At 42.4% G+C, this 72,089-nt stretch overlaps 1 long non-coding RNA gene across 2 annotated transcripts; it reads right to left on the bottom strand.

Moving 5' to 3' along the window:
* Positions 1-12,513: 12,513 nt before the first annotated feature.
* Positions 12,514-16,337, bottom strand: LOC136290496 (uncharacterized). 2 transcript variants are annotated; one of them, XR_010721152.1, is made up of 5 exons: positions 15,779-16,337; positions 14,398-14,503; positions 14,248-14,318; positions 13,604-13,694; positions 12,514-12,912 (listed from the first exon to the last, which is right to left on the bottom strand). It is a non-coding gene; the product is annotated as an uncharacterized lncRNA (long non-coding RNA). The 2 variants fall into 2 exon arrangements; XR_010721151.1 differs by lacking the exon at positions 13,604-13,694.
* Between the last annotated feature and the right edge of the window lie 55,752 nt (positions 16,338-72,089).

Consider the following 72,089-nt stretch of genomic DNA (forward strand, 5'->3'; position numbering starts at 1 on the left):
CCCGTCTGAGCAAGCACGGGGAGCTGGGGAGGGCAGCGCTGGCAGGGAAGCTCGGCAGAGCCCACACAGCCAGCTCGCCTCAAACAGCTTGAGTTTCTTCACAAGTGAAGCTCCTGTCGCCTCCCGAGACTGCAGATGCCCTGCAGCAGTGCTGCCTACTGCGCTGAAATCCCCGCGGGGACACACGGGGGCTTGCGGAGGAGGAGAGCCAGCCGTGCTTTTAGCCGCGTCTCCTGGGACCAGTCCTTCCATGTGGGGGGGGTTGGGACTCAGTGGTGTTTAAAGGCTCCTTCAAAAACCATCCTGTGGCTCCCCGATGTCCTGCCCTCCCCTCTCTGCTGAGGCTTGGGCTAGGTGTAACTGGTTTCGAAGACCGGGTTTAATGCTTTTTAATACCGGTTAAGTGAGTGGGTTGGGATGTTAGTGTCGAAATGTCTTGAGGAGGGAAAGAATTCTGGATTTCCTGTTATTTGTCTTGCTTCACAGAATCCCATTTTTTTTTAGTGAACAGATGGAATATTTTTGGTTTGTTGAACATTTTGTCATCACTATTCAGCACCAGCTAACCTGCCAAATGCTCTTGAAAAACACACAGTTATTGCAGTCTCTGGTCCTTCGTTTTACAAGAGCAACTTTGCTCCTTGGTTTCCATGAATAAAAAGAACTGTTTATTTTTCTTTTTTATTTTTTTTTCCTTCCCTGCCTTAAGATCCAAAGACCATTCTCTATTGATCTGAGTGGCAAAAACTCATTCAAAGTAAAATAGATGTTATTCTGCCAGAACAGGAAAACTCTTGGATGAAACCAGTAGAGACTGGAATTTCTGTACAGGGAAATCTACCCCATTTGCCAACAGTGACCAACAGCCAAGGATAACTGTGATTTGTTTTGTTTTTTTTCCAGTTGGTGGTGGGTGGTAGTTTCTATTAGCTTTTAGAGGCAGAAATACAAGGAGATTTGGACCAAGGTCTCTGCTTGGTCTAACATACCTCTGCAAACGCACTTGTTTGCTTTCTGTCCTGCTGAAATTATTAGCTTGTGCTGGGTTGAGGCACCATTTCTATGGGGCAGAATTTCTTCCTGTAGAAAAGCAGGCTGTCTTCCACCAGGTTGTTAAAAATGGACCTCACATGGCTGACTTTGGTAGGACATTTCCCTGATGAATAACCATGGTGGTTAAAACCTGTTTTCTTTGAAATGTGGCTTAATTCTCTGCTGCTTTTTTTTAATTTTTTTTTTTTAATTATTCATTTCAGATTCTTTTCTAATTCCTCTGTTTCCTATTGCCTCCTTTTCAGAAACCTTTAAACTGTAAAATCCAACTCGGAACACAGATTTCAGCACCCTACGTTCAGATACAAAACACACACTGCTTTTTATTTCCTGCTTCTTGCTGAAAGGGGATGATACCTCTCATGCATTTGAGTAGGATTTGCATTGTAATATAGCCAGCATTGCTTTTTAGAAAATCTGACTAGTTTGCCACCGGCCTCTAGTTCATCTCTCAGACTGAAATTACAGCAACAGAGAAGACTATCTTGTATTTTTTACTGCATTGTGACCCACACCATGGCTGCCCATGTGTTTGTTACCTCTACCTCTGTACTGAATCTGCCCGAATTTGAGACCGTGAAGCCAGCAGAGAGTTGCAGAGTGGCTGTCAGTTTGTTTGCATCTGTCACCTCTGATGTCCCTGAAAAAGGAAAGAACATGAGCATGGCTGTACAATAAAGCAAACATAAACAATATTTTTCATGAGTTATGTGCATGTTTCCGCTGGAGAAGCTTTGGTGTAGTTAACAGCAGAGGAAGTCAGTGAAAATTTTATTTCTATGCCTAGCACTGTGTGGGGTTAGGGATACTTTGCAATTCTACAGCACTTTATGAGCAAAATTTCCTAACAATATGGCCCACTCCTTTTCCTGATTTCCAGTTAGAAAACACTCTTATGGTTCTTAGGCTGTAAATGAAAGAAAAACCTCGAGAGACACACTGGAGAGTGTGGGATTCTACTCTGTTTTGTTAGGACTACAAGAGGAAGCTAGATGAGGAAGGAATATTATATATACCCTCCCCTATCATCATGGTAGTACATCATGTCTGACATCAGATATTACAAATCCTAGAGAAGACTTCCCCATGTTTCAGGAAGGACAAAGGGAAGAATTTGCTTTGAGGGATTTTGACACAATGACAATTAGTTGCAGAAAAAGAAGCTACAGAACGCCAGATTAAAAGGGATCTCCTGGACCATCAGGTAAAACATCAAAACTTTTAAACTGGAAAAAAGATGACACTACAATTGAAGTAATCAATGTCTGATTTGTGAATTCTGATTCAGTGAATTTCTGAATGTGCTTTATTATGAGTACTCATAACACCCCTGCATAACTGGGATCCAGAAGATGTTGGCAGACTCCTACTGCATGTTTCTGTGACCAGGAGCAGCAGAAGGCTGATAAACACTCACACAAGGAGGAGCATCTAGGGATCGTGGTGTTCCTTCCTAGCAAAAGGCAAGTCTGTCAGTGGGGATTGAAATTTCAAAGTCAGAAACGCCAAGAAAAGAAATCACTAAATGCCAAGAGGAAGCACACACGGGGAAAGAGAATTTCAGGAAAGTAAATGGAAAAAGAGGACCTGCTTTTGAGGAAGAGATTATTAGTGGCTGTTGAACCAGCTGAGGTGAATGTAAAACTGCATAGACCTGTTTAAACTGCAGAATGTGGAAAAAAAATTAATGTGGGCATAATATATGCCCCAAAACTGACATAACCTTGAAAAAAATCTACAGATGATAAGAAAACTGAGGAAGATTAATGCTGTCTCCTCTTTTGTTGCTGAATATTATGTATTTCTTCTCTTTCCTACCCAGATACAGGGACTGCAATATTTAAAATCTCCGTAAATGCGGTTGTGTGCCTCAACTAGCACAGGACACGAGCCTTGGAACAGTCATAAAATGAGAAGTTTCAGGAAAGAGTAGTACAGACAAACCCAGAGAGGAAGCCAAGGAAAAACAGTAAAGTGACATTGCAAGAGGAGAGTGAAAATTTACTTAAGACACGTGGATTTTGGCGTGTGTAAGCCCGGCACATCAGTGCACCCACCGTGTGACGAGAAGCCAAGCTACCCCTGGGTGTTTCATCCTTATGGGTAAGCCTCTGGAAATCTGCAGTATCAGATTTGTTCCAATGCATTTAGAGCCTTTCATCAATTCTCCGAAGTTTGTTAGAAATCCTGATTGCTCAGTGCTCCCTCTGTGAATAAATAAAATCCTTCTGAGCATTTTCGGGTATTTTTTCAAGTATTTGATTTGGAGCTGGAGTCTTCTATCTATTGCAATTCAGCATGGAAAGTACGAAATGGTTTTATAGGAAGTGCTGTGGTCAATAAATTTTAAAGGCAGAGGGGCTGCTGCTGTAAGCCTATCTACTGCAGAACGCAGACACAAATAATTCATCCAGTAATTAAAAATTCAAAGTACATCTGAACACATCTTAGTTAGGCTCTGTTCCTTAAATCAAGAACTTTAATTTTTAGCATGTCTTCATCTGATTAACGTTTAGCCAAAAGCTGTCCAAGTTACTTAATTAGTCAAAAACCTGAATTCAACAAAATATTTTTTTAATGTAGGGAAATTCCCAGTTTTCTCTACACAGGAGAGAGAAAAAATTTGGGGGTTTTCTTATGAATGAATTTTTAATTTTCATATTCCAGTTAATACTAGCTTTTTATTTTAATAAAATATTTTAAATAATATTTTATTATATTAAATAATTATATTATGATAATTATAATTATTAAATAAAACTATTATTATTATACTATATTATATTTATAATAATGATATTACTCTAAATTACTGGAAACAAATTTTCTTCAACCTAGACAGGTTTGGGAAGATTTCTGTTTAAAAAAATAACATTTATATATTCTAATTTAGGTCAAGCTCATTTTTCAGAGATTTAAAAATCCTCATAAGAAAGAATATTACCAATAGTTTTTGAACAAGATCCCGTTAGATGAGATTAGTGCTTTTAAATTCATTTTTCTGCCTCTGAAATTCTATTTTAAATAAACATTTGTTCAGTATTTATAGTTTAAAAACACAATGTGTTTTGTATGTTTCGTATTATTGCCATTGCTATGACATTGATTGCAGCTGCATTAATGGAATATTTTCTGAGCCCAAATTTAATCTCACTTTTACCACTGTAAGTACTTCAACATAAGATAAGAATTAATGAATCAGTATGCTCATAGACAACACTGATTGTGAGAGACATTACTCTTGGCCTCAGACAAAAAGAATTAATGTGTGTTTTGTTACGAAGATCATATTCCACAGATAGATGAATGCCTCACTCAAAGTTCAGTCTGGTGATGTGACACAATAGTCCCAAGGACCAAATGGATTTTCCTGCTTGTTTTGTAAAGCCATGGGGCAGCGGCTTCCTGAAAACAAGAAGCAAATCAGTAGAGAATGTTGAGATATTGTGATGCTGTTACCAGCCATTGCTTTGGAAAAAACCTGTCAGAAACACCAACATATCCCAGCTGCAACCCAGAGGACAGCAAAGCCACAAGCCTGCTTGAATCCCCAGTTTGACTCACAGTCACTGAAGTTCAGAAAAACAAGGTGAATTATGGTTATTTCTAAATTATTTTAATGTAGTAATTTACTTTTGTAATTACTAATGTAAATTATTAGGCAGAATATGTGTGGGGAAATTAACTCTATACTTTACTGAATTAGTTATAAATGTCTTTCACCTGCATTGCTTTATATGTGTTAATTTGTGTATCTGGAATAGTAGTGATGTTATAGCTATAAATATATCAGTGTACAACAAGGTACTTACATTACAACAATTGTATTTAACTGGAACTTCAAAACTATTGTTTTCTTGGAGCAGAAGGAAAGATAAAACTAAAATTTCACAGTGACAAATAAGACAGTGTAAGATGGTCTTTTTCAGGAAGTACAAATAAAAACCAGGGAAAAAAATCACTTAAAATTTACATGACGTTTATGTTAATCTCATCCTCTTTGGTCCAGTTTGACAGACTGCTGCTGTCCTGTTATATCAACATTAACTCCCATTTATGGACAGGAAGAAGAAAACTCTGCCTGGAGACCTTATGTTGCTACTGAAACCAGATTTCTGTTTCTAGTAAGACAGGAAAATTCAAGTACCAAGATGGAGGAAACTGAATAAAATTTCTGCTTCTGCCTCTCATTGCATCTTTATCTCATCAGCCACTGCTGGAGGAATGAGTCCAACCCAACAATCTGACCGGACAGTCCAATCCTGCCGCATGTGTGGCAGTTTAGCTTGTGTGGCTGGTCTGTGCCACTGACAGACATGAGCCAGTGACAGCTGACTGAACTAGAAGATTGGAAGGTAACAACACACAAAAAAACCACCAACAAAAACCAACCCAAAGCCTCCAAAACGTGTAACACCTGAGTGGTAAAAACAAAGAGAAAATAAACTGAAAACCAACAACAACAGAAAATATAGACAGGAGAAAAGCAAATACCTTGGCTGTTATCAGGAGGCAGCCAAAGCCAGAAAGGGAAATCACTTTTTTCACCTCCCCACACTGTGTCATTTCTGACTTCGGAGTATGGGGAGGGTCAGAGTAAACTGGCAGCCAGAAAGCAAAGGGGGGACAGCAAGTGTGGTGTGAGGGTCTGCTTCTAGGTCTCCCCCATTGTTTCACTTAATCATATGCTAAAATTTAAGTGGTTAATGAATCATAGAGTGGTTTGGGCTGGAAGGGACCTTAACAATCATCTGTTGTGGACAGGGACATCTACTAGAACAGGTTGCTCAGGGCCCCATCCAACCTGGCCTTAAATCTGACCTGGAATGTATCTGAAAGCAATGGTGTTTTGCTCTATGGAAAATTATCCATAGCTGTTTTCTCTGCTGTACTGCTTTAAATAAAGCTTTTGAAAATCTAAAGCCATCCAAATGACAGAAGAGCACCCTTTCTCTTGACTTTCAGAAGTTACACAAGGGTGTCCTCTAGTCCCTGTGACAATCAAAAAAATGGCTTTTCAGCAGTGGACATGGGTTGATTGTTGCTCTACAGTTTTTTCCGAGGGGAAGATGCTTTAAGTCTGCTCTCCTGCTAAGTCAGTGTCTCTAGCATTGCATGGTGTGCAAACCATGGCAGTAAACTCATCACTGTCAAGAGGACAGACAGCTTTGAAAGGAAGCAAACACCCAATCAAACATGTTAGATAAGCCCCGTGTGATTATTAGCAATAATACAGTCTTTTTGACTCATGTGGGACAATACCTGGTGAAGGGCTGGCAGATAGAGAAGATCCCCAGATCAGCTAATTCTTGTTCTGCAGCTCACCTCCCTGTTTCAGGGAAGATACACTTTCTCCTGCCATAGGTTGTCTCAGGGCAGCATGCCATGCCCCAGACCTCCAGCAGTGTCCCCAGATGTCCCCAGCTCTTCAGGGCCAGCTGGAAACACCAGCCTGTGAACAGCCAGCAGCACAAGGGGTTTTTCATTCTCATGGGACCCCAGTGCCAGCCCAAAGAGCCAAGGTCTTGCACATGGCCCCTTAATGGTAACAAAGCTTCCTGGTGCCAACACCAAGAGCCATTTGGTCTGCTGGGGAGACCTTTCTTGGGGTGAAATGGAGGGAGTTCTGCTCCCATGCCTATTACTGAATTCTCCACAAAAACTGCAGGCAAGGATGCCAATTAACGCTAATTGGGATTTTTTTTTTTTAATACGTGGACACGTGTCCATTAGGAACTTGATTGATAGACTGAGACAAGTGACTCATTTTGTTGTTGCCATAAAGTAACCATTGTACCATTAGGGGTTCTTTAAAATGAAAATGCAGAAAGTCTCACCTGCTCCCATTAAAATCAAAGAATTTTGCCACCAATTTAAGTGCGAATTTTGTCTTTGGATTCTGAACACTTTACCTAGAGGTGAGTATTGCATTGTCTTGCAGTGCTTTTATCCAGGAAGAACACCTTGATGGATAAATAATAAAGTCAGATACATTGCTACTAATCTTATCAACACCTTGTGTTTTCTTTGTAAATACTCTTTGAGGTTTTTCTTTTTCTTGATGCACAATTTAAGAAGACGAAGTTTGGACTTTATGTCAGTACTGAAGCCGGCTTTCAGTTTCTTCTAAAATTTTCACAAACGCTTCCCAAACACCCGTCATTGATTCATCACTAGCTGAAGACATACAAGGAGAATATAAGCTTCTCTGGTGAGAAACCACTTAGTTTGGTCACAGGAGGAAGCTGACAGCTCCATTATGGGCTTGTCAGAAATCAGCTGCATTTTAAAGAGGGCACCAGCCCCTGGGTGTCCTGCTCAGCACGAGGCAGTGAAGGAACAAATGCAGAGCAAAGGTGAGGGACCCCAAATGCAATTTTCAGCTGCTTGCCCAGAGAAGTAGGTAGCCTGCCCAAGGCATCATTCTTACACAACTCTCTCGGCAGGGAAACTGGTTCAGAAAAATGCTGCTCATTTGGCTTTTCTTTCCCTGACCCATGGTCCTAATGTGTGGATCATATGCAAAGGCAAGATCAGAGATGACAGATCGGTTTTGCTCTCAGATATAGTCAGGTAGAAGAATAAATTCAGCTCAGCGAGTTTTGGCATTTAGGAGCAATAGCTGAAAAATTCCTTTTAGCACTTCCTTGACATAAGTCAGTTGATAAACAGGAGGGTTTTCTTTCAGGGCAATCACCTGCACTAGTGTCCCTGATCAAGCCCCAGCTCTCCTCAGTGTGGAGAACAGAGCCTAGCCTGCTCAAGAAAACTGTGGACACCAATCTGGCCCTTAGTTTTCTTATACATTTTGGTCAGTAAATGTGAGGCAAGGCTTTGGAAAAAAACCAAAATCTTCTGCTTCTATAACACCCTTTTTGTCAACAACTTGATTTTGACTGAAGTAAAATACTATGCACAGAAATCTAAGAAGTATCATTTGAGTCTTGCTTAATACCATGCCATGAAGACTAAAATCTCATAAGAAAAGCTGCGGAGTTTGGTGGACACAGCACAAAGCCAAGAATGCTGCCAACATCATCCACTGGAATCAAGAAAAATCCCAAAATCCAGGACTATTTTTTTCCTCCTCCTTTGGTATCTTTCTTCAACAGAAAGGTTGCTTATAGAAAACAAATTATCTGCTAAATTCCCATAGGCATCCAGGCATGGGATGGTATAGTAGCATTTCTCCATGCTTGCCTCACCTAACCCTGGCTGGATTCATGTTTACTCAGCCCTGGTGCCAGTGGCTTTCTGTAAGGAAAGATATTAATGTTATCTCAATGTTTGTCTTAGGAGCCTGCTGATCATGAAATCACTCAATGATTCAAAGACTGTGAACTCAGTGATCTAAAATTATAAATATCTGCAAAAAATACCCCCGCCCCCCACAAATTATTAAGTTTACATCCTTGTACAACAGTGCCCCTCTAACAGAACATTGCTTTGCTGCATGTGAAGTGAAGGAAGAAATATGTTGAGTGCTCAGTGGATTGCCCACAGATGAGGTTACCAAAGTAGGCATTTTTCTTTCTCTGATGCATTAAAAAGTCCCACCCATCTTTTTCTTACATGTACTACCAGGTCAGTGACTATGTAACATCTATTATACTGCACTGTGAAAGAACTTAAGAAATAATGCTGAATCTACAACTCTTGGAAAATCTCAGAATAGACATTCCTTATCATTTACACTGGCACTAGCTCTTTGATCTGTTGTTGCTAAGACTGTATTGTTGTTCTTTATGCAGTATGTAAACTTGCCAAAAGGGTCTTTTTTTTCCCTATAAGTGATTCAAGCACATGTTTATTGCACATGTAAGGATGCAGCACTCAAAGGTTGCTTGCTTCCTAAAATAGATGTTTTCCTATCTGGGCTGGGACATGGTGCCTCCCAAAATAGCATCTCCTTTAGGCCTGGGCAGACCTCACAGCTGCTGTGGGCAGGCTGATGGGGCAGTGACCCAGTCCCAAACACCATCAGCCCCTTGGGGACAATAGTGCCACCAGCCAGCAGAAAGAGGGGCTCGTTGCTAGGTGATTTGTAGGGAAACATCAGCCTAAAGTAGGTGAGCCCATCTACAGCTTTACCTAAATTTCAGAGAAATGCTCATTTGGTCCAGGACAGATGCATGATTGCCAATATTTCACACTCACAAATTTGAGTGCTGTGTTGGGGGTGTGTTCAGTCGTGGAGTGGAAGTAGCTGTATTTTCCAAATTTTCCTCTGTTTTATAAGTCAGCAAGGATAATAAGTGAAAAATATATTGTGTTTCTAAAGGGGAGAGGCGGCTACAGGGACAGCAGGGCTCTGCCGTGTGTCCTTGAGGATGGATGCCCCATGAGGAGAGCAGCCTGATGCATGTAGTGATGAAAAAATCCCACCCCCATGGTAAAATTTTCAGTACCTGGAGGGGCTCGAGATAAATCAAGCCAAGGGTGTGAATCCTGATGAACTGAGCAAGACCCTCTGGCATTCAAGCTGCAAGCAGCACACAGCCTTTGGGAAGTGCCTCAAGTGGCTCTCACCACGCACGAAGGAGATCCAGCCAGCCTCGGGGTGATGTCCAGCAGCGTCCCTTGTCAGAGGCAGAGGACCCCAACCATCAGGATCTTTATCTCACATTGTTCATGGTGTGCTTCTCCCAGGTGATCAGCAGCTGCAGGCACGTGCTGTGTCTGCCCCTGCAGCAGCCACCTTCTAAGGGCCACAGCCACACACGTGCCTGAGTGCCAGCTGGGACAAAAGAGCCCCCGATTTGGGTAAGCCCGACTGGAGCCCAGGGGTGGCAAACACTCTCTGGAAGCTACAAACTCTGATTTTCACTTCGGTATAAGAATCACTGTGTTTTCCCCCTTCCGAAGTCTGCTTGGCATTACCTATTAAATATTTCTGTCAATATGCCTGGGAAAGCCTTCCGACCTCTCTCTGCAAACCACAGGGACACCAGGTCAGTCATTTGGGGATTTCAGTCATTGAGTGCCTTCAAAAAATGGCAAACTTTCAGGTGAGACACAGCAGCTGCTGCAGACAGCTGAGCTGTGGTCTTATGGATTGTGGACCTCTGCGAAGTTTCTGTAACGTTGCTTCTAAAAGCGATATTGCAGTTTTGCATTAATTACCTTATTGATAATCTGAGGTGGCTCCTGTGACATCACACAAGGGACCAGAGCTACATTACTGCTGAAACATCCAGCCATCCAGCCAGGAGACTGAAAGGCTACAGAGGATTAAGGTTCTGCTGAGAATTTTGGAATTATTAAAATTCGTATTTGTTGAGGGAATAAAATGCCTTTTTATTCTGTGTTTGGAGAGATGATAAAGTATTTTGAAAAATGCCAAATAAAACAACTCATCAAAGTATCTTTCAATGAAAGCTATTGTGTTAGCTCTGCTTGCTTCATCCCACTGAGCAAGACATTAATAAAATATCCCCATTAAAAGTAAAAGCCATTTGCAACACATTTTAATCTCTTCAACATAAGATATCAAAAACTCAAACAAGCAACAAGAATATTCTCCAAATCTTTGTATTCATACCTTGATTTGCACAAACAAGAGCTGATTTTCAAAGAAAAAACCACCACTTTTCAATGACCATATGACTTCATCTACAGTCTGAGAATTCTTTTAACCTTTGGATAAAAGTAATTCGCAAAAAAAAAAAAAAGCCATTCTCATGTAAAATACAATGTCATGCAATTCAAACACAAGTGTATCATATCTCTTTCACCATCATGTCAATAATGTGATAAAACACTGGTAATGCCACTGAGCTTGTGACTCAGAAATTCAACAGTATTCTGTCTCTGAATGGTGAGGGGCGGTCTAAGATAACAGAGGATGTAAAACAACTCTAACAGCACAGAAATAAAATAATTGTCACTGAGTTTTTAAATGGTATGGAGACTAGCTGCTAGCTATGAATTCACAGCCAGTCACTTCATAAAATATTTTGTGTGTGATAGCAGCGAGATCCTTTATATGCATGAAGATACTGTGAAGGACTGTATGAAACTGAGGATTTGTCCGGAGGTTACCAAGGAACAGAAAGCTGAGCAAAGCAGCAGCTTAGAGGGAGAGGGGTGCTCTCTAGAAACACAAAAAGGCATTAAATATTAGAGACAAAGAAAATCTTTAAGTAAGGGACAAAAGCCACGCTTACCTGAATCTCTTACTCGCTATGTCTAGAAAGAAGTGTTTAAATTAGTATGTCAGATCTTCCCAAACTGACCTATCCATAGACTCTTCCCATATGATCCCTAACATTGGCATCCCATCCCATCCAAATGCCCATGGAGGGATCCTGTGCCAGGAGGAGGATGATTTCTTCTGCTCACCTTGAGCACTACTTCCCCAGTTCCCAAATAGCCAGAAGGTGTTACTGAAGTCAAGCCATATTATTCTTTCTATCAGATATTATTACTCTCACCTGTCACTGAATTTTTCATGAAGAAACTATTCAGAAAGGTCATCGTATCCCTTACAAAAACAAAAAACAAAACCGAAAAAAACCCACAAAAAAGCCAAAACCCACAAAAACCAAAAAAAAACCCCAAACAAAACAACAGAAAAAGACACACACAAAAAAACCCCCCACAAAACGAAACCAAACCAAAAAAAACCAAAACACCCCAAACTTCCAACAGCTATGACGATCAGGCCAGCTTTTCAATTTTTTTTTTTTTTCCCTCTCACAAAAAAAAACAGTGTAAAGCTTTGTACTGACATCTGGCTGAGGGGGAGATAATTTTCTTCACAGCAGCCCACCATGTGATGCTGTGTTGTGTATTTGTGCCTGAAACAGCATTGAAATCATAACGGTGCTCTACCTATCGCTGACCAATGCAGAGCATTCATCAGATTCACAGATGATTCACCAGATTCACAGCATAAAGGCTTCCTCTACTTCTCACTCTGCCCCTGCAAGAGACAGGCAGGAGGGGACAGCTGACCCATAAACAGACGTTACAGACAATGCAGTATCACGCTTGACAATAAAACTGCAGGATGTTTTTTTCCAAAAAAGCTGTTAGAGGTGATGGTATTGGTCTGCTGATAGTTTTGTGAATATTAGCAGTGAGGGTTTTTTTTTTTTTTAATTTCACTTATTGAACTGCCTTTAGTTTTTGTCCTTTCAATTCTCACCCCTGTCCTACTGAGGGGGAATGAGGAAGAAGCAGGATTAGGGCTCACATGTCAGGCAGGGTGAACCTACAACAGATTCTTCAGTCTTAATCCAGATACCCCTAAATAGGTCTCTAACTAGAAAATCCTCTGTACTATAACAATTCTGTATCATGGCTCCCTAGGACAGTATTTTGTAGGAGCTACAGCTTTCCTTTGAATTGGGTCTGTTTTTCACCACAAAAAGCATGGTAATTTCCATTCAGTAGATCATTACCCACACTTAGGTAGGCAAGCTGAAACTTAGAATATCAGTTTGAATAAAGACCACATTTTTGCTCTTTAGTTTTCTTAATAATTTATTCATACAATAGTTTTATTTAATAATTTATTATTATGAAGTGCTCATAGTAGGTTTTAACTACTACCGTAACTGCCAAAAGGGCAATACAACGGAGTACAAGGGAACCTGGCTGCTTACAAGATGCATTAAGGATAACTTCTTGACACCTTCTTGAAGGGACAGGTGGGAGGAGACACCCTTCTGAATCTCGTCCTCGCAAATGAGGAAGGGCTGTTCAGAGGGCTGAAGGCAGTTTTGGTTGCAGCAACCATGAAACTGTGAAGTTGAAGGTCCTCATGGGAAGGACAAGAACAACTGGCAGGAGCACAGCCCAACAGACTCTGGCTCTTTCAGGTACCTACTTGGCAGAATCCCATGGGATATTTTCCTAGAGAGAGGAGAAAAATAAATAAAAATGAAGAGTTCCAGGAGAGCTGACTGATTTTCAGTCTCCTTCAGCCTTAAGAACCGTCCAACTCAATGTGTGGAAAATGAAACAAAATCTACAGGAGACATGCATGGATGAACAAGGATCTCCTGAAGAATTTTTAAAAGAAGCCAGGACAGATGACCTATGAGGAATTTAGGGACTCTGACCATGCAGATGTGTGATCCTAAAATTGAATTTGCCAGCAGGTCAAGGGAGGTGATCATTCCCTTTGGCTCAACAATGGCAGGACACATCTGGAACGTTGGGTCCAGTTCTGGCTCCCCAGGATGAGACATGGCCTTGCTGGTGTGAGTCTGGTGAAGGGCCACAAAGACAACTAAAGGATTGAAATAGCTGTCACTAAGCCTGGAGGTGTTTAAGAGACGTCTGGTTCTGGCAGGGGGTGACAGGGTTTAGTGGGGTTACAGGGACAGTGCTGGGTTGCTGGTTGGATTTTGATGATTCTCTGAAAAGCTGAGAGGTCTGGAACTGCTTAGTCTGGAGAAGGCCACAGGAAATCTTATCAATGTGTGTAAACGACACTCCTGTGAGGAAAGGGAGTAAAGATGCCAGTGAATGGACACACTGGACAAAAAACTGAAATACTGAACTGAAAAATCGATTTAACTATTCAGCAAGTTGTTCTTACCATTTTGAGCAGGAGAGTGCACCAGGCAAGCTCCAGAGAAACTCAATAATACAGGAACAATCAATCTGAGAGGGAGCTTCATTAACACAAACTAGAAATCAGTGCAATAAACAAGTGTGAGGAGAAGAAAAGCAACAAAACAGACAAATTGAAAATGGAGAGGAAATCTCTAGAACACAATGACAGATTTCACACTCAGGAGATCTTGGCTCCAGTCTTGTCTCATTTTCTGTCTTTAATTAGCCTCTTAAAATGCAAAAGTGTTAACAAGAATTCCTCACCCTAAACTACTCCCTAGTTAGCAAGGAGTGCAAGAGCCCTCACTCTGGGCCTGTGCTTCAAATCAAACAAGAGAATTGGTCTTTCAGAACTTAAGAGCATAGTTTAACTGCTGATGACTCAGTGAACTAAATCAGCTGTGTCAGACAAGACACACCATGATAAAGGAGCTCCTAGAGATATTCTGTATGGTGTGGATTGTCAGGCCTGCCATTCTCCTGAGATCTTGTAAATAGAAGATGGAAGCATCTGCCTGCTCATTTTGTTAATCTTCCCACAAGTCTGGGGTGGGGATTTTTTGGGGTTTTTTTCTCTCCAGGGTTCTGGCTGGGGAACTTGAGACTCTGCTTCTGAGGACAGCTAACCTTAAAATAACTTGGCAGTACTGCAACAGGAAAATCCCACTGAGGACTGAGACATCAGGTACAGATACTCCCTAAGGAGAAAAAAAAAGCATTATTCTAAATATCAATTCTGTTCTCACATAAATTTAAAAGAAACTTTTTAAACATAACCTTTGGGATAATCCTCTTATTATGATTCAGAAATGGGATTAAAATCTTCATGCCGTCTATTTCAGAATACAAATATAGCCACGTATTTCCTCAGTTCTAGATCCAGCTGCCATTAAAAAAAAATAGAAGTCTTAGAGGAACTTTCAGCCTGTTTTTGATTTATGGCTTTATCTGGTAGTAGAGAAAGAAAAATTATACTCATCACTGTATTTTGTTTCATTTTCACCCAACATGTGTTTTGCAGCTTCCCATTTCAAGACAAACTCAAGCTTTAAGGCTTAACTCCTCCCTTTATCTGTACAGTTGCTAGTACCCAGAAGATTCTGCAACTTCTCAGCAACATAGCCACACTTGCAACCACAGAGTCCTGCCCAGAGACGTAGTCTGGAAGAGCATCCCCTCAAAGCTTCGGTAACCAGTTCAGAACTGAGATTGATTCTATTAATTTACCTTTTCATTTTTCTCCAGGCTATTAAATCCAACAATTAACCCACCACCTAGAGGGATGTTTCTCCCCTCCTGGCTGAATTAGGCCATTGCGTGAGAAGGCTCCAGCACAGAAATCCATGTCGTCTGCAAACGGACAGCCCGGAGGTTTAAGAGATTATACTGGATGAGTCAGTACAAGATTTACTTCTGGCCGACTGTTCCAATAGATAACAGCGCTTCCCCCAGACAAAACCATCCAGAAAGTGGCACCTAACCTCCATTTCTTACCCTCCTCCCAGTGACAGCCCCTAGCAGGCAATGCCACCAGGCATGGCTGCCAAGGGTTGGTAAATACCAGGATTTATAAACAGCAGTGAGAGGGACCTGTAATGAGATCAATGTCGAGGATTGCAGTAAATGGCCTATAAAGCAATTTTTAAATGGGATTTCCTGCAACAAAGGCCAGCTCCCTACAACCTTTTCCAATAATACGAGGTGAAAAGGAGTGGATTTGAATTATAATACCCGATACTAAGGCGAGGACAGACAGCTTTGTACTCTCCATAGAGGCGGCTGCTCAGGCGATTTGTTCATCTCTCATCGGGAAACAAAATCTTAAAATAAATCTATACAGGTACATCCAGCCCCAAATTACTGTACCAGAATAATTCATCGTTGTACAACTGAAAGGGGATGAATGATCCTACCATTATTTGCTGTTATTATCTGGAATATTAGACGGAATAGATGAAATGAGAGCAAGCAGCAAGCACAGCCATGTTTGTTTCCCTTTCCCGATTCCATTTCGGATGTAATTCTCAAAAGAAAAAAAATTACCGAACCAGAAAGCTAATAAACTTTGTGAAAGTGATCTAAAATAGATGTTTTTCGTTCAGACACTTCAAGGCACTTAAAAAAGTCCCTGCTGAGACTTGCGCAAAAGATTTCTTACCTGGGAAGAGCCCCTTCATTTCTCAGGGCCGCTTCTCTTCCTTCCTCCTGCAAACCCACTCTTACAGCCAAATCTTGATGCTTCACCGAAAGAGCAGGAGCGGAGGCAGCGGCACCGCCTGCGCGCAGCCCTGCACAGAGAAGCAGCCCTGACCGCAGCCCGCCCGGCTCCGGGAAAACCCGGAGGTCTTTCCAATGCACGGGAAAGAGACCGACAGCCCCGGGCTCTGCGCTGCCTCCTCTCCGCCCTTACAGCCTGCCCGGAGGAGCCCAGCTCCTTTGCGCTCTATTTTCAGAGCTGCTCCCTCCTCGCTGCGCGTCTCTGCACAGAACGCAGCCGCCGCTTTGCCCCTTCTTTCTACAATTAGTTCCATGCTAAAACCAAAATTCAAATTATTTAAAAGATTTCTTTTCTTCGCTCCCTTTAGGAGAGAGGGTTTCAGCAGAAAAAGCGCCTCTTTAGGTACATCTGGACGTGATTTTCCAGCGCCGCGTTCCCATGAGCCTGTAGTTAAGAATAAATCAAAGACAGGGAACTAAGAGAAGAGAGCTTTTGGATTTCGCTGCTGCCCAGGAGGTTTTCTGGTCGTTAAACTGAATTTATAACACTTGGGGATTTCTTTCCACGTGGGGGCTATTAGCGAGGTATTTAAGAGCTATTAACGCGGGGTTCGTGATTGTTAATGTTGATGCCTGTTTAAAGCTACATGTGACTTCACAAACTTAAATTATTAGCCCGCTTTCCCTAAAAGGGGAAAGTTGTCCCTACGAAAAGTTAGCACTCCCTGCCGCGGAGCTTCTCGGTGCCGGGATGCTGCCCGATGGTTATTTGGAAGTGTAAATCCTGGTAGAACCTTAATTCCATTGGGGATCACTGGGGTTTATTTTGGTTGTTGTTGTTGTTGTTTAAAAAAAAATAAATAAAAAAAAAAAGACGAAGGAGTGTTTGCATTGTACCGACCGGCAGAAAAATGCCGGGAAGGTTATGACGTGGGACTTGCCACCGCTGCCTACAGTACACCTGAATGTTATTTAGAAAGTGAAGTAATCACAAAAGCAAAACCAGGAACCACAATTGTCTTTCTGACCCGGCTCCCCCTTTGCCTTCAGCTCTTATCCACAGCCTTCACTGGGATGGGTGTGTTTGTGTGTTGTTGGCTTCGTTTTAACTTTGTCCTCTCTGAACATCCGAGCAGCATTCCCCAAACGCTGCGGGGAGTTTGCTGCCGCCGACGGGGCTGGGGCGACCCGGCTGTCCCTCCCAGGGTGGCACATCTTGTGGCACGGCCGGGGCTGGAGTGACCCGATAAAAGTCCTATTTTCCCACCTACAAACAGCAGCAGCCACTCTCCGTTCCGGCCTCCGGGAGGCTCAGGGGTACCTTGGGGTGACTGCCACTGACCGTGAAGGCCAGCGGGTGTTGCTTGTCCCCTGGGAGGGGGACACAGGTCGGCCTGAATGTCTGCTGGTCGCCTCCCCGGGTGCTGTCGGTGAGCACGCACGGCACTGACCGAAGGCATGGCCCCTTTTCAGTGACCGAGAGAAAGAAGGGAACGACATGGTTTAACCCCTGGAAAACAGCCGGGAACGCTGGGTTAGCCAGGTTGCAAAGTGGAAGCGTCGGGGTGCTGCAAGGGGCAGGGCTGGGCAGCAGCTCCCCTTCCCCCCCGGCAGCGAGAGAAGCCGCCCCTCTGCCCCATCCCTCCCTCCGAGCCGCCCGCTTGAGGCTGAACAGAGTAGATGGGGCAGAAAGGGGGGTTGGAAGAACACATTTGCTCATTAAAAAAGCTTCAAATGTGACAGAAGTCTGTCAACCAGTTGATCCAAGCCCTCTGTTCCTCTGGGGGGAGGGAGAGAGTTCATCCAGGGATTCCCACAGGTGACCCGGGCTGGGGTTGGTGGCTCGGCAGGACTGCAGGACGGGCTGCGGGCACAGAGCCCCGGGTCCCTCCCGCCCCGCTCCGCGCTCCCTGCGCGGCTCTGCCTGCCCGGGAAGGGAGGGCACTGCGGAACCTGGGCGGCGGCGGGACGGGCGAGGGCAGCGGGCAGACACGGGGCCGTAAACAGGCAAACAAACAGGCAGGCACTCGCAGGGCTCGGGGGCGGCTGCTGACCGGACCCAGCTCGCCGCAGGCTGCCACGGCCGCCGGGGCTGCGGCTCCAGAGCTGGCCCGCAGCTCTGGGAACGATGCAGGAGAGAGGGATGCTGCCGAGCTGCCGGGAATCCCGGTTCTTGCCGTGACCTGGGGAAAACGCAGACCTGACAACTAATCGATCCGTGCCCATTAACCAAGGCTTCCAGGAAGCGGTGTGAATCGCCCTGCTTCTCCTTTCACGTCCAAACAGCAGAGCTAATGCGAATAAAAGATCGCCAACCAGCATGACGTTGTTGGTGCTAAACCAACAAAGCAAACCTTCCCAGTGTTCGTTTCAAAGGACCGTGCCGAGAACTGCATCTCCTCCCCCCCAAAAACCCCCAACTCCACCAACAAACTCCCCCCAAACCGAAACAAACGACAAACAATGAGACTTAGATTCCAAAGGTGCCCAGGGACGAGCAGGCTCTCACGGAGGCATGTCTGTGTTGCATGTCAATGTTACAAATGGTTTCACACACACGCAGATGTGAGGAGAAGCTGGCGAAGCCCCACTCGGCCCCACGGAGGAGCTTCAGTGGCCAGCCCTACCCGCGTGTTGCGCTTATGCGCCCAGGGAAGAGTACCAGCTTCTCTGCTGCTGTGTCAAATGTCACCAGAAGCCCTGTGACCACCTGCCTGTTCTTTTTTGCCTGAGATAAGGGGCTATTTATTTCATCTTTCTATGTATATTCTTTTTCTCAATTCCTTAGCTTTTAATTTCCTTTCTTTCCTTCTTTATTTCCTCCTTCCTTCCTTTTTCTGTTTCTCTCCTCTTTCCTTCCTCTCTCCCTTCCACTCTTTCACCCTCTTCTTCATTCTTTCGTTCTTTCCAGTCTTTGGCTCTGGCTTGAAGGAGATCTGATGTGATTAAACTCACAGGGCATTGGAGGGCAGAGGTAAATTAAGCCAAAGCGACAGAAAAGATGAAAGAGGCTTGCTCAATTCGAGTGCCCGAGGACAGCTACCCTCCGCCTCCCTCCCCTGGGTCACGCAAGCTCCCCGCCGCCTTCCCCGGGGGCTTTCTGCCCGTCCTGCCCCGGAGCCGCTTCTTCCGACGGCACCAAAAAGGATTGATTCCTTTTTCCTTCCTTTTTACCTACACTTTTCCCGGGGCGCGCGGAGAAACGCGCCTGACCCAGAGCGCTGCCCGGCCCTGCCCGCACCGGCTCTGCCCACCTCCGACAAGAGGGGCAACCTCAGGGAGGTGCTGGGATAGGGAGATGGAAGGAAGGGTCGTCGGGGGCTTCCCGGCCGACAACGTCCCACAGAGGATGTGTCTGCCCGCACAAAGCTCTGCCGCGGTCCCGGTGCTGCCTCGGGACACCGGGATCCGCCGCAGCTCTCTGCGCTCCCAGGTGGGAAGAGGCAGCCCGCAGCTCTGCCGGGGCCCCCCGCCCCAAAAACAGAGGAGAAAGGGAGGAAAAGAGGGTTCTGATCCCTACGCTCCACCTGCAATGCAGACAGCGCTTACACACAGTCTAAACCTTTTCTTTTTCTTAGCGCAAAAAGTAACGGTAATAATAATAAAATCCCACAAGCGAACAAAAAGAGCGGAGACACACTCCAATTGAAAACTCCTTGCAGGGCAAGAATGTCTGTGCTCTTCTGTTCAACAGGAACTTTAAAACTTTAAAGATGTTCCGAATCACCTTAAAGGTATCTCGAAATTCAGCGATGGAAGGAGATAACAAAATCCGATTGTAAATATTGGTAGGTCTCTCTTTACCTTTCGGGAAATTAGAGAAAAACAAAATACTGAGACCAACGAAAAGAGCTGAAAATCCCGAGCTGCGAAAACCCCAAACATAAATAATTTTCAGGGTATTGGCATGGCAATAACTCGTGTAAACAGATGAGCAGCTGAATTTTAAAGTGTGGCAGTACACAGCTACTTTAAGAGATGGGCAGCTTTAAAAATAGCCCGTGCTCTGCTTATTTCTCTAAAATAACATGTAAAGCGCACCTTGAATTTTATTTATAACTGTAACTAAATCAAGCTATCGAAATGGGAGAACAGTTAGCCAAAGATGCTGGGATGCAGATCTAACATCAGCCCGAGGCGAAATACATAAAAACTGCCGTGCAACGAAATACGGCGGAGTTTTATAGGATTAAAAATGCAATAAAAAAACAAAGTACACAGTTACTTCCCGTCTTCACCATTATGCATTTTACGTGAGGAGAAATTGCGACTGAAGTGATCGACTGCGTGTCAAAAAACCTCTTTCAGAAAGTTGTGGAGAATTTTGTATCGTGTATTAAGTGTGATTTAAAATGAGACATGATTTTTTGGAAGGTAAACATGCGATCTTTATTTTACTACAGTCGGAGAGAATTAAACAAGTGAATACAAAACAGAGTAATCCTTTAAACGGGAAAATAAGTGAGAGCAAGTGCGGCCGGGCTGGGAGTTGTTCACGTATTGGTCTACTTCTCTGATGGATATTTTCACCGGGGAGTTATCAACAGGGAAAAAAAAAAAAACAATCCCGTGGATTTTCCCTCCCCCGCCCCGTGAGAGGAGGTCTAGGGCGAAATACAGAGAGTTCCATTGCCGGGCTCTCACCCCTCCCCGAATGCAGGACTTGTCTGGCGAGAGAACCACGCGTGACTTGCAGAGCACCCGCAAATCCCTCCCGGTGACTATTCCCTCCTTGCCCGAGTCTGCTTAATTTGTAAATAAGTTTCAGGGCCCCTTTTCACAGAACCCAGTTGAGCAGGTAATTTGTTGTTAGTGTTTGTTTAAATGTTGTGAACCATGCACTCAAAAATAGGAAAACTATACACAAAAGAGGCAAACATGGGAACACAACTGGAAATTACTGAGTTATAAAAACGTCAAAGAAGAGCAATTTGCAAAGAGGCATCAGTAATTGTCTCCTACATTAACGGAAATGATTTGCCAAGCCCAACACTTTTGTTCTCCCCAGGATAGACGGGCGCTTCGCCATGGACCTCAATGAACTGGATCAGGACATTTTTGTCAGGCTCTCGGCTCGGGGGGGTGCTCAGGACCTGGTGCTGATCTTGTCTTACAAACCTGCAGTCCTGGAACGGGTTTTCATGGGGAATTGAGTGGATTTGTCATAGTCTGCCTGGGAGAGGAGACATGTGCCGCTGAGGTTCAGTTTTGAGGGCATCTCCCAAGGATTCAAGGAAAGCAGCCGCAGCTGTGAATAGGAGCACTGAGTGAAGAGCACAGATTGCTGGGATGGTCTCCAGCAGGCATGGGAGGGACACACTGTGGCCCTGCTCATGCCACCATATGGTGAGGTGCTGTGGTCAATCTGAGATGCCTGCTAGAGCCACGCTTCCCCCCAACCCAGGGAGGCTTAAACGAGTCCATCCCCTGCTGTTTAGCTCTATCATCTCCCCCAAAGTCACATTTCATAAATGAACTCTCATCATAGAGCCAGTCTGGCTTCTCATTCTGTTAAGACCCCATTTCCCTGTTGGACCATGGGGAGAAATAATTTGCCTCAGGTTCAGTCAGGCAGAAATGAAGCTCGTACAGACCGACTGTGGCTCTGGAGGGTCATATTTTGTTGCTTACCTTTTTCTGCCTTATTTAGGACACCCCAAACTTTGAAACTGATGTGCAAAGAGGCAAGCTCAAATTCAGAGCTGCAGACTCCAGCTGCCTGAACCTGCTTCTCTATCTTCAGGGGGTTTTTTCCCCAAAAAATCATTTCTTGTGTTCATGTGGTCAAAACAATAATCAAAATGACTGCCCAAAGCTAGAGGCTGACACAGTGGGATGACTGCAGGTACCACAGCTGTAACCTGCTATATTTATGTGTTAAGCCAGAGCTGGTTATGTTCAGAGCTGGTTTCTAACTGCTCACATTTGCATCTGCCGGGCTCTGCCCAGTCCCTTGCTTGTATTTTGAGAGGGAATATTTTTGCACAGACTGACTCAGTAAAGTGCATCTGGTGTTATGGCTGCCAGAAAGGTTTTATCTCAGATTTGCTCACTATCCAGGGAAGCATAAAACCGACATCCATGGTACAACATTGCACTGCGGAAAAAACACTTTATGAGTTTCAAAGCATTATGCTTGCTTAAAAACGCAGCTACTGGTGTAACATGTTGCTGGTGAGAGCCAAAATAAAACCTACGGACTGCACTGAAGCCAGGATTATACTGGAGGGTCTGCCTGTGATTTTGTTGCCGACAACGAAACCACTCATAACAAACCTGCAGCAGGATATAATGCAGTTCCAATTACATTATTTTCATAAAAGAATGGGCATTTATCTTTGCTATGAAAAAAAAAAAGTAAAATAAACTTCCAAATGTCAGACGTGAAATTTTCTAATTAATTTATTAGGATCTAGTATGCTAACCAACTAAAAATCATAATGTTCTATTATTTTCAGGTGGAAATTCCTTTCTTCCCTCTACCATTTACCTCACAGTGGAGATATATATATATACTTTAAACTTAAAAGCAAAAGGAATACTTTGCCGTTATCCTACAAAGGATTTTTTTGTTAAGCTGATTTCTTGTATCCCATGAACAGTATTAGGCAACAAGATAATATGGATTTTCCCCGCTGAGACCTATAAGATAGGATTAAATAACTGCTCAGGGCCTGATCCTGCCCTGCACTTTTCAGACTGTTATGCCTGGTACTGAGTAGCCGAGAGGCCAGCAAGCCCCCATGGAGCAAATTCCAGCTCAGAGTCTCTGAGAAACAGCCACTTTGCAGGCCTCCCTACGGCGAGCATCACTCAGCTGCCTCGGCCAAGCAGGGTGCCAGAACCCCAACTTCACCTGGAAACACCAATACTATTCAGAGCTCCGCTCAGAAGAAAAGTGACATTAATTTGCTTCGATACGCGCTGTTCTTTTGCTTAGGGAATTCATGGAAATCTGGATTTTGACATCCTTCACATACGCTGCCCTTTGCCTTCAAGCCTTTCAACAGTGCCAGCGGGATGGTCTGAAGGAAACCGCAGCACACAAACAGGCTGGCTATTCATATCGTACGGACAAAATACAGAATTGGGCTGGCAACTTTCAGTTTTGGCTTTTGATATTTAGCAAAGTCAACCCTAGACAGGATCACAAGCACGTTAGGCCAGGATTAGGTGTTAGTGGGGCTAGCTGAGGCAGAAGGGAAGCTGACCTCGGCTGCTGTGCAGATGCTTTAAGAAGAAGGAACCCCAGGCGGAATGGATATGGAGATTAAGTTTGCCTGACATTTCCCATTTTTAGACACCGCTGTGACCCGATGCTTAGAACTTTGGTCTGAATCTTTCTTGACACAAAGGGAAAGGAGTATTTTTGGCAAGGAAAAGAGAATGTGTCGGATATTGTTACAAAGGGTGAGGATTACTGCAAATTATTGCTGCAACTAAATAACTACATCTTCTGGGAAGATCCTGCAGTTGCGATGTAGCTCCCACAGATACTTCAGAGATGACAACAACAATAGTTGTAAACATAAGAATAATTTACAAAATAATTACAAAATTATCACTACCAGCCCTACTGGGAGCCCTGTGTTTGCACCTGATTGGCAGCAGTCAGGAGCTGTCACACATTGAAAAACATTCAACAGGTAAGACAAGAAAATGTGTAAAAAATAATCCTGAAAACTTTCTGAAGAACAAAATAATTCTTTTTGGATCAAAATTGTAATTGTAGGTCAAAGTTTTGTAAGGAAAAAAAAAACGCTTAAAGGGATTTGATCCCGTTTATGTGCAATGTCTGTCTTAACTCCTCTAGACGACTTTGAAAATCATATTGTAAACATTGGAGCAATACTTAGATCGGCCAAACACATCAATAAGGTCCCTAATTTGAGGAAATATTTCCAGTTCTTTAAAAATTTGCTATTGATTTATGAAAACAGGATTTAATCCTTCCCCGTGTGATTCTATTTTTAGTTTCAGATGGTTACTGAGTGTGTAATGCATTTAATGCACTGGCCGTGTTCGGTACTCTCAACACTCTTCTACTTCTGTAAAAATACAGCCAAACACAGTTTTAAAAAGTTCTAGGTGAATTTAAATCTTTTTTTAAAAGAAAATTTCATTAGTTCTTGCTGGTTTTTATAAGTGGAGCGAGAAAAATATACACGTATGTGAGTGAGTAGGAAGGGAGCAGTTATGCTCTGCAGATTGTGTTCAATAGGATTTTATTTACACAGAGTTGTTTAAATTTGGACTTGTAATTTGCGCTCACTGATGGCATAACTGATGAATCCCCTTATTTGCCCTTTTACTATTTTTTTTCCTTATTTTTTTAGAAAGTTGGTACTTTCTTTTTTTCACCAGATTTGTTAAGGTTCCTTCTACCAATTTGCCCTGTAGTCACAGCAACTGAATCCAGCTGACAAAAGGCATTTCAATAATATTGAGAGATTTTTTAGGAGTTTTGCTACTGTTGCCATAATCCTCTCTCACAACCAGAAGCATCTACTGACGAGTCAGAACATGTCATGCCTCCTACCTTGTCTCCTGACCAGGGGTAAATAAGCACACACTGCTGCCCTTCTGTTTGAGCCTGGCCATCTGCAGTGACAGAGATGCAAGGTGCTTCTACTGTAGGCTGCCCTGGATCTCTGTGTCAATCTATGACTTCTCTTTATGGGAAACACTGGTATTTTAATCTGTAGAAGGTGGACACAAGATGATTATTAGGTACTGGAAACAAACTGGGATGCACTAAATGTTTTCTCTCATAATAATGTGAAGCTTCTGTTTGTTTTTAAATAGATAATATGTCTGTGAAACGTGACTCCTGAACATATTTTCAGAAATATTTCTGCTTTATTGCTAAGCACATCCTTAATTTTATTGCCTAAGGTTTTCCTTCCCACTGTTAATTTGCAGCTCTAAAGACTCCAGCTGAGACTGTAAGGAGTTCTTCCTGATTTAGCACCGTCCTTGCTGACAAAGTCTCAAAACTAAAAAGTGCAGCTCAGAGCTCTAAGCTGGGTGAGTCAATTTTCCTGTACAAAACCTCCAGCTGTGCCTTCATCTCACCCAGTGCTGGGGTGTCTCTCAGCAGACATTGCAATCTTCTGCTTGTAAACTACATAAAGTATGTCCAAGGTACTTTCTGAAATATAGTTGTATTAAGCTCAGCAAGTATACTTCAGTGTGTGAAATGAAGGGACCAGGAGATTCTGGTTCTCTAATCTGTCCTCATGTAGGAATCATTCTGGATATGCAAAGGTCTGTCTTGAACTTTCCTGTATCATGTTTAGTAAATCTTTTCTGAGGCAGGGTAGTATTCAAGGAGCGTGTATGCACCATGGGTTTGTTAAATGGCATCGTTCTGTGGATTGGTTCCTCTCCCTTCCTAACACCCTATTTTTTCCTCTTAAATACAGTGGAGCACTGAAAAGGTTGTTTTAAAGATTCATGCAAATTGACTTTGGTTCCTTTGCAGATGGTGATAGCTGGGTGAGAGTCCACTGTGTGTGTGTGTACATGTAGATAACTCCTTTATTTATGCATGTATATATACAAATAGACCTTCATTATTGGCTATGTGCAGCTGGCTGTTTATTGTCCAGTTTTGAATTTGATATATTTTGTCTATTTTGTATCAAAAGATAGTTCTGAAAGCATTGATAGATGGTTTTAATTGCGACAGGTCCAGACAATTTTGGATCATTAAAAAACCCCGCTACCTCACTATTCACCTTTTTCCAGACCATTCACAAATATGTTGAACATCTGGACGCCTGCAGGATTTCATTAGCAATTACCTTCCACCATTTATCACTATTTTTTGTTACAAATCTTTTGAGCAGTTATTAATCCGAAGAAGGATCTTCCCTCTTATCCCATTAAATCCTATCTACTTTAAATGAATCTGATAACTGACCTCATCAAAAGATTTTTAGAAATCTAAGAACATTACGTCAAGTATATGACCTTTATTCACAGGCAGATTTTCTGCTTTGAAGAACTTTATTACACCAGGACACATAACTTCTCTCCATGAAAGCCATTTCAACTCCATTTCTACCAATGCTTGAGACAGAAGTCAAATATGCTAATCTCTGGTTCTCCAGACATTCCACAGATCCTTTAAAAACCATGTGTCACATGAACCTCCCTCCTTCCTCTGATTTTAATAACTTATTCAGAAATTTCAAATCTTTCAAATTTTGTTAGGGACTTCTTGGGGAAAGCTGTCTATCCTGGAGATTTGTCACAATTTATTGTATTGACCCATTCTATAATTTCCTCTGGTTCTTGGAAGAGCCCACAGTTTATGGCTGGGAATCCACATGCAAGGGAAGAAATATGGTTTGGATTTCCTCAAGCAGCTGAAGGAATGGGATGTGGAGCTCTATCTTCCAGCACAGCAGCCCTGATCCCTGTTAATTACTGGTGTGTGTGTATGCTATATCCTGTGCTCTGCTGATTCTTACTAGATCAAACTCTTTTTGAGGTAAATAGGCTGAGGAGTGACTCTTTTACTGTTTTGCCATGAGATAAATGTCCTGTGAATGCTGAGATGGGTCTGACTGAGCAGGGATACAGAAGCTCAGCTGTTTAGGGACTTGGATGTTAAGAGTGAGGTGTCTGTAGAATTTAGGAGCCATACACTTGAGTTCTACTTGTATCTGCATATCTGCCATTTTACTTCTATACCCACATTAAGCAAAGAGGAGTGAACTTATTAATTGCGAAGAATTTATTTTTTTTTTTTTTAGTAGAAAAATCATTCTTGTAAGGATGTGTTTTGGTAAAGCCCACGAAAGTGGAGTAATGAAATTTTCATCATTAATATGCTACTCAAACAGAACTCGTACCTGGAACTTTACTGTTACAAAGAAACATATCAGTCACTCATTTCTGCAAGCTTTCATGCCAGACTTTCATTGAAATCTTGCCCTTGGATTTACAGTGCTTCACTACCATGTGTCTATAAAAGCAGCAGAACATCCTGGGTTTGTAATATCTACGTTACTGCATGGTACATACCAGAACCAAATCCCATGCATCTTTTAAATGAACTTTTCCTATAGCTTCTGTCTACGTATAACCAGGCATCCGGGCAAAGGATTTTTTTTTCTCCTTAGATGTTTTACTTGACTTACTAGGAAGCAATATTCAGGGTTATATCCAGAAACTCCACACTTAGGATAGAGGTTGTTTAAGCAAACAGAAGTCGCAGAATGACCCGCAGTTTTATCTGAGGCACTGTGGCCCAGCGTGTACAAAGCAGCCAGACGGTGGATCCCGCTGGGACCTCTGTGGAGTGACACGCCTGCCTGCTGCACAATTCCCATTCTGCTCTCTACTTTTGTCACTCCAATGCAGATGGACAACCTCTGCATTTTGCAAGTGTGCAAATGGTTGCAGACCAGTGAAGGTGACATTGTCAAGTGTATTATTTCACTCTTGATCTTAATGTACATGCAAGAGTGTCTCTTTACATGTATGCTTTAAAGAGCTTAATCTAAGAGGCAGCTCGTAACAGCAGCTTTCATGGTCTCTTACTACTACTGTTTTGTAGTTTTACTAACCATGATCAGCATAGTGATCTGATAAGACAGTATTATATTTTGTAATATCGAATCAGGACATATTTGCAGTAATGGATATTAATATTGATTGTGACCCAGCTTTTCGAAAGCAGCCAGCATCATTTACCATCACCTAAATTCCACTTGGTTTCCTCAGGAACTGAAATATCATTTCTCCCATAACAACCTTTGCAGATTTTTGCCTCTGCCCTCCAAGCCTGAATGACTGACCTTTTCCCATGGAGCACTGAAGCGGGGAAAATTACTTCATGTCATCCAACTCATGAAGTTCACAATAGCCCATGCAGGCAGAGTTTTTCAGAGCATTATGCTTAGTGCAGGGACAGGTGACATCAGGGGATGAGGTGAGGATGCTGCCAGAGGGAAGAGAAGTTCTATAACTAATAGCAGGACTTTTATTGTCATCACAATAAATCCTACTCAGGAAATACAAACTCCATGACTACAGATGTTTGTGTCTTAATCCCAAAACCTAAAGGGAGGGAATCTAGCTGGTACTTCACACATGAGCTGAAGTCTCAACAGTTGCTAAAAAACATGTGGAGTCTCAAAGTGTCAACACTTCACAGCTTCCTTTCTGAGCAGAATGAATCGCATGCTGGGTGGATTTACCTTGTAGTGAATTGAACGATGGTGCACAGAGATAGGAGAGAACCAAAGCAAGAACAAAAGAGAGCGAGGGCCTGAAGAGCTGAGGAGAGGAAAGGAAGAGGAAATGTGATAATTTTTCCAGGGAAAATAAAATAACAGTGCTTGAAAAGATTGACTCAGACTAAGATTGCAGTGTGACACGGGGCAGTGTGCTGTGGAGAGACAGGAAAAGGCCCATGTGACTGCAGAACTCCCTGAACTGGTGCTGCATTCCCCACTGTGTTGTAAGATGTGTGCGGACAGGTAATTGTGTAGAAAACCATGTAGATACTTGGGACAATGGTGTATTGACAGCTCTGCTTAGATCAGTAGGGCTTGCATTCCATGGAGCATAAAAACATAGAAACCCATGCATAAAACAGGTCTTTGTTCATCTCCTTTCCCAAACCAGAGACAGAGTTTCTATAATGTTTTGTCATGAGTAATATTCTGGGGAACAAAAGGACTCCGATACTACTCATAAAAAGCCCCTTCTGCTTTGCATATATGGCTTAAGTTTAATTTGACCCATTGTAAAACACACATCATGGTGGAATACTGGAAACGCCACCTCAAATTTTATAGTAATTACTGGAAATCAGATTTCTAACTGTATGCAAACCCCTGAAACTACTGCTCATGCACTGGTATTGACATCCATCTGTTTGTGTGCTATAGAAGAAGGTGGAAGATTGTTTTTGCACAATTCTAGAGAGGTAGAACCAGCTCAACACCCAGCTCCTTCACAGGTAATGGGGAAGTAAGATGGAAAAAAATAGAGAGAAAGACAAAAATAAATACACAAAGACATGAACAAAAATTAATATTAGTAACTGAGCAGTCTGATTTCAAAGTGGTGAGCCACCAGTAAAGTTAGGAACATCACTGCATGATCTGCAGTTTTTTAGACTAGGGCAGACAATATTGATTTGGCCTAAAGAATGGTAAAGGCAGGAGGTATGAAGTTCTTTGAAAGACAATCTGTCTGTTCCTCTCCAAGTCTTGCCCTAAAAGTCTTAACATTTGTTATCTTTTTACTTTTTATTTTCTTTTTTTTTAAAATAAATCTTGACCTTGTTGCATTCCAGGGACTCTTAGTGATGGATTAAGGTCATATTTAGCTGTGACCAATCTGTTTTAGCTGAACTCCTGAGTCATCTGCAGTCTCCTGACTGGTGTGAATTGATCCTTGCCAAATGTCTCTCTCTTTAACTTGTATTTGCTCTACAGTAACCTTGTTTCTTATACTTCAAGCAAGAGGATTTTTTTCCCTGTGAATGCTTCCCCCCCCCCCCCAAACAGTTTCAGAATTTTTATTGACTATAACTACAGGAAGAAAAAAAAGTGTGATTGTTTTCCTCTCTCTCTCTTTCTCTCTCTTTTCTTTTTAACAGTTTTTACAATGAGGATTTTATTTTCAGTTCATTTAATCAAGTTTGCATGTTGAAACACAAATTTAATCCACTTTGCTTCCACCATTCTCCTAAGCAGAAGTACATTACAATTTTCATGAGCTAGAACACTCCTATAAATTTGTAGAGGATTTATGGATTTATGGCCACATAATCATTTGAAGAGAGAAATTGCATGCTGGGTTAGTTTCCTAATCCCAGGTGTTTTTCTCCCACACTGATCCAGGTACTTTGGGAGTTTGGGAGGAAACCAGTGGGGTTTTGTTGCTCTGATGTAGGTGCATTATTTCCCAGGAAACAGAAACTGGATGTCTGGCCAGTCTGTGTGTGTGTATGAGGGAAAAATGTCCCTTCGATATCTTCAGTTTCAACTTACAAACACCGAAGACCATTCCATTTTCCTTATAAAACCAGGCTTCCAGAGATTTTAGCACAGTGCCTTGCTTTCAGCAAAGCTTGGGAAAGCAGCAGCCCTGGGTTCAGGCTCAGTATTTCTTGTGGAATGGCATGAAACATATTGTACTCTATCCCTTAATATAAGTGAAATAAAAAAGAGGTTAATAGTTTTTAAAACTCAAATGCAACTGATTGTCCAGCCCTTACAGGGATGAAGATATGTGTTTTCACATTTTTCTATAAATTACTGTTGCCAATGCAATTCCAAAACACTGCTACCACTCTAAAAAGAGAAATCAAAGCTCTCTTTTTGTTCATGGATGATTTACCCACATTTAAAATAATTTGTGAATTAACAGATAATGTGCTGCTTATGTATGTGTGTCTGTACTTGCTTGTACTAGATGATGGTTATCACATAAATAAAACCCCCTGTGGAATAAATCTGAAAATATTCCGTGTGTATTGCATTAGCTAACAGCTGAAAAAAATAACAAATCCATTAAAGAAGTCTCGCTCTTTACTTTCACTCTTGTATTTGCATTTGGCTCTGTAAAAAAAAAATGCCATTTGACGATGAAAATAATAAAAATTACCATGGGACACTCATGTGTTTTCCTGATTTCATCGCGGTTTCCACCCGGTTTCTCAGATCCAAGCCTTTAGGATGAAAAGTATCAGAAAAGCTTGTATTCCTGGATTTCAGACGGTCTGTGGCAGTTCCGGGGGTTTATAGGGGAGCCGAGCCCCGTTCCCCTTTCCTGGAACTCTGTTGACATCTAGCGGCGAGCTCGGGTCCCTCACGAAGCTGCAAAAGAAATCTAAAATTAAAGCTGGGGGGTAGGAGCCGATGTGTATATATTGTTTCCACCAAGGACTAGCAGGGAACCCTTCCAAGACTAAGGAAACTTCCCCAGTTCTTTCTCATCCCAGCCTGGTCACAACGTCTCCCCCAGAACTGCAGTTCCCGTGTGAAATTTCACGCAGTGTGCTTCACATTTAGGCTGGTAATATCAAAGAAACACATAACCTCTGAAGCTGAAACAATACACAGGGAGTTTAGGACAGTGCAGTCCCCTCGTTCACATCCAAGTGCCACAAACTCCTGATGATCAAAGTTTGTCTTTCTGAGGAACAACTCCATCCCTACAAAACCAGGAGAAGAACGAAGTGAGGGCGGTCAGCTCTCAGCTGAAACCAAACATTTCCCACCGAGGAGATTTCCAAATCTTCTACTGGAGCTCCAAGGGGATAAAAGCAAAGAAAAGAGGAAAGGAAGGGGAAACAGAGCAGCTAATTGTAGGAGAGATGTCTGCTTCACTTAGAGTTATTCTGTTGATACTGCCAAGCACCTTCCCTGCCTCTGACAGTGCTGGGCAGTGACTCTGTGTGATGGTGTGATAAGCAGAGATAAAGGAGCCATATCTGGGCCAGTGGCCTGCTCTAAAGCCCTTTGCTCTTTTACTGTGAATAAAAGTTAGAAGCAGAGCCCATGTTAATTTATCTTTGCTGTTCCCTCTGAACACCTTCCTGCCTCCTTTCTGAGCGGTACATTGGAGATAATTTCCTTACCCCTCCCTGGGGATGTCGTTACTATTAAAGCAGAAGCAGTGCCTGGGACCGGGATGTGTGGAGAGCCCTGGCAGCAATGAAGGCTGACCCACACCCCAGGATCCAAGGGGATCTCTGGATCCAGCCTTCCCAGGGGCTCCTCTGGCTTATGGCACTGCATCTGTCCTATCCAAGGTGCACCAAGGATACTGAGCCTGGACAGAATGTTATTTATTAGGCATCCCCCTCGGGGGAGCCTCTCGCTTTCCCCGTCTTTGCCACAAGTCACAGTACATAAGACAAGAGTCATAGATAAAGGTATGAGAGGGAGGAAAAAAAGTGGGTAACTCCTTGGAGGCACAAACTGTACTGGCTCAAAGTTTGCTGATTAGGGTCTCTCAGGAAAGTGAATAATTTTCATTCAATTTTGACCTCAATATATTTTAAAATATACATATATATTATAATTAGTAAATGTTGCAACACTAAAGGGGAAAGATATCCCCATTTTTTTTTTAATTAAAATGTGTTAGATAACGTGGACTTTAAATTTTCTGTTGGGATGAAAGAAACTTCTCAGAACATCAAATTTTTCCATGAACTAGGGAACCTTAGTTTCACCTGGACTTTGCTGAATCTAGCAGGGATTCAAACAGCTGTTTTGGATTGCTTTGTTTTGCTATTATAGGTAGCAGCTCCTTTGAATAGCCAGAATGTACTCCTCAAGACCAATCTGAGAACACCAGATGAGATTCAAAACCATTTTCTTCCAGAACATTTTCTAGAACACACATATGCGGAAAAGAAAAAGAAAAAAATTATCTTAATATACAGACTTAACAGAACTCTTTGAAGAGATTCAAGAACTGCTGTTTGATCTTAAACTTTGGAAGACTGATAGGATTATTTTATGTGCCCAGTCCAGCAATGATTGCTAACCCAACTGATGACCAAAGGAGGACAACAATTCTCAAGCTTTACTGGTTCATGTACTAGCCTTAATAAATTGTGTTAAAGAGGGGAACATTAAGATCATCCGTCATCATTAGCTCATGTACAACTTGCAAACTGCTGAAATAGAATTGCTCTGAGCCTTCCCAGCATGACTTAAGTGTTCAACATGACTTAAATGTAATCCAGGGGCCCCTGGATAAGGAGTTAAAAAGGGGATTTCAGACTGGAAAGTGCTAAACAATCAGCAATCAGCATCTCTTCACAGCAGTTACATATGCAGCAGTAAAGTTCTCTGGGGTCTCTGGCTAGGAACAAGTTGTGTTCCAGTTCTCCTGTAAGGCTGCCTCTTAGTTAGATTTATACATTTTGTATTTCTCCATCTCCTGTTCCCAGCTCTTCAAAATGCATTTAGTGGCAGCAACTTCAACCAATTCTCTAATCGAAGTACGAGGATAATATTTTTAAATTTCTCAACGAATTTATAAGTAGGAAATTATGTTATTTTTAGACAAGAGGTGAAAAAGGAGGCAAAAATGATGAGACAAAATGAGCCCCAGGCAAAAGAGAAATTAAGAGTTGAAGCAATCTAGTCCAGTTCTGTACAGCTGTACCCCACTGTATTTAAAGAGGGGTCTTGCAGAGCAAACTAGACAGGAATCAGCACTGGTGGTGGTACTGCAATCTCTGTTAGTATAAGTGGAACACACTACACTTGGAAGCAACTTCTGGAGGATGACTAATGTATTGAGAAAGAGAATTTAGGGTTGTAGATGGATTTCAGTTCTGCATGTGATTAATCATAAATATTTGTTGAGATTTTTTTCCTATTACTTGTCTTGTCAGCCACAGAGTCAGAGTGTGGGTAATTCCCTTTGTCTTCCTTCAATAGACCCTCCATATTTATCTCCATATGTGTCTCATATTTCTCATGTATTATGAGTTCTCCTCTCCTTGTTCTTTCTTTTCTCCAGGCTTTCTGATCTCAGCTCCTGTGCTCCTGTCCTGATTTTGGCTGAGATTCCTCCAGCCTTTCTGAGTCTGTTTTCATGCTTCTGAGTGAATTCTTACTGCTCTTACAAAGTCTGTTTTCGAATACATCCCATTTAGCACAGAAAGCCAAAAAGGGTATTCCCGCAAGGAGCAGAAAAGAACACCCCCTATATTTCAGTCTAGATTTTTTATACTCCTTGATGTGTTGATACAGCAGGATGTTGTTAAATCAGCTTTTCCCTGTGTGGCATCACCATCCCACACATCCTTTTCCAGCCAGTGTTACCAACCAATCCCCATGTCTCTCTGCTTTGCTGGGGCCACACTGAGTTCTAACCCTGGCCACCAATGTTCTCAAGGACTGTGTCCTGGGTTGAAGTATATTCTATCACCATCTTCAAGAACTGTTGAAACCAGGTGAGGCAGTGCTCCCTGCCTCCTCCACTCTGGCTTATCTTCTGTTAATGGGCCATCAGCACCTTTGCTACACAGCTCACAGATAACCCCCTCCTGGACTACCTCCTGTTAATGGGCCCATCAGGCCTTATCACATGACTCACCATCCCATTGTGGGATGCTCCGCCCAGAGGGAGAAACCAAGCATTCCAGCCTGGATATAAGCTGAGACTCTGAACACCAGAGGGGCGCTTACCCACTGGATTCCCAGAGGACCCGAGCTACCAGACTTTTCTACAGGATCACTGCTTCAGGAAGACCACCTCATCTGGACTGCTTCCATCACTACGCTCAGGTTGTATTCTGACTCTGTCAGTGGTCTTTTGTATTATTGCATTGATTTTATTTTACTTTCTTTCCTTTTTTTTCTTTTTTTCCTATTAAATTGTATCTCTGACTTGGAGCCTCTCATTTGTTTTGCCTTGAAACTACTACATTTTTTGGCGCCCAACGTGGGGCACAAGGCACTGAGAAAAGTCAGAATTACAGTTTTGTATTGAAGAAGACACCTGTTCGCTATGATGCTCAACATGCTTACATGTGTCTTATATCTATCTCTCTATACTTTTCCACAGCTGGGGTACTATCTGCCAGTCTTAATGCTCCTGCGTAGACCAGGGTATGGTACTAAAATTGCTTTAGTAGTCTATTATGTCCATTGCTTGATAAACTCTGAGGCAATGAACATTATTCAGAATATACACCCAGTTTTGTTTTCTTGTTCTGGTCTAGGATGCTACATCTGGGGCCTCAACAATCTCACCCAGCCCCTGTGGGGAGGGGTGAAGAATGATTTTTTCCAGCTTTTCAGGCATGACACAGCAGTTTTTGAAAATATGGAATACCCTCTGGATGCCAAGGACAGCATGATGTTGTTGTTAGTCCTGCTTTGTCTTCTCTGCACGGCCCGCACCATGCTTAGAATCAAAACACTACATGGTGTGATACAGCGTGTTCTGAAGGAAGAGGAAGAGGGAAAAAGAAGCAGAGCAACGATATCAGTGTCTACACAGAGTGTCACAGAGGTGAAAGGAACCAAAGGCAAGGCAACAGTGTCCTCATCTACACAGACCGTCACAGAGGAGAAAGAAGCCAAAAGTGAGGCAACAGTGTCCACATCTACGCAGACTGTCACAGAGGAGAAAGGGACTAAGGGTGCCATCAGCATCTCCACACAAACCATCACCGAACCGGAACAGCCTAAACCAGTAGCAGTTGCCCCCGTTCAGAAGAAGAAATCAAGGACCAAATCAGTCCGCATAGTGACTGATGAGGGTGCAGCAGGACCTTCACAATCAGCAGAAGAGACAGAGCCAGAAATCGTCACTCGCTCTCTATCTCTGGGTGAGCTGCGTGACCTGCGAAGGGAATTCACCCGCCAGACCAATGAGTCCATCCTGACCTGGCTGCTCCGCATCTGGGACGCTGCAGCCAATGACACCATTCTGGATGGAAGTGAGGCCAGGCAACTGGGATCGTTGTCCCGGGATGTGGTCATTGACCAGGGGATTGGGAAAAGCCAAGAACCTCTCAGCCTCTGGCAGCGACTGCTAACAAGTGTGAAGGATAGATACCTTTGTAAAGAAGACCTCCAAGTGCACCAAGGAAAATGGAACACAATAGAACAAGGTATCCGATGCCTGAGGGAATTGGCTGTGTTGGAAATCATTTTTTCAGAAGATGAGAGATTTCCTAAAAACCCAGATGGTGTCCAGTGCACATCACGGATGTGGTTGAGATTTGCACGGCTTGGACCCGAGATGTACTCACGTTACCTGGCAACACTGCAATGGAGGGAAGGTGAGGACAGGGTAGGTGTCTTGGCTAATAAACTAAGAATTTACGAGGACACTGTCACTGCCCCAGTTCGTACCCATGTCTCATCTGTGGAAACAAGACTGGCTGAGCAAGTCCGGAACTTGATTGAAGAAGGCCATCAGAAACTGAAAAAAGAACTTAAGGAAGAAATTTACCATATCCAGCCAGAGCCAATGAGAGTCTCTGCCATTAGGAGCAGGCGCTCCCCAGCCAGGGAGAGAGGATACACACCCCGAGGCAACCTCTGGTTTTTTCTTCGGGAGCATGGAGAAGACATGAGGAAGTGGGATGGAAAACCCACCTCCTCCTTAGCAGCCCGGGTACGTGAACTGAAAAGAGAAACACCTACCACAAAGAGCCCATCTAGAATCAATGTTGCTCCGGTCTCTCGTGCACAGAACTCCAGACGGTACAGGAATGACGATATGACTGATCCTCTTGAAGGAACCTCAGAAACATATTTACAAGAAGAGAGCAATGTATGCCATGACCAGGAATAGGGGGGCCCTGCCTCTAGCCAGGTAGAGGAAAGGGACAATCGGATCTACTGGACTGTGTGGATCCGATGGCCTGGAACATCTGACCCACAAAGATATACGGCTCTGGTTGATACCGGTGCTCAGTGTACTCTGATGCCATCAAGGTACGTGGGAGCAGAACCTATTTCCATTTCTGGGGTGACAGGAGGATCCCAGGAGCTGACTGTACTGGAAGCTGAAGTAAGTCTAACTGGGAAAGAATGGCAGAAACACCCCATTGTGACTGGTCCAGAGGCCCCATGCATTTTGGGCATAGACTATCTCAGAAATGGGTATTTCAAAGACCCAAGAGGATACCGCTGGGTTTTTGGCATAGCTGCTCTAGAGACAGAAGGCATCAGACAACTGAGTACCTTGCCTGGACTCTCAGACGACCCCTCTGCTGTGGGACTACTGAAAGTTGAAGAACAACAGGTGCCGATCGCCCGAGCAACAGTGCACCGTCGGCAATATCGCACCGACAGAGACTCTGTGGTCCCCATCCATAAGATGATTCGTGAGCTGGAGAGCCAAGGGGTGGTCAGCAAGGCTCATTCACCCTTTAATAGCCCTATATGGCCCGTGCGTAAGTCCAGTGGAGAATGGAGACTGACAGTGGATTACCGTGGCCTGAATGAAGTCACACCACCACTGAGCGCTGCCGTACCAGACATGTTGGAGCTTCAGTATGAGCTGGAATCCAAGGCAGCAAAATGGTATGCGACCATTGATATTGCAAATGCCTTTTTCTCCATTCCTCTGGCAGCAGAATGCAGGCCTCAGTTTGCCTTCACCTGGAGGGGCGTGCAGTACACCTGGAACCGACTGCCCCAGGGGTGGAAGCACAGTCCCACCATTTGCCATGGACTGATCCAGGCTGCACTGGAAAAGGGTGAGGCTCCAGAACACCTGCAATACATTGACGACATTATCGTGTGGGGAAACACCGCAACAGAAGTCTTTGAGAAGGGAGAGAAGATCATTCAGATTCTCCTGAAGGCCGGCTTCGCCATCAAGAGGAGCAAAGTCAAGGGACCTGCTCGAGAGATCCAGTTCCTGGGAGTGAAGTGGCAAGATGGACGGCGTCAGATTCCCACTGAAGTCATCAATAAGATCACTGCAATGTCTCCACCGACCAACAAGAAGGAAACACAAGCTTTCCTAGGTGCCATAGGTTTCTGGAGGATGCACATTCCCGAGTATAGCCAAATTGTGAGCCCTCTCTACCTGGTCACCCGCAAGAAGAACGATTTCCACTGGGGCCCAGAACAGCAGCAAGCTTTCGCCCAGATCAAGCAGGAAATCGCTCATGCGGTAGCCCTTGGCCCAGTCAGGACGGGATCAGAGGTGAAGAATGTGCTTTACTCTGCAGCCGGGAGCCATGGTCTGTCATGGAGCCTTTGGCAGAAGGTGCCGGGTGAGACTCGGGGACGACCACTGGGATTCTGGAGCCGAAGCTACAGAGGATCCGAAGCCAACTACACTCCCACAGAGAAGGAAATCTTAGCCGCCTATGAAGGAGTCCAAGCTGCCTCAGAGGTGATTGGTACTGAAGCACAGCTGCTTCTGGCACCTCGACTACCGGTGCTGGGGTGGATGTTCAAGGGAAAGGTTCCTACCACACATCACGCCACCGACACCACGTGGAGCAAATGGATCGCCCTGATCACGCAGCGCGCCCGTATTGGAAACCTGAATCGCCCTGGGATTCTGGAAATTATAACAAACTGGCCTGAAGGTGAGACCTTTGGATTATCCTCTGAAGAAGAGGAGGAGCAAGTGACACGGGCCGAGGAAGCCCCACCATATAACGAGCTACCAGAGAGTGAGAGACGATATGCCCTTTTCACCGACGGTTCCTGCCGAATTGTAGGTGCTAACCGGAAATGGAAAGCTGCTGTATGGAGCCCCACACGACGAGTTGCACAGGCTACCGAGGGAGAAGGTGGATCGAGTCAGGTCGCAGAGCTTAAAGCTGTCCAGCTGGCTTTGGATATTGCTGAACGAGAGAAGTGGCCAAGGCTCTATCTCTACACTGACTCATGGATGGTAGCTAATGCTCTGTGGGGATGGCTGGACCGCTGGAGAAAGGCCAACTGGCAGCGCAGAGGGAAACCCATCTGGGCTGCTGAGATTTGGCAGGACATCGCCACCCGAGTAGAAAGGCTGACCGTGAAGGTTCGACACGTGGATGCGCATGTACCCAAGAGTCGGGCTAATGAAGAACATCATAACAACGAGCAGGTGGATCGAGCTGCCAAGGTGAAAGTATCTCAGGTTGATCTAGACTGGCAGCACAAAGGAGAATTGTTCCTAGCTCGTTGGGCTCATGATGCCTCTGGTCATCAAGGGAGAGATGCAACATATCGATGGGCTCGTGACCGAGGGGTGGACATTACTATGGACAGCATCTCCCAGGCTATCCATGACTGCGAGACCTGTGCTGCGATCAAACAGGCCAAGCGAGTGAAGCCTCTGTGGTATGGCGGACGATGGTCAAAGTATAGGTATGGGGAAGCCTGGCAAATTGACTACATCACCCTTCCCCAAACCCGCCAAGGCAAGCGCTACGTGCTCACCATGGTGGAAGCAACCACTGGATGGCTGGAGACCTACCCTGTGCCTCATGCTACTGCCCGGAACACCATCTTGGGCCTGGAAAAGCAGGTCCTGTGGAGACATGGCACCCCTGAGAGAATTGAGTCAGACAACGGGACTCATTTCAAGAATGGCCTCATAAGCACTTGGGCCAGAGAACACGGAATCGAATGGATATACCATATCCCATACCATGCACCAGCTGCCGGGAAGGTGGAACGCTGCAATGGACTGCTTAAAACTACCCTTAGGGCACTTGGTGGAGGGACCTTCAAAAATTGGGAACAGAACTTAGCGAAGGCCACCTGGATGGTCAATACCCGAGGGTCCATCAATCGAGCTGGTCCTGCCCAGTCTGAATCCTTGCATACAGTGGATGGAGATAGGGTCCCTGTGGTACACATGAGAGGTATGTTAGGAAAGACTGTTTGGATTAATCCCACCTCGGGCAAGGGCAAACCCATCCGTGGGGTTGTCTTTGCACAAGGACCTGGTTACACTTGGTGGGTGATGCAAAAGGATGGGGACACCCACTGTGTACCACAAGGAGACCTTATTTTAAGTGAGAACTGTGTGTAGGATTTCATTATATATATATATGTGTGTGTGTGTAGTTTAAGGAAGGTATTGATTTGGGATGATGTAGATGGTAATAGAATAAGGGGTGGATAATGTCCTGGGTTGAAGTATATTCTATCACCATCTTCAAGAACTGTTGAAACCAGGTGAGGCAGTGCTCCCTGCCTCCTCCACTCTGGCTTATCTTCTGTTAATGGGCCATCAGCACCTTTGCTACACAGCTCACAGATAACCCCCTCCTGGACTACCTCCTGTTAATGGGCCCATCAGGCCTTATCACATGACTCACCATCCCATTGTGGGATGCTCCGCCCAGAGGGAGAAACCAAGCATTCCAGCCTGGATATAAGCTGAGACTCTGAACACCAGAGGGGCGCTTACCCACTGGATTCCCAGAGGACCCGAGCTACCAGACTTTTCTACAGGATCACTGCTTCAGGAAGACCACCTCATCTGGACTGCTTCCATCACTACGCTCAGGTTGTATTCTGACTCTGTCAGTGGTCTTTTGTATTATTGCATTGATTTTATTTTACTTTCTTTCCTTTTTTTTCTTTTTTTCCTATTAAATTGTATCTCTGACTTGGAGCCTCTCATTTGTTTTGCCTTGAAACTACTACAGACTGCAAGTTTTGTGCCATCTGTAATAGACAGGCTTGTTGAACCAGACAGGAGACAGGTTTTATGTACCTCTTACATTTTGACACTAAGCTGCTGAGAGCTACTCAGATATTTTTCCTGACAAGTTTCATATCCACCCATGGAAGTTCTATCAAGGCAAAAGTTTCCTTTGTTCTTTTCAGAAAAACATCATGAAATCCTCCCACTGAAGTTCACTACAGTCAGAAGATATCACATCTACTGTCTTTCTATCCATAAGCCTTGTTGTTCTGCCGTTAAAGCAAATTGAATTATCAAGGAATTTTTTCCAAATAATTGCTTATACAGAATATATTAAGACTCAAATGGTGGGAGGTAAGAAACAATTAGGAAGCCATTCCCAAAGCTCTTGGTGTGGTAGCCAACTCTTGAAATCACATAAAAAAATAACAGCAAATATGTCTAGTATATTGCAGAGAGAAAATTCTCATATCACACATCCCTACACTCGTCAACCTGGAGGAAAAGGAGATGGTTATTTATTTCTATCTGTATTCCTAGCCTGAGCTCCATCTCCAGAGTTTAGCTAGTGCACTTTCTGGTTTTTTCTGTGCTATATTTACACTTTACTGAGTATTTAGCCTTAATAAGAGTTCATTTTCAGGAAGAAGGGCTCCAGAGCCCAGACTGACTCAGCTCAATTAACTTATGGATGGAGACTATAAGGACCTTAATCCATCAGGCAGACAGTCGCCCATTAGAATTGCAAAAAGTGCTGGGAGTCTTCTGCAGCAACGTGATGGGGCAAGTTCAGTCTACTTTGCATAAATGAACAAGCAGAAAATGGTTTAAGTTAACGGAACCCTTTGAAATGTTACTGTTGAATATATGGAGCACTGTAATCCACATATATATACATAAGAACAAGAAGCTGACAAAAAAAAATTCCTCCTTTGCATTGCTTTTACTTAAAATTGCTTAATTTTTTTTGTGACTAACTGAAGTGTTCAGGACTGGTTTTACACAGAAATTGTGAGATTTTGATCAAGGGGAATCACAGAATCATAGAATTATTGAAGTTGGAAAAGGCCTTTAAAGTCATTGAGCCCTATCATTAAATCATACAACCTTACAACACAACTGAGATTACAATCCAGTGTGCAGCTTAACAACAGAAGTAGCAAGAGGTGATTGAGAAGGTGCCCTGCTTCCAGCTGGGATAGAGTTAATTTTCTTCCTAGAAGCAGGTACAGTGCCGTGGTCTTGATTCAGTATAGAAATAATACCATTATTATCATTATCATTTTTTACTTAATTTCAGCTATTAAAATGTATCTCAGCCCACGAGTTTTACCTTTTCCTGATTCTCCATCCCATCCCACTGGGGGTGTGGAGTGAGAAAGTGGCTGGATGATCCTTAGTTGCCACCTGGAGTAAAATTGTGACAGAAGGTGAAGAAAAGCGGTAAGAGGCGAGTTTTTCTATATTCAACTAGATAACACTTTTAGAGCAGCAGATGGCTCCGAACTCATTTAGTTTAGCATGACAAAGAAGTTATTATCCACATGAAAAATAAAAACCCAGAATCTGAAAGCCAGAATTGCTTCTCTCTATACTGCCATAAGCATCTTCATAAGGGGCCAAGGAAGGAAAAACCACTTTTAAATTGAGAAGGTAACACAAAAATTCTGGCTGTTCCATGGAAAAGTAAAATAATAAGCTCCAGTCAAGGACAATACAAGAGCACTGTGTTCAGCTCTGGAGACTACAGCATTTAAAAGGACATGGATCTGTTGGAGAGTGTCCAGAGGAGGGACGCAAAGATGCTCAGAGGGCCTGAAGTTCCTCTCTTGTGAAGACAGGCCAAGAGATTTGAGGTTGCTCAGCCTAGAGAAGAAAAGATTCTGGGGAGAGCTTACAGCAGCCTTGCAGTATGTGAAGGGCCTGCAGAGAGCTGGGGAGGGATTTTAACATGAGCATGGAGTGGCAAGATATGGGGAATGGCTGTAAATTGAAGAGGGGAGGTTTAGATTAAATGTTAAGAAGATATTCTTTATTGTGAGGGCAATAACGCACTTGCACAGGTTGCCCAGAAGTGTCAAGGAGAGTTTGAAGGGCCTTGGAAAAGCAGCCTGGTCTAGTGGAAGGTGTCCCTGTCCCTGGCACGGGGAGGTTGGACAAAATGATCTCTGCCATTCCTTCCAACCCAAACCATTCTAGGGTTCTCTGAACAGAGTAACAGCAAAGCAATCTCTGATGAGGTGTCTGATAGTGACCCTCCAGTGTCGCACATCGCAACACCCAGAGCAGCACAGGGCCAGTGGCACCCACACATGGGCCTGTTTCTAAGAAGCAGTGACCACAGACCAGAGGAATCGTTTTCTGCATCCAAGCAAAGAGCTTCCAATGTCCAGCACAGTGTGACCCAGACACCACAGAATGTCCTTTTGTGGGACTGTGCTTGGGCAGTGCAGAGAGTGAAGAGCTCAGGGAGTTGTGCACAGAGATGCTTTGCATAGTGCATTTGGTGGAAGTCCTCTGGGTTATTGTTTCTTTAAGCAGCACTGATCAGTGCTGGACCCAGGTACATGAACCTGACCTCAGACAAATCACAGTTTCAGAGTTTTCTGATTGAAAACACTTATGGCCTTAATAAGCAGACAGAGCATTTTGTTTAACACTGGTTTTAGATTTCTTTGGTTTTTTTCTCTTGTTTTTTTAAATCAGTTTGGAATATGCTAAACCCCAGTAATTTCTAGTCTTTTTCTCTCTACAGAATTACAAGCTTGTGAGTGGGAAAGATTTCACTGACACCTACTTAAAGACTTTCAGTGAAGAAAGCAATTAAGTAGGTGACATGATTTTTTTTTACAGGAATCAAATTAATTTCTTCTGAGCAATTAAAAAAGGTAAGTTTTATCTTCCCAGACAGAAGCATTTCCATTTAATTAAGGATCAACTCTACTGACTTTAAAAATTCAGAGTCCAAGAGACTGTTTAAGGATTATACATAGTGTCCAGGGAGTAAATTGAACAGTAGGCCAGTAAAGTCAATATTTTTAGGTTTACATAAGTTGCTCTTTAAATGATGCTCTGCTTCTTACTTAAGGAGAAAGCAGACTATACAATTCTGTTGATAGCAAAAGCACAGACTTTGCTGCTACCTATTTTCTACTCAAACATGGTCTGACAAACCATTCTGGAAAGGATTTGAGAAGGGGTTGTTGAACATTGAAAGCTACAATATTTACATGGATTTCCAACCATGCATTCTCCTTTGCATCAGAACCATATCTCAGGAAGATAAGGTGCAGGTAAGCACCTAAAGACTGAATGTCTGATCCCATGCTGTTGCTGTCAAGCTGGTCGTAACTATCACCCCTGAAATTCTCTTTTAAGGGAGGAGCAGAGATAAGCAGAGTCATTTCCTAAAAAGTACTTTTTCACGTTGGCATTCAAATTACTGTCAGCTTTCATCATTCAGACCTGCTCAGATACTGCTCAAGAACTGACTTGTGCCAAAGGACAACTTGGGAATCTTCACCAGAGTGCAGAGCCAGCCGCTGTACCCCTACACAACCCCTTTGGCAGAGGTGCAGCACCAAACAAAAGCCACAGTCCCATCAAGATTAAAGGTTTCAGCAGGCAAACTGTGAACTAGCTACAAAACCTTTGGCTTAAGATATGAGCAACTGTGGGTGGGTGTCTAAGGAAGCTCTTCCTGGATTTCAGGACTTGTTACATAAAACAAAAAGACAGTTCTTTAACCACTACTCTTTTTCAGTAACTCACACATGCTGCAGTCTCAGCCATGCCTGTGTTTCCCAGCAGGAGCTACATAAATACAAAATCCATCTGTTAAATGCAGTCCTTGCTAATTGTTCAGCTCTTTACCATGCCAGGGTATATTCTTGCTTTGACAGAGGCTTTAACTAGAGGATATTTTTGCCAAACAGTAGTTTGCAATTCAATATTGTAAACAACTAGTCCTGTTTATCTTTCAAGACAGATTGATGACACTCACAGAAAGGGTGAGGAAAGCAAGTCTCTGCCTTGACAGCTACAAAGTTGCTGTAGGTTTCTTGTTTGTGCTTTCTGAGACTTCAGCAGGAGCTTTTCTGGCTCCCAGAGGCAGTGTACTACATACTTAATTCTCTGTTAAAAGCTCTATGCTTTTTTTGATTTTGCTTGCCAGCTCATGAAAAGTAGAGTGCAGTGGTGAGAGCATTCACTCAGGCTTTTTAATATGACAAAACTGCAGTGTGAGCTCAAAACAATACAATTTACCGTCCATATTGCACAAATCCCTGCATGAACAGCAATTTGTTATGTGAAATACTACACACATAGTGAATTACACATCATCCCAAATGCACTCACTCATTTTATTGCTTTCTACAAAGAGAAGGTAGCAAACGAGAGAAGATAACAGATAAAAATTATGCACATCACCAGTTTTTTCACAGTAACAGGAGCTGCATCATCTTTAGCTGATATTCCTGAAATGAAAAAAAACCCTTACATAATTTTAAGGGTTGCATTATAAAGGTTCAGAGCTTAAGAAAAATATCCAAACATCTAAACCTGTCCCTAGCAAAGTTTTTGAAGACTGAAATAGTTGTTTCATGTGGCACATTTCATACAATTTATCAACAGAGGGCAGCAAATTCCTTGCAAAACGCAGGAGTGGCATAGATTTAAGAGATAAGTTTATAACGAAGCATGGCAACGATTATGTTTCTTAGATTCAAAAATCTCGTAGAAAAATACATCATTCACAAAGTGTCCACTGTTAACTCAGCAAGTTCTTCAGAGTTCTGTTGCATCAGCCGATGAAATATAAAAGCTCCAAGTCAACAGAGAACTTCCCACCATCCGAAATTTCTGCTTAATGAAATTTCAGCTTGATAAAGTATCTGCTTTGCTTTTTTTAAATTTTGTTCAGTTTTGAGAAATACTAATCTTTTTGCAGAGTTTTTGCACTCTGATGAGAAATCTCTTCCTGCCCAGACCTGCCAGGCTCCACACAAGATCTCATCTCCAGCTCAACCTCAGCAGCTGCTTAAATGGCAATTTCTCTGCCACTGGCTACACCCGAGGCTGTCTGTCCCTGAGGTCTTATTTTGGGCAGGGGGAAACATTTTACACAAGAGTCTGTAAAATCCATAATAACTAAAACTTGGTTTCAAGCGGAGATCTTGGCGTAGGATTCTCAGTATCCAATGTACTGCAAATTTATGATTTCCCTGTAGCTGAAAAATCCCAAATACTTCTTCTTTGATGTGTATGAGGGAAGGAGTTTCTGATGCATTCTCTCACCCACTAGAAATTATAAAAGTTGGGTTTGCTTTTTTTTCTTTTTTTCTCTATCCAACTACTTGCCTACTCAAATGAAAATCAGAGAAAATTAAAACTTTTGAATCCTTTAGCACTCAGTCAAAATCTGCAGAAATTAGACAGCATGTTTAACCAGAACATCCCAAATCCATTTTCTAGGGGGTGGGGGATAGAAATGACACATTATGAAAGGTATAAACTTAATTTTCTAAAAAAAAAAAAAAAAAAAAGGTTTTAAAGACTTTTACAGAATAGGAATTGTTTTTTCATGGGGAAATAAGTTTATATTTTAGAAGTACTAAACTTCTGTAGATGGTGGTTTCAAGAATGTAACCAATATACCTGGAAAACTACTTTTCTGGTTTTGTCTTACCTGAGACAGTATAAATTGTTTGAGAAAACCAAACTAAAAAACCCTTCCAATGGGGTGAGTTTACATCTGTATTGAATTTAATTTTTGGGACAACGTCTACTGCTCCTTTTTCCTCTTCTGCTTTATAAAAGTGAAGTTTGATGTCACCACAGCTCAGGAAAAGTGAAACCTGTCCATGTAAAAAGTTTGAATTTGTCCATCAGAGCAGAAGAAAATGCATAGCATAGAAAGACTTAAGAGACTCATTTGATACCTGAAGGGGTAGAAGTAAAAATATATATATGTACAAAAATAACAGTGGAGGCCATAGTGTATGTTTTAAAACAAGAAAAAGTTATACAAGGAAAGTTCTCTGCTCAATTATTTAAAACCCACCTTTTCTCTCACCAAACTCATCTGTAAGATAGTGAAGGAGCAGATTTTGAATTTATTTAGGCACCTTAATGTAATGAAAAGCCTATCCTTGAAGGTGTGTGCTTACTCATTCCTACTGCTTAAGCTTCTATCTTTATATAAAGATTGTTTTTATGACAGTAACACAGAATTAAAGATCAGAACACTGAAAATAGTAGATCCAAATGTATTTGAACAGCAGCTTAGAGGGAATAAAACAAATCTAAGTACTTCCATCTGCTGCAGGTGATTTCTTCCTTCTTTCGGCATTTTAATGGCTTGTATTTATCTCTTCAGTCATAACCTCCTGAATGGTATCTTAGAAAGGCTCACATCACTTACGTAGGAAGATTTCTTATTTTCTTCTCATTGTCCTGCACAAACCCCAAATCAGACACACTGCTCGATTTTGTCCCTGCTGATACCACTAACACACCACAGAGTGTTACTCTGATTTACCAGTTGTTTAACAGCAGTTTTAACCATCCATTGCAAACTCTAGTGATGTTGAAAATGCTGAAGACACTCTGACAGGATATCCCCAAGGAAATACATTTTGCAGCTTGGTTTATTATTCTCTCTTCAATCCATGACAGGCATAGAAGATGGTTTTATTCTTACTTGATTCTAAAAGTAAGTTTATAAAATAGATTCCAAACTCACCCTTCTCTAAGAATTGTGCCATATTGCTTGAACCTAAAAGAAAACAAGGCAAAGGTTTGTTAACAGGCTCTATTCCTGTTCCTCTTTCTACACTGTTAAAGGAGAGGGCTACATCCTTCAGCAGGCCCAGAGGTGCTTCTTCACTTTTGTTAGCCTAATTAACATGCAAGGAAAAAAGTGTAAATTCTAGACAAAATGGACAAACCCTCAAAAAGTTATTCCTAGCAAAATAACATAGGAACAATAAGAAACCTACCTGGAAATCAAGTCTTTAAACAGTCAGTAGGAATGGAAAACAAATTGAATGAAACATGAAGAGGCAAAACCCCAAGAGCTAAGTAACACACAGAGAAAGAAGGAAGCCAGAATTTGGGAGGCACAGTATGTGGAGGTCTTTGGGTGAGACTGCACAGCAACAGGATCTCAGCTTTGCCACCAAGCTCTCTGAAATACAGGTTTGTGGCAATTACATAACACCCGAATCCAGCAGAGGTAACAGCTGCGAGCTATGGCTCCCTACCCAAAGAGAAGCAAAGATCAGAGACCTGCTGAAAGGCAGAGTGTTTAATTAATGCCGCAGACAACAAAAACACAAAGCGATTCCTCTAGTTGTAGTGCTGCTGAAGGCGAAGAATTTAAAAACTAAACATGAGAGCTTTTCTGGTAAACGTCCTTCTTAGCTGAAGAGTGGGAGAATCAGGTCTCAGGAGGTGATGGAAAGTCCTAGTTACATCAGCAGAAACAATCAAGTGCAGCAGCACAATAGCAAAAGCCATTCCCTTAAAATAAAGGAAGATAAGCACAAAGTGTTCTCTCTTGAGTGGAAAAGCACAAGTGAATACTTGTCTGAACAAGCTTGTGTTTTACTTTAGCTGTATTAAGGCAAGGAAAATGTATAAAGCAATTATTTTATTGTGGAATTTGATCTGAGGTTCCTGATTTGTGTGGATTACAGGCATATAAAGAGGCTGAAAGTCTTTCTAATGAGGTTTTGGTACCTTAACTTACAACAGACAGGGCTTTTATCAGGGTATCTGTAAAAATTCTAATTAAATTTAACTCTTTTATTATTTTAGGAGTGAACTTGGATCCTCATATTGTAGGTTTCTGAGATGAGTAAACTCAGCCTCTAGAGTGTTTTATCTATTTGAAGTGTTTTGCATTTAAAATGGATAGTCTGGTACAGGGACTGTTGAATATGTTGGTGTCTGTTGTGGGAGACAAACTGGTAAATTATTAAGGTACCCGTGCTTGGTACTTGGCTTTTTCTATTTCACCTTTTAATGCCTAGTAGCATTCAGTTATTGTGGAGCAGGTGGGAGACAGCACCACTGAAAGAAGTAAGCCAAAATAATGAACCAAAAATACTAACACAGTAGTTTTGAGTATGCTTTAAGAAATACCTTTCTTTTTTTCCTTGAATATTAAAGTTCAAGTTTCAGCATATGTCAACTATTTCATGTTTTTAATCACATCTCTTAACCACTTAAATGATCATCCTCTAGGGAACCAAAGTTTTAGAAGAGAAACTTAAAAATTATATCAAATGTATTCAGCATAAAATCTGCTAACCTGATTATCTCTCTTGACTGTGATGACTCACATCCCACTTGATAGAGGGCTTAGTGCTTTGAGTTCTGGCTGCTGAGACAGTTACACATGATTCTTGATGCCTCTGCCCCATCTAAGGCATTGTGTGTTAAATGTGCATCAGTCTGTGTTAGTGATAAAGGCAGAATAAATTATTTCCCCTCTTCTGTGTGTGGGTAAAGGCTACTTGGATTATGGTAATGCTAGGAAGAAAAGGGCAAATCCACATCCTATTTATTTGAAAACCATGATGAAATAGAGACTGTATCAGGGAAAGAGTTAAAAATCACACCTAAATTAGGAGAAAGGGGGAATTCCAGTGCGAGCCCACCAGTTTTTAAGCCGATGTGGAGAATTAAATCATAGAGTCATTAATGCTGGAAAAGACTTTTAAGATCATTGAGTCCGACTCTTAACCCAACACTGCCAGGTCCACCGCTGAGCCACCTCCCTAAACACCACATCTGCGTGTTTTTGAATGTTGCCAGGGGCAATGATCTCACCACTTCCATGGGGAGCCTCTTCCAATAGGTGACCACACTTTCAGTGGAAACATTTTTCCTAACATCCCACCCAAACCTGCCCTGGTGCAACTTGAAACTGTTTCCTCACATCCTCTTGCTTGTTACCTGGCTGCAGCCTGCAGTCAGGTAGAGTGCAATAAGGTCCCTCCTGAGCCTCCTTTCCTCCAGGACAAACACTCCCAGCTCCCTCAGCTGCTCCTCATCAGTCTTGTGTTCCAGACCCTTCCCCAGCTCCATTGCCCTTCTCTGGACTTGCTACAGCACCTCAAAGTCTTTGTTGCTCTGAGGGACCCAGAATTGGACACAACACTCAAGGCGTGACTTCACCAGTGCCAGGTACAGGGGGCCAATCGCTCCCTTGGCCCTGCTGGTCACACAATTTCTGATACAAACCAAGAAGTGTATTTTGAAGCACCTCTCTTGCTTCCCTTAAAATCTGTGTATGGATTTACATGAATTTCAGTAATGTCGTCCATTATAGTTGCAGGCTGTTGCTTTCCATTGCTTAGATTTTCAAGGATAAAGAACAAGAAGTTAAATCCACGGTAACAGAACGTACTTTAATTCTTCAATAGTCCTGTCTCTGTGGCAGCAAACATAAAACAAATGATTAGTTACACTCTACTGTAGTTTAGTTGAGACCTTATGTTCAGTGCCAAAGTACTTTGTCTTAATTTAGACCTTGAACATATAAGCACTTGAGCATGTATCTAGAATTACTCACAAGTAAAGCCATTGACTTCAAAGCTATTGACTACCATATGAATCAAGTTCAACTTTGTGAGGTTAAAGGTCTGGAGACATTATTTCTTCACTATACAAAAAAAAAAAAAAAAGGAGGCTAAGCAAGCTGTGGCTCTTGTACTGTTGGCAGATTTTTCTTACAGATAACGATCTCTAATGAAAATTGTTCTCAGTATTGTTTTTCTGGAGATGTCAGGAACAGACTAGTGAAGATATAGTCACCTTCCAGAGATCTGGCTCATGTTCAAGTTATTTTATATAGTACGACTTTTTTTTTTTGTTTATTTCTGAAAGTTCTTCTCTGCAGGCCTGGTGAAAGTGAAGATTGATCCAAACACAGTTAAAACAAGTAGACAGGATTTTTCTCCCCTTCTTAATTTTTTTTTTGTTGGTTTCTTCTTTTTTTTTGAGGGGGGGGAGGGGGTGGTGGTTTGGGGATTTTTTGGTTTGTTTTTTTGTGCAATGACTGTGTCTTCTGGGAATACACTGTGGTTCTCAGAACCTCTCCAAAAGCAGTAAATAACTGGATTTCTTCTCAGTAGACTAAAGAACACGGAGTTATGTCCGACACGACTGACTTGGTGCTGCTGATACTTTCTTCAATATGGGACTTCAGTTCTGCCTAGAACTATGTGTCACAAGCCCTGGGTAAAAAAACCTTAATTCCATCTATAAAAAGCCTGCCTTTTAAAGAGTAAAATCCCAGCAATATGTGCTGAAAGCTATCTGAACTATTCAGCTCTGTGTGACTAATAGATTCCATTGCTACCAAGATCCACTGCCAAGATGACAGAGATTTCTGTTGTGAGATCTTCCATGTGAGACAACAGCAAACTATAAAAAAATTCAAACCAATCCCCCCCCGAAACAACAAAACAAACAAAGAAAAATACCCCACCCCTAAATCCCCAAAACCATTCATGCCCCCGGAACTGACCAAAATAAGATCACCCTAAATGAAGAACACCCACAACTACCACAGTTTTTTGGGTGAAAAACTATTTAACGAAAGACTATTTTTTTTTCTCTCCATCATGTCAAGACACGATTTGACTCAAGAACCTGGAGAAGGGGGAAGTGTGTAGTGGTGGCTCATGGGAGCATCACTGTAATTCTTCAGCTTATCCCAAGGACTCAAGAGTTCAAGAGAGTGACACTTCTGTGTGCTTAGCCCTGTTAGCCTTTTCTGTTTGTGTTTTTTCTTTTAGTAAAAATAAAGGATATGGAGCTGAGTGGTCCCATCTGACCATGTGAAAAGGAGGCTGTTTTGGGGATTATCTCCCCAGCTTGCAGATGTCTCAGTGTCCTTTGTGAGGCACTCTGCCATGAAGAAGTGCTACTGCAGATGGGGCCATTGCTGCACCAGGCAGAGCAGGGTACAGGGTGATGCTGCTCCTTTCCCGCCTCCTGCCCACTGAAATCCAGCATCTCTCACATCTGGTCTGGAGTTACACGTGGGATCATGGGGAAGGAGAGAAGTTGTGGTTTGCATTGTTAGTGTGCAATGCAGGAGGAATGTATAAAAGCAAATAAATGGCTCATAGGTAATGTTTGACACCACATTGGTCTCAGCCTGTCAAGTGGTGACAGATGTTGCTCTGCACTGTTTCTGATGAATAGAAATGTAGCTGTTGAACCACAGGTTTCTGCAGATTCAAAAAAGCTTAGTGGGCTACTGAATCTTGGGAGAAGCTCTAGTGTTTGCTTTTTACAGTGGTTGACACCTTTCGTGTTGCTCCCCTTTTGCATCAGTCCTAATCCAGCCCTTTTGACTCCTCATAGGAATTACTCTGAATATTCTGATATCCTTCTCTGTGAGTCCTGCTCAAAAAGGTGAGTTACATGAAAGCTATATACCTTGCACAGGCAGAAGGACTGCCAGCAGTTCTTCTAGGACCTGCAAGAAGGTCTGTGGATGTCTCGGTTCTGAATTCTGCTTTTTCCTTTGAGCCTCCTAGCAACTGTGCATGCATTTTTTTAACTTCAGGTTATGATTTCTACTAGAGGGCATGGAAAAAACAATAGATCCCCTGCTTAAGGAAGACACAAGTAATTTCAGAGGCTACCTGTGTGTTTCAGCACAGTAGCATTGAGACGATAGTGCTGATGAGCATAACAACCTAATTCAAAGTTCCATCATCATGAATATTATATACTACCATTATGTCACTTCTTTTTAATAGGACCTAAGCCTTGTAGAAGGAGAAACGGTACCTGAAAGAATCCAGAACTAATAATACTGGCTAATATAAAATAAATACTCAGGCTCTCTTGTTATTTCATTGTAAGAAGAGAGCTTGGAATAGGCAATCAGAGATGCAAATTAGCAGCAGGTGATATAAGCTGATACTTTGGGCTGAAATTCAGCCACAAATAAAAAGTCTCTTGACTAATTCAAGAAGCATGAGGCGCTTTGTTGTTTCCCCAGGTTGATTTGCTGCTTACTTTCTAGAACTTTTCACTTTACTGAAACTTTTGTAGAACAACATCATCACCTCCTTTTCTTGTGAATATTGCTGATGATATTGTCACCGGGTGGTCCCTGGTGCTCAGCACTTCCACTGTGTAGCAAACCTAAAAGTGGAGTCTCCTTAGCTGATCCAGCTACATTTGGATAATTAAAAAAGGGGGATATGGGGCTTCAACATTCAAGCTGGGATCTCTGGAAAAATGTTTTCAGTGTCTGACTTGGTTGACAAGACAACAACGGTTTTCAGCAACACTCTCACTTCTAGACTTCATTACAACATTGTGGCCATGATTTATTAGATGGATCAAACAGTTTTAAATAAGTCTGATATGTTTATATCCAGAGAGAAGGTCTTACAGTCCTCAGCTCCCAGTTCTTCCGAGTTTCAATGAAGCAAGGAAGATGCTGAGAACCAGAGGCATGTAAAGCTGGGTCAGAGAGATAAAAGACTTTCTGAGACCATTTGTGTGGAGCAAGCTAGGTTGCACTTATATAAATATAAAGCAGCAGCTGGACTTGACAAGGGCTGCTTTGTCATGGTTTGAGGACTTAAACTGGAACTACAGCTGGGATCTCTGTACAGCTTGGATTTTGTACAATCAAGTTTCTTGTGTGTTCATGGAGCATGGCTCCAGTGTGCAGTTTCTCCTCTCAGTTTCGAGTATCATTCTGAGACCAGGTTAAGTCTTTGGTGCAGAGCCCCATGACTGAATTTACGTTTGTGATAAGATGTTCTCTCACAAGAGACAATGCAGTCCTATATCCAGGGAGTTTTCTCTAAAGGAAGAATGGAAAAGGCAAACGACTAACTGCATAAATTACAAAGAACAGTGCAAACAATTCTTGGTGAAAAGAGCTTGTTCTATTGCAAAGGCTCCTACTTGGAACACATCAGCTCTTTTCCAGGAATCTAGTTAACAAGGATAATAAGAAATGCAGCAGGTAATATCTGTGAATGTTAAAATCAACCCCGAGAAAGCATAATTGGACTCCTGTTGTATTTAGCTGAGGGTGGGACTGTTCCTGTTGGGTGTTGTCCAGTTCCAGCAGTATTGCCCAGCACAGCCATCTCTGAGCTGTTGCCTCCAGCTCATGGAGAGGAAGAGGCAGCAAAGACTTCCTGACTGACTGCATCAATAAGACAATGTCTGTGTGTGAAATTACTCTGTAAAAGATTCCTAAATGCTTCCTGCCAACATATGAGGAGTTCACGGTCTAATTCACTCGCTTTCTTGGCGTTTAGTGATGTGGCATAATCGCTGTCCTTCAGTCGAGGAATCAAAGTATATATTGACTTGCCCAAGCACAAACAACACTCTTGTGGGAAGAAATTAACTCAGGTCTTCTGCCCACAAGACAGCCTCCTTTCTCTGCTGTCTGGTCTTGCCTGCCTGAACCATTTCAGGGTTCAGGAAGCAAGGAACGGTACTGTGATCAATATGAGAAGTTTTACTAATTTGCTGGTTTTCTTCCCTGATTTGGTGGATGATTCTCTGATAGAAGAGGAAAGCTCTAAAAGCTTTACTTCTTTTCATCTTCCTAATGGGCTGGACTCAGTTTTGCGACCCCTTACCTTCTACAAAGATGAGGGGGTGCGTGGGAGGAAAATTTTGTGAACTGATGTTTTCAGAGGCATTCTGAAGCTGTTCTGAAACCATGCTTCTCTGATCCCATTTCCTTGCTCCTTTAACCCCTCTTTTCCTTCTTTAACCCCCCAGCTGTGTGAATAGTTCCAATCTCCACCTTGGAACTGCAGATAGATTCCAGGTCAAATACCATTATGAATAATAGACAATCAGATATAAAATCCATTTAATGCATGAACATACTTAATTTAATTTCTTCTGTGAAAAGACTTGTAGTTGAGATCAAAGGTAAAATGGCTTTGTTTTATTTGTGTGTGGGTATGTGATATTGACTGGCTTCCTTTCCTGAAGAGGAGCTCTTCCTGGTGTCTTGATTTTGTTGCTCTGTGTGCCTGAGGCCCTCAGCTGATGCCAAGGACAAATATGGGAGGATTTTTTGGTTTTTGATACCTGGACATTGCCCCTTCCCACAAACTCAGTGTGAGGGAAGAAACTAGGGGGAAAAAGGATTGTGATAGAGTTGTCTGAGGTGGTAGAATAAAAGGATGACTTCTGAGTCCTGTATTTTCAGGTCTTGGTCTTTTGTAAATTGAATTTTCTGAAAGCTTAGAAATAACCACACAGGCGAATGCCTCCTTCAACATTTTAATGTAAAGATGACTCTTTGTGATTATTGTTTAAAGTGGTTGTTCTATAACTTGCTGTTAAGAAGACAATACACAAGTTTTTAACTTGTTTATGATAAGAGAGCAGAAGCTTTATCGGTACTAACTAAAACAGAATTGAAGGGCATGTGGAATAGCACAGAGGTGAAAGGAGATGGGAGGGAAGAGTTTTGAACAAAAATCTATTGAAGAAAAGAAATTAAGCTCTTTGTAATAACAATTGCAGCTTTTCAGGGACACAAAACCTTTCACTCTTCTGGTGAATCAGGTGCATGGTAGTCCTCCAAGTTAATTAAAGTACACAGACAGAAGCTGAGGAGTTGAGTCCTGCCAGCAGGGGAATAAAACACCTGAGACCACTTAAGTTAATGGGAAAGGAACACCATAAGAAAAATGAAGAGATGACTTAAAAAACAAACTGCACCTAAATGAAAAATTCTACAAGTGAGGCAGGTCTGCCCAACTCCTCGTGCTGCCTTCTTGCTCTCTGGGAAGACCCATCCCAGTGTGTGGAAGACTGTGAGATTCTAGCCCCCACCAGAAGGTGGAAGGCATGCTATAGAAGTCAACTGTGGGAGAAGCGCCCCAACAATCCAGTGCAGTGACTCTAGGAAATCCATAGAAGCAACTCCCGCTATCCCACTCATCTTCACATGGGCTTGGAGAGATGTTTAGGCATCGTGTGTCAATTAAAATGTGAGAATGCATGTGGAAATGATGAGTCGGTAATGAGAACTTGGATATTTGGTATCAGTTCACTTCTAAAGAGCAACTATTCTCTGTAAAGGTGTTGCTCTTTCCAAGAGCTAGCACTGCATAAGAATGTTACTTCAAAAGAGGGCCTGTTGTGTACTCTAGAATGGCTCATTTTTGTGGCTTTTTTTTTCTTTTTCTCTCATGTTTTATTACAGTTGGGCAGATAAAGGAAATTTCTTAGAAAAATAAAGAAAAAGGTAGACTTTGTTCTTGTAAGATAATGACTTCCTTACATTTATTAGTTAATCTTGAAACAAAAGTGACAAAGGAGTGGGCTCTTTTATTTTCAGTTCTTTAATTGATTGGTGGTTTGAGCATTTTCTATCATCTTTTCTTCACAAGGAGGCACACTCCTTGTCCTTGAATCACCATCAAAGGACTTCAGGATACTTCCTTACTTTAATATTGTTCTGTAACTTTGTCTTCCTTCTTCAACATGCATTTCTGGGAACATGGAAAAGTTCTTGGGATAAACACTCTGGCCCAGAACCTTGTGTAGTACACCTGGAGAGATGGGCAGGGACGTAAGGAGGTGACTGCAAATGTATTTGAGTTTATGCCTGTAGAAATGATAGTCACAACACTTGCCTTTCATCTAGTAGTAAGTCGGCTCAGTCTCATCTGATTGTAGTGTGATCATCCAAATAATTCCCTTGTTGAGAATCTCAGAGGATTTTGTGCATGATGGTGTTTCCCTGATCCCCAAGGCACGAGTAATGCAGTAGGGATATGTACTCCCTTACTAAAACTCTTCTTTTTCTGTATAGCATGCAGGGGTTTGGTCTGTTTATTTTCTTGTTTGTTTGTTTATTTTTCCCTGTGGCTTTCCATTCACAGATTGCGAACTGGATTAACTTTCCTTTAACACCACTGTCAGGACTAAATTGCTGCAAATGAATGTTCTTGGTGGCATTTTTGACCAGATGTACTCGTAGGAGTACACAGTTGTGCCACCTCTTTCAGCTCATCTCTGGGGTCTCTGGGGAAGATGAAAACCAGTGACAAAAGGTCTGTCCCTAATGTGGATGGTAGGGATGTCTGAAACAAATGGATGTGTTGCAAACTGTAGATGTTCATCTCTGATTATCTGACTCATTGCAGGACCTCATTCTCACAGGATGGAGTAAGGGCCAGGAGTTTTCCCAGGGTATGAGAAGAAATTGGTCCAGTTTGTTAATGGCAAAGAAGTCCATAAAGATGGAATAAATGCATAGAAATATCTAAGCGGGGAAGTTGCTGAGGTAGAAAGTAGAAAGAAACAGGAATTGCTGAGGAAATGCAGTGCCCTTGCTCTTCCCTAGGCATTCAACAGCAGCTTCAGGTGAAAGGGAGAATATTTAGAACAATAGACCCTTGGTCTGACTAAGTACTTAATATTTACATAACAGGTAAACTAGTCCAAGTACAGTCTCTACTATCCAAACAGTGTTACTGTCTTTTGAGGTTTCTCTCTTAAATGAATTTCTCTTTTGAACTGAACTGCCGGCTAGGATGTCATAAGCATTGGTGGGAGTAGCTGTGTCTGTTTCTCTTGAAAATCACACAGAACAAAGACTCCTGTCTCCCTTTTCTTCCCAAAACCAGGCTGTACTCTTTAAAGCGCTCCTCCTGTTCCATGAAGGACTGCACACTGGAGGAAGGAGGGTAAATGGCAGCCAGTGGATTGCTTTTACAGACAGGTGCTCCCAGGATGTTCAGCACAACAATTCAGGAAGAGATAGAAGCAGCATCAAATGCCATCAGGCAATGCCAAAGCAATGCTAAGACTTATTCATATTTAGATTAACCATTCAAGGATTTAGTTGCTGAATCGCCATTTGGCTTTAGTTAACAGAGGAGTAATATGAGGCCAAGAGAAAACCACAGGTGAAAAGAAGGTTTCTTTTATTAAACTATGGATACACTGAGACAAGTTGCTTTAAATGCATCATTCCAGGAAATAGAACAGTGTTAACTCTTATATTTTAAGTGTCTAATAATTGTATGCTTTAGTGATTTGAATATATTACAAGGGTAAACAGTACTTGGGTCATCCAATTACTGGATTTTTGTTTGTTTGTTTTCGTTGGGCTTTTTTGTTAAATAGCAGAACTTCAGAGTATAGGTAGCAAACTTTCATAGGTAAGGAGTAAAATCAGCTTCAATGTAAAACACATATTTGTGTGCCTAAAGGGGAAAATGCTCTAACTTTTTCAAGGCCTCTTATAAGCAGAAGAGAATGTGTTTAATTCAATAGGTTGATCTGACTCTCACTCCTCAGTGACCAACTCCTAAACATCTTTGGGAACTCAAGGGGCTTCAGTAGAATAATTGTTCTTGAACTTTTTACCCCAATACTCTTTTGAGAAAAGTTGCTGTAGAAGCCCTCAAGGAGCCAATGGAATCACTGAATAAAAATGGAAATGGGACTTCTGGGCTTAGAATAGTAAAAAATAAACATAATATGAACTTCTGCGTCTCTCTTGAGTTCCTAAATCTCCTGGAATAAAAAACTGAGGTGTTCTGTCACAGGCTTCAGGACGTATACCTATAGGACAATGGAAAAGAGAGAAGAAATTGTAAAAGAGAACTGGACGGTTTGAAAAATACAAAATGCAAAGATGTGTATAAATGATCTTGATGTCTGAATAAAAAGTGAGAAGAAGACACTTCTTGTTTAAGGGGAGAGTGTTCTACAAAACTGGTTAAACTGCTTCTTACTTGGTAACTTATTGCAGTAAGGACCAAGAAGCTTTGAAAGAAAAGGATGAATGTGCAGGGATATTTACAGCCTTCCACAAAACAGATGTTTTTTTGTTTGCACTTCAGTTTAAGAATGTCACTTAAACTGCAGGTGATGAAGTTCAATCCCTTTCATTTTCATCTGTGAAGAAAGCTAAACAAAAGGCCTCAGATTAGAGGGGTAATGTATATGCCAGAATGGTATACTTGGTATCTTGCTAAAAATTAAGTAATTTGTTGTTTTGGTTCAGTAATTAGAGTATAACTTTATGTAAAAAGCCATCTCTGAGTATTAATTTGGCTGGAAGACAGATGGGGTGGAGGGCGAAGAGATGTAGTCTTCTAAGTGCTGTTTTCCATAATGATTGATACAGTTCCAAAGACTGTTTGGAATTTTTACAGGAATGAAGATAAGCACAGATTTCTTGACAGGTTTCCATTGTTGTGCTGTTGAGATTTCTTAAACAGTTTGAGCTTGTTAATCAGAAGTCGAGATGTAAATATGAAGATGTGGGTGGTAATGAGACCTGTAAGACCATTAAATTGTTAGTAATTCTGCTTTTCATATATTTGTTTACATGCTGTGCTGTTTCGACTCAAAACTGAATTCCATCAGATCAAAAGGCAGATTTCCTTGGTTTGCAAGATTTTTCTTTCATTAGTTTTGGTATGCCTTAGTATTTATGAAGATGACAATGCCAGTAGGAACATTAGATTACAAAGGTAATTCTGAAAAGGTCAGCAGGTCTGACATGCAGTTTGTCTCATTCAATTAGGCTTTATATTGATATCCTGTCTGTCTAACCATTATGGTAATCACTTCAAATATAAATGATGTGTGGGTAATCATTGTATGTTTTTTGTATGAAAAAAAGTTAGAACTCTGAACAGCTCCAATGACAAAGCTAATAAATGTTGAAGCTACAGTGTGTGATTCTGTGTTGACTTTTATCATTAGGTCTTATAGTCTACCTGATTTAAGAATTTAATAGGCAAAAGAAGTGTTTAGCTGTGGCATCTGTGAATAAGTTAAAAAATACTGTCTGGTTTTCATTACTTATCTGAATGAACACATCCAGAATCAACCCGAAGTGCATGAGGCATGCTCACTACATCTTCCTTAATCTAATGCCCATTGCTATGATTCAGCATCATATTGCAAAAGTCAAAATAAATTGACCTGTATGATCCTCCAAAATGCTTGCTCTGCATGTTTACTACATGTCTGATGCTGTTCAGAGGAATATAAAGAGCAGCTGTCTACATTGATTTGCTAGAAGAAATGAAGGAAGGATAAGTGTCTTAAGTTTTAAAAAAATAGGTGTATGCAGTAAATAATTCAGGAGAATTAGAATTTAAAATCCAATCCATTTCAATTATCTATCATGGCTTGCCAGTATCCAAGGATTTTCTTCATTTGCTTTAACTTTGCTTTCCAACAACTCTGAAATTAAATTGGAAATTATGAGAAAGGGCAGGATGTGATCTGCTTTCACAGCAGCCTGCCTGAATATTTCAGAGAATGGTCTTTCTTCATCTTAATGAAACGGGAATACTCATTTATAATTGTGCCATGCGAAAGAACATTGCAGGAATTCCAGTCAATTGGAATAAAACTTACGAAAGTGTACTACTTGCTAGTCTTAACGCTACTAAGAAATGTAAGAGATTAGCATTTAAACAAACAACTGTCCTTAAATCTTTCAAATCATCCTTAAGACTAGTTAATGTTTGAACCTCGTTTAATGGACTACTAAAATTCCACAGTGCCATTGAAAGTGTGTCTTAATCCTATTTTAATTTTGGATTCCTTTCTCTTCTCAGTGACTGAAGTATTGATATTATTTACCTAGTGGCAGAAATTTACATTTGCTTTTTCCTTATATTTCCATAATAATGATTCAAGTATTTAGGTATTTTAAAATGCCTAAATATTTAGGTATTTTAGTGCAGTATTTAGGTATTTTAAAATACAGCACTAAGTATTGTTCTCTTCTACTAAAGCACTTTTATTGACAACTTATTTACCTCACTCTAATGTGGCTCTAAAGCATGCAAGAAGCCTGGCCTTCTTTGACCCAGCTTGTACAAGTTTTTGGAAGTGTCAGGCAAGAGAAGAAAAATAAACACTTCTCTTGGAGAAGAGACGCTGTTGGTGTCTGAGATGGGGTGGTGTCCTGGATTACACTGAGGTTCTTTCCTTGTTTTTCTTGGAAATATTGAAGCCTGAATAGTAATTGCTAGATGAGGCTAAAAAGGTGCTGCTTTCCTTGATGGAAATGGGCCGTGGGGATTCACATTTCTTGTATATTGCATAAGGAACTGAGAAAGAGACTATTTGCTTGTACCTTAAGTGGTCCTGAAATACAGGATTATGCCCCATATCCCTTTGTTACTGCAAAGGGTGCAATTCTGCTCCAGAGATGCCAGTTCTGTTCCTGTTGTCCATAAGTTTTGCAACATCAGGTGAAACTTCTTAATGCCTCAGTAGAAGCACTGAAAAAGTGGAGGCAAAATGGCAGATCAGAAGGTGAAGAATGTTCTTTAAAACTCCTGCTACATTTGTCTGTACTGGCTGTGGCTTTAGGAATCGAGGTTAACAGGTGAGGATGAGTGTTCAAACACTGCCAAGGTCCACTTGGGAAGTAGAAAGTAGTAGTATTTCGTGAACTCAGTGGGTCTTGCTGCTCTGCAAGCATGTCAGAACTTCGAGCAGATCAGAAAGGAACTATGAAAGTATTCAGTGATGAGGAAAAGTGGCCTTGTGGGGAATGCTGTTTCTGGTTATAACCAGTCTTGGGGGACAGTCCAGCATGACTGTCTTTATGGCGGGAATACATCTGGGGCTAAAGCTTTACTTTAGTAAAGCAAAACTTTAACTAGAACTTGTGCTTGGGAAGCTGATCCGAGGCAAGACTGGTATGTCTAAACAAAAAGAACAGTCTACTACCCTCCTCTCTCACTCAAAATGGTTAAGATTATTCCAAGGGTTAAAATAATAAACATTAAAGGCCCCTTTTTTAGAGATAAATGAGTAACTTATTTTAACTCTAGTGTTTGGCTTTTACTGATTCTGGAATCCTGAAGGAGAAAGACTGTAAGTCTTACATTAACAAGAAAATTACAAATGTAACCAAAATGGATAAGTATCTGAATGGTCTTTGTCTCTTACCACACCACTTTATCACATTTGAAACAGAAGCCAGTTCTGAAAAACATATATGAGGACCCTTTTCTTCTACCCAGATGTGTTAAGGTATTTTAGTAGAATGAAGGGGCTACTTTTTTTTGTCTTATAAGGCAGAAGGACTATCCACCCTTCCTGAAGCTTAATTCTTTTGAATTTTGTATTCATGTAGCTTGTACACCCTGATGGAAAAAAATCACATGGTTCTAGATATCCTGAACATATTAGAAAGGCTTTAGTGAAGCCCAGGTGTCTGGCATTAATATGTCCACTTGTTCTACAAAGAGAGATTTAATGCAGAAAGGGACTGCGGGACCACCTGCTGACACCCCCCTCCCTCATTTTTTGGGACAAGGCTTAGGACAGGAGGCACATCAGACATGATTCTGCACGTGCTGAATGGCAGAAACTGGCAGCCCTGCCAGTGCTGGCACTCATGCAGCAAGGGCTAAGGAAAGTTTTGGAGGAGCCTGGCTCTCAAGGCAAGTCCTCACGCAGTACAGGCCACATTTCTGGGAGGTGTGATCCACAGCAGAACACCCCAGTGCATTGTGCAGGGAAAACCTCAGGGGGGTGTTGAGCCATGGGCCCTGGCATGGCCTCTCCAGCCCCTTCACTTCCATTGCAGGGGGCAGCTTGTTCACTTGTAAGGGTTTCGGCTTCTTTTCTTCTCCGCCAAGGTCAGGATGAATAATACTCGGGATACACCAAGCTCGAGTTCAGACTTGGAATGTTTATTGTATCTTATCTAATTACAGTATTTACAGGCTCACGAGCCATGATATTAACTAGCAAGCTAGAGAAACAAGGTAAACTGGAGTGCCTCTAACTCTTACCAAAGTTATTTAGGAGATAATTACCCAGTTATGAGGTGACACCTATATTATTTATGTTTCTGACCCTATAATGACCACCCATAGCCTGCAACGGAGACATTTTTCATCCAATTAGAGGAAACCACTCAAACCCATGAAGAAGAACGAAGAAGTCGAAGTAGAAGGACAAAGACAACACCCAAAATCCTCCATCTTGACTCACACGTACTACTATACACTAAAACCCCAAATCCTAAGTTTCTAGTATTCCAACAGTTCACCAGAGACAGGAGCTTGCAAGCTGTGTGGTTCAGCTGTGGCTTAAAAACATCACACTAGTCGGAATTTTCTGGGGAAATTTCTGGCAAAACTTACCGCATTTCACCCTTAGTTCAATGAAAGGTGTATTCCAGGGAAATGCACATTTGATGGGGTCTGTAATGGAAATGGTAGCAAATGCTTCACTCCATGGTGAAAGTAGCTCTCTTTAGAAGTTTTTGATTCATTTAGGAGCTGACAAAGATATCACAGCATCTCGGCATACTGCAGGATCAGCTGTGCCAGGAATGTGCTCAAGGCAGTATTAGATAAAAGTTTTGGCAAAGGTGTCGCTCAGCACTTCATGTGTCTGGCAGCACAGCTCGTAGCCCACGGGGCATATCATACCAGCTCTGTGGTGGTCTATGCCATGGGGTGTAATGACTGCTCTCACCATTCTTTGCAAAGGATATCCAGGTAGGAATGTTCCTGGATTTTGAACACCGTCCTAAATTTCCCTGACAAAAAATAAATCAATTTGAGTAGAGAAGCAGCAACAATAACACACAAGCCCTCATAGGTAGTATTGGGCAGTAATTTAATGCAGTGGCAGTTCTCAAGTTGTAGTATAATAATAAAGGAAAAGTGAAAAAATCCTGAAGCTGACCCATATCTGTAGTTTATATGTATAAAATTTCTACGCTACTGACTCAGGATTAATAATCAAGACCTTTATATTATATGACAATTCAAATTATGACAGTTCAATTAGCTCAGCTGGGGCCAGGCTGAGATGCTGCCTCTGAGCCACTGAATCTGTTCTGCTGTGATGGACTTCAGAGGTGCTTTTTCTGTTTGCCTAGTTTTGCTCACCCAATGATTATGCATTGTGAGGAATAAAAATGCAAACAATTTTCTCTTCTGTAGCACACCTGGGGTCAGAGGGCCAAATATGTATGGGAAACACTTGAAGGACTGCTTAGATTCTAGCTCTTCAAATTGGTATTCAATTTTTGTCATTACCATGATGTAGCAATTAAATTTTTTGTGAGATTAGAAGCCAAGAAAATAGGCTAATTGTTAGTATTTTCTTGATTTACTCTTTTTACTTACACCATGGACTTTCAAAAGTAGTTTTTTCCATTAGACTCTATCTGTGTATTTGTGTTAGTGGTCTCATATACTTGGTAGCTTCAAGCTTTTCAAAAGGAGCCGTTCCAGCTTTATCATTCTTTTTGTAAGAAAGTATCTTGTGTTACTTTGGAAATTATCTCTATTTAGATGATTATATACATGCCCTGCCCAAATGGTGCAGCGGTTTAATTAAATTAATAAATCTGGTTTAATTTCCAGAATTCCACATGCATTTTCTAAGTCTCAGTTCAAGTTTTTCTGAAAGAGATCATTAATGGCTTCTGGAATGAAGCCTTTTCTGCCAGAAAGATTAGGTCTGCATCTTAATTGACACCTTATTGCTTGGTGTACTGTCTTGTACACTTTGAGCAACAAGCTGGACAAAGGCAATTTGCGCTACTAAATAACACCAGCCCATGACACAGATATGAGCACTGGATCACAGTCATGTCTCCATCCACAGAACCACAGGATGGGTCAGGTTGGAAAGGACCACAGGGGGTCACTTGGTCCAACCTCCCTGCTTAGGCTGGGTCGTCCCAGAGCACAGGGCACAGGATTGCTCACAGTTGTAAACCTGTAAACCTGATCTCTGGTAACCTCTGGGGCCTACAACAGCCCAGAATAACTCCCACATGGAAATCCCTTGCACTGATGATTTCAAATATAAGCTATGGATGGGTGACAGTGCAATTGAGGCACTCCAGCTTTCATGACCCAGGAGTCAGTGTCATTTTTCCCTGCCAGTGCCTCCCCACTTGGCATATCGCTGGTGAGCCTCTTGGAACCAGGATGAACAATGTACAGCTCAGTGATGTACCTTGAGACATGGGAAGGTGGCTGCTGATTTTGTTTATATCTGCTGACTTCTACAAGTGAACTTCTATTGAGTTCATTACTGCTTGGCCTGAAGAACATTTGTGTGGACAATCCTTTTCAATGAAGCTAGGAACTCTAGAGAGGAAACAATTTTGGATCCCAGAAAGATGGACCAAGCAGAAAGACAATGCCCCATTGGGTTGTCCCTGTCACCAGACATGACCCTCCCACCTAGCATGGCAGCAGAATCCTGAGCAGAGCTGTAGGGAGATGTGGTTTCTGTGCTTGCTCTCCCTGACTGAAAAAATCCTCAGGGTTTAACAGGAGGGAAGAAATTCCTGGCTCCATTCCTGGAACAGCTTCCAGGGAACCATGGAGAAAGTACTGCTCATACTGACACAAACTACCTTTGTGGTGTGACTGAGTCCTGCTCAGAGAGAACTGGCTCTTCTGGGAGATGGAGCACTTTGGTGAGGGATGTGGGTGTTGGCAGCTCCTGAGACATGAGGATATATAACTCCTATATCCACCTTGCTCAGCTGGGCAGTGTGGATAGACTTGGCCATGTGGGACTGAAGCTCCAGACTGCTGAAACAGAAACTAGGAAGGATGGAATATCTTCTTTTTACTTACCTGACCCTGTGAACAACTGGATGATCCCTATTCAAATAGTAGCTACATATGCATTTGTTACTGCATCTTTTATGGTGATGAAATAGATCTTCAAAAGTTTATTTTGCAAAGAGAAGTTGTTAAAAACTGAGCCACAGCCCTTCAGCTGGGAGTTGCAGAGATTCTTCCTGCTGGGATGCTGGCAGGTGATTGTGTAGGGTTAGCATGAGTAGAGAGGTGCTAGCAGTTCATCCATGCATAGAGAGGAGGGGATAAGGATGTAGACCCTCAGTTATAGCAGTGGACAACACGACTCATGAAAAAGGAAGAGTTAACAGAAGGGACTGTCAGCATGGACAGGATTTATTCCATGCATATAGCACTGTGGGAAGGCAAGGCACAGGCAGAGGAGGGGCTGTGATTAGGGAGGGAGGGGGTGAATGCTGCTAAGTGTTTGTGAAGGTTTTGATGGAAATATGCATTATCCAAATTGCCACCTTCAGTTCTGGAATTAGAGGAGGCAGACAAGTGTGTGGGGCCATCTGTGCCTGGGAGGCCTGGCAGTGTGTGTGGGAACTGAGGGCTGAGCCCTGCTGGGATCCCTCCGTCTGGCATGAGGATGCTCATCAGCCATTTGGGTTGCACAGCAGGAAAAGGCACTATGAGCACTGTTGGTATGGATTTCTAGGTTGTCACTTAGTGTCCAACACCTTGTGGTCAACCAGCTGGACACACACTCCACTGGTGGTCATTGGAAACTGGACCTATGACCAGTGGTCAAGGGGGAAAGCAATATTTTATATTTTATGGTATATAGAGAGTGTTCCCAGAAACTACCTCTAATTCCAGGCAGGAAGGACACGTTTTAGGAGCACTGCAGTTGTCCCAAACTAGAAATTAACCCGCCATGGAGCCCCTAACTGAGGACAGCTTGCCTGGCTTCAGCCTGAAGAAAAAGGCAGGACTACAGATGGGCCGTATGAATCACGGAGAGTTGTCTGATAAGCATATGGAGAAAATGCTGGGATAGGGAGATTATCCAAGGCAGACAGCAGGATGTTGTCACACCTGGTGCCCAGCACAGATTTCCAGCCTGCAAGCATAGAACAAGGTGTACTGGAAGGTGTCATACTCTGCTGCCTCCTTCCTGAGTGTGACCACCACTGGGGTCGTGGGGATTAATAAGGGCCGAGGCACATCAGAATTCTGAGCCAGGGCTGGCTACCAACAGTTTGTAGCTTGGATGCAATGGCTGTGTTTCAGGAGTGGCTTTCAGCTGATTCAGTGGATATGAATCAGTCTGTGCTGTTTGGCCTTGGAGCCCAAAGCCTTCTTTTCATCAATATAAGCAAATTTGTCTAGGCTTACTGAGGTGTCTCTCAGTTTTTTATCTACTCTTCAGCAGAATCTCAAAGTTTCTGTTCTCAGACCTGTAACTACATGTCTTTGAGCAACTGTACAAAACTTGTGGTGTGTAAAGGAATAAGAAAAGAGCAGGTAATAAGGAAATCTGTGAAATGATTAACTTGTCAGTTTAACATCAATTAAGAGAAAAATTCTGGAATGGAAAAAATCAAACCATCTGTAACATCTTGGAAAAACATCAAAGAGCTGAGTAGCTGCCAACATGGTCCATTTGTTCAACCCAGTTCCCTTCTGTGACTGGGTAATTGCCAGTGGATAAAGGAGGCACATTAGATGTCACATTTTGAGATTAGTAGAGCTTTTGCTGCGCCCTTGAATCACACTTTTTCAAATACGCACACAAATTAAATTATGTGGTGAAAAGCCAAATGACTTGGATAACCATGCTCATAAAATTGATCTGATATCTGACCCAACAGGAACACCAAATAAGTTTTCACAGGGTCTTTTTGATGGAATAGAGAGTTGGCCTACCACTTACTATTGAAACAGCTAGCTAGAATCAAGCAGACTGCTAAAGCAGGCTGGCTTTATTGCTAAGCTAGTCCTCCAGTCTTGATAAAGAATATAATCAGAAATAAGGATAGGATTTAGAATCACAGAATGGTTTGGGGTGGGAGGGACCTTTAAAAGTCATCAAGTCCAAACCTCCTGCAATAAGCAGGCACATCCTCAAGTAGGTCAGGCTGCTCAAAGCCCCATCCAACCAGACCTTGAATGTTTCCAGAGATGAGGCACATGCCACTTCTCTAGGGACCCTGTTTCAATGCCTCACCACCCTTGTCATAAAAAAATTCTAACCTATGGCTATTACAGAATCCTAGAATACCCTGAGCTGGAAGGGACCCACAAGGATCATGGAAGGTCAGCTCCTGGCACCGCACAGGACCACAGCAAGGGTCACACCATGTGCCTGGGAGCATTGTCCACGTGCTTTTTGCCCAGCCCTCTGGTCATTTTTGTGGCCTTCCTCTGGACACAATACAACAGGTCCATGCCTTTGTTGTGCTGGGTTCCTCAGTGCTGGGTGCAGCACTGCAGGTGCTCACCAGAGTGGAATAGAGGGGAAGAACACCCCCCTCACCTGCTGCCCATGGTGCTTTGGATGCAGCCCAGGACAGCTTTGGCTTTCTGGGCTGTGAGTGATACGGCTAGGCCAGGTCCATCTCTTTCAGCCTAAGTCCTCCTCAGCAGGTCTGCCCTAAACTCCTTCTCCCACCAGCTGTGTTGATACCAAAGCCTGCCCTGACACAGGTGCAGCACCTTGCATTTTAGAGAGGGAGGGGTGAGGTGTTAAATTCTGTTGAGAGCAAATATGTGATGCGTGGTTCTGACAGCTTCCTGGAAAATGAGATGGGGAATCATGGGACTTCAAATATTATGACTCAGAAGCACAACGCTGGTTTTATCTGGCATGAGAAGGAAGCAAATGTTGTATCAATTAACGTTTGTATTGCAAAATACAGAATGTACTCCCAGTCTGATCAACATTATTGAGGCCTTAGTTGTAGTGAAATGTCCAGTACTCTCCAGAGAAATATGGACTCCCTAGAGAATTTCTGGCAAAGGAAGGCTGGAGTAATCATCTGGTTTAGAACTGAAGAGAAGGCTGAATGCAACAGGTCTTAAAAAAATCTGTTGTGAATCTGTTGGTCAACAAGCCTGTGATACACAGGATGATAACTTTTGCAATGGTTTGGAATAATAGAAAGGAAGGTACTTGTGTATTTTCATTTCCTTTCTTAAGCTAACTGGAAAAACTGTGTGAAACACTGTGGTGGGTTGCTGGAAGAGTCTGGGGCACCTTTGCATTGTAGACCCCACAGAAGCTTTGAGGCTTAGTCTGGAGTTTTGTGTGTTTTATGAAGAAGTAGTTATCTAACAATTTTCATTGTAACACTGTTTAGGTTATATAAGGGCCAGAAGCCTAAAATATTAAGTGACATTTCCTGTCAGGAGATCAGGAGTCTTCCTGGCTGAATTTTAATCTGGGTAAGGAAAGCAAGACCTTCAGCCAGAGAGAAGCAAATGAAATGGGAGGATCCCAAGTTTGGGACCATACTTGTACTTTAGACAAGAGGAGAAAGCGTTTGATATTCTAACATTCCAGCCTGTCTCATGCTATTTGGCACCTTACATGCTGACAAAACGGTTCCAGATCTTACTGTATACTCTCTGACTCTTTATATAGAGCTGCATCCCATAAATGAGGAGCAAAATAAGGAGCTCCTGTGCAGTGTAACACAGCTCCTGGGCCGTGGAGCAGCTGATACCTACAGGAAAACAGGATATAGTGGTGATACAAACATCTTGCAAGTTAGATTTGAAGGTCAGCAGCACAGACTCCCGCTGCAATCCAGCTGCTGTTTTCCTTGGCTGTTCCCTGGCTGGTGGCAATTCTGATGGCAAGGCTACACGGGGAGATGAGAACCTTTCCTACATGGGCTTGGGTTTTTTAGAGGTGGTGAAAGCTTCAGAGACAATTCCATGTCTTCCTTTTGCTGAAAGCACAGGCCTGGTTGGCTAGCACCATGAATTTTAGAGAAAAAGATAATATGTTCTGTGCCAGACATCTCCATCCTGCCCTGGAGTGTCATGTAGATTATGTACAACAGTATCTAGACTATGCACTGAGTTAGGATTTTTTTTTCCACATTAGTGTGATAGTGAGGTTATAGCCAGCCCACCCAAAAAAGAGTCATCCAGCCCTCACCTAAGTCTGTGGTATTTGTGTGGTGTTCTGTAATGCTCCCCACTGCTGATATGGTCTCCCATAAATATTGATACTGATCTTTGGGATGACATGGTCCTTCCATGATGTGGAGCAGGAATTTAAATTTTGGGGACGTTGTAACAGGAAACCTCTTTTGCACTTCCCAATAAAAGTCTGTTGAAGGATGGCCAAGTCACCAGGCTTCACACTGCCCCTGCCCTGCCCTGCTTGGAGAAGGCAGAACAGTTTGTACAGGTCATGGAGGAACAGGAGCTTTTATAGGCACTGCCTCCAGCTGAGCACATCTCCTCATTCCCATGCAGCTGTGGTGAGCTGGCCTGACTGCAGAGCCCAGGCTGAGGCTGTGGGGTACAAACGGGCACATAATTATTAATCTCTGCTAATGCCATCACTTGGCACCAGAACAGAGGAGTGGGTGTAGAGCATTCAGTAGCTTTTACCTAGTGCATAGCTAGAGCTCTTTAAAGCTTGTCTCAGTTAATAAGCACCTAATGACCTTCAGAGGTCAGAGTTTATTAGGATGAGAGTAGTCAAGAAAAGTGTACAGGGACAAACTGGTACATTTCCAAAAGCCTGCCGTCTGTGTAAAGATCACTGTTTTCCCTCCCCGTCTGCGCTCTTTAGGGAGCAGAAATAGAACCACCCCAGGCTGAATTTGTAGGTAAGAGGACATGGAGTCCAGAAACAGGTGGAAAAAAAGAAAGAAAGGGGCTTTAGGAGAGGAAGAGAGCTACATGAGAGTATGTTCAAATAAAGCCTGGAGATTTAAGAAGAATTCCCATGTCTCTGTTCCCTAGTAAGGGTTTGCAGAGTGCAGGTGCTTTCGAACTCTGTTGTCCTGGTAGGGTGTCTATCAGTTCTAAATGTCAGAAACACAAACCTTCATGAGCACTTGTGGTGTGGTGTCACTCCTGCTCCTGATATTTGCCTTTACAGAACATAACCCCATTACTGACTATTTTTTAGGTCTGTGGTCTGGTCCTCCAGATCACAGCATGATTAAATTCTTTTTGAGGGATGCTATCAGTGTGCTCCGTCATGTCCTGTATTTTACAAGACATACTCTCTAGTTTATATGCTTTGACCAATTTCTACTCTCTGCATGAACAGTTTAATGCACAGATCTGCAAAGCTAAGTTTACACTAAAAGCCTCCTGAAAAGTCCCAGCTTTGCAGCTTCAGGGCAAAGATGCTTTTATTAAAAACAGCCAGCCTCTGAAGTCTGTAGGACACATGCATAAGTGTGTGTTGTGGAGTAACCAGTGAGACTGTTTCCTGGAACATGAGCCCTTGTTTATTGCCTTAGAGGGATAAGTTAGGTGATGTTTATACTGAAAAGCTGCACTGAACTTCCACTGGGTGCAAGTACATGGGCGTGCGTGGGTTTTCGCTGGGAAGAGACCTTGGTTCATGCTGTTTTCTGGAGCTCTGACGTTGCTTGTAGACTCTATTACTACTGTTTATTGAGGTTCAGAAAGTAGGAGGGTTGGTTTTTATATGCCATACTTTTGGTTTTATGGAAGGTTTTAGTGTTTCTGTTCTGCAGAGTAATCTGTTCTACCTTTAAAGAGCATGGCTTGTACTTGTGTGATTCCCTGCTCACTGCAGGGAAGTTGGACTAAATGACCTTTACAGGTCCCTTCCAACCCAAACTGTTCCATGATTACATGATTCCAGTCTAGCACATACCAAACATATCAGGAGCTGAGTGCTTAGAGTTGTGCATTTTGACATGGAGGGAGTTCAGATGGGTGAAAGGCTGGAAAAACTTCAAAGCCACCCTAAAGGGCATTCCCTATGCATTTCTATTTAAAATTACACTTGATTAATTTAAGCATCACTATACAGCAGAGACTGGATTCTTTGTCCTTTGGGATTCTTCGGGGTTTTTTTTGTTTATAACTTCGAAGTGGGAGTCTCTTTATACCACCATATCTCAGGTACTTATTATTTTATAGATGCTTGTAGCTTATCTGTAAAACTAAAAACCTTTTTGCCTGAAAGGAAAGCTCAGTTTTCTTCTAATTTTGCCAAACTTTTTTTTTTTATTATTTTTTTTTTTTTTTTTTGTTGTAGTAGTGTCAGAGAGGAGAATGCTTGAACTCCTGTTATAAGCAAACGTCATTTCTGGGGGAAACTGAACAGCTCGTCTAACTGAAATTTTGCTTACAGCATGGGACTTCAGCATTCTCTCACTTGATACAAAAACCCCATCACAGTTAGGATGAACACCTGGCTGCTCTCCTGCTGTCCTCAGGACAAGTGATCCACTGCCTTGAAGCTTTATTGTAGGTAAACAGCTGAATTTAACAGAACAGCAGTGATTTTAGCCTTTGCTCTAGCTTTGTGTGCCCCTAGCTCACAAAGGAAGAAAGGGAAGCCAATCACAATAAGTTTTCCTAAAGGTATTTCAATGAATAATTCAAAATCAACTAAAATTCAATTAATTAGACATAAATTCATATTGTTGCTTTTATTTTTAAAGTGTTATAAGACAGATTTGGCAATGGAATGGATTATAAAACTGGAGATAATGGAGAAGAGCTGAGGACTTCATATATCTAGCATGTATTCACACCAATACATGCTCCACCTGTTCCAGGCCAGCAGATCTTTAGTGGCAAATTCAGTTTAGAGGGTTTTTTAGCCTAATCCAATGGGTCAGGTACTAAGTATCAGAAAATTAAATTTGGCTCTTTGCCATGAGGGAGCCTCAAAATTTGTCTTAGATTTCTTATCTTGCAGCTCAGGGTTTAGTTGGAAAAGTAAGAGATGTTGTCCTTGGGGACAGTGAAATACTGCCTGCAACAGCATCCTTTTCAAAATCATTAAAAGCATTTGCTTTTCCTTTGGGGTTTGAAAACACCAACTTGTGGTGCTACCATAGTGTTAGAAAATGTAATGTCTTCTATTAAAAAAAAAGTTTGTTTTGGTTAATTACATTTTGCTTTATAATCAAAGGGAAGGTTTTAGACTGGTTAGAGCTAAGACCAACTCAGAGATAGCTGTACCCAGTGGAGGTTTATGCAAAGCTGCTCAAGGGGATGGGGAAACAGGTGGACATGAGAACTTAGTGCTTTTCATGGGCTCACTTTGCTCCTCACTGCAGGCTGATGAGGCTTTCCAGTGACTATACAGAGAGTGCAACAGCCACATTACTGAAAAAATTCATTTTGTTTCTCATTTTTAAGCAAAGTAACAGTGGGAGTCTATCTATACATCAACAATGAGGAAAATAAAATGACTGCTGCTCACCTACTAATCAAACAGCAGCACTTCTGTCCCTTTAAGAAGAGATTTTTTAATCTGGAAAGGTTCTCTGTGAGTGACCTCCTCAAGTCACT

This window comes from Chamaea fasciata, unplaced genomic scaffold (assembly GCF_029207755.1).
Source record: "Chamaea fasciata isolate MVZ Bird 193981 ecotype frontalis unplaced genomic scaffold, bChaFas1.0.hap1 SCAF_6, whole genome shotgun sequence".
Lineage (NCBI taxonomy): Eukaryota > Metazoa > Chordata > Aves > Passeriformes > Sylviidae > Chamaea > Chamaea fasciata.